At 37.9% G+C, this 72089-nt stretch overlaps 2 protein-coding genes across 2 annotated transcripts; both read right to left on the reverse strand.

Annotated features, from left to right (window-relative positions):
- Positions 1-6655: 6655 nt before the first annotated feature.
- On the reverse strand, positions 6656-39911 carry LOC139709605 (uncharacterized). Its single transcript, XM_071621565.1, has 25 exons — positions 39795-39911; positions 38929-39068; positions 36926-37047; positions 36446-36606; positions 31888-32001; positions 30376-30648; positions 29161-29526; positions 28532-28676; positions 27304-27389; positions 26020-26186; positions 24454-24541; positions 23569-23645; positions 22979-23015; positions 22392-22489; positions 19359-19484; positions 18417-18565; positions 17507-17642; positions 16607-16762; positions 15229-15328; positions 14177-14241; positions 12855-12974; positions 9667-9801; positions 8817-8983; positions 7482-7617; positions 6656-7156 (listed from the first exon to the last, which is right to left on the reverse strand). Exons 1-25 carry the CDS (start codon positions 39880-39882, stop codon positions 6923-6925), a joined length of 3486 nt encoding a protein of 1161 aa, XP_071477666.1. The 5' UTR covers positions 39883-39911; the 3' UTR covers positions 6656-6922.
- A 5720-nt stretch (positions 39912-45631) lies between these two features.
- Positions 45632-50394, reverse strand: LOC139709606 (phospholipid phosphatase-related protein type 1-like). The gene is made up of 7 exons (XM_071621566.1): positions 50131-50394; positions 49381-49519; positions 48256-48439; positions 47754-47811; positions 47249-47425; positions 46438-46584; positions 45632-45694 (listed from the first exon to the last, which is right to left on the reverse strand). Exons 1-7 carry the CDS (start codon positions 50392-50394, stop codon positions 45632-45634), a joined length of 1032 nt encoding a protein of 343 aa, XP_071477667.1.
- Positions 50395-72089: the final 21695 nt, after the last annotated feature.

Consider the following 72089-nt stretch of genomic DNA (forward strand, 5'->3'; position numbering starts at 1 on the left):
AAGTGCTAATGATGAAATCACGTATAATCAACTACTTTCTAATCTTGATTTTGTATTTCGTTAAATGTTGGTGTAGGTCCTCCCAATGTCATTTTAGTACATTTTGGACAAGTATGTATCAACACCGATAATACAGGATATAAGATAAATGAAATCGTAGTCGATTATCTTATCTTATCTAACATTAGATTCTTCGGAAATAAAATGTAAATCATATATATACAAACATGTCGACATTAATGTGAGCTTAGTCACATTTTGAAGACAGAATAAATGCAGCTTGCTGTCGCTTTTAAGTGGTGATTAATGATGGCAACAGTAAAGAAATAATAAAGTAACATTAGCCTTAATGTGAAATAACATATTGGAATTTATAACAAGGTTCGGAGTTTTGAAACATCACCCACTTAGAAGTAAACCTGATTTTTTTTTGTAAAAAGCAAAACAAAACAAAAAAGCCTCATAATCTATTTTCATTGTATCACCTCATAATAACGTCAAATTTTCCACAGCAAGTAGGATAGTCACACATATAGCTTGTTAGTATGAATTATGATTATATTCAGTTTTTCAACGATTTTGTTTCGTCGGAGAGTCCATTGTGTAGACATAATACTCAGCACACCTTTGCAACGTTTTCCTTTTTTTTTTTTTGTCTCAATCTAAAAAAAAAGTCGAAGAATTCCAACTTGTTTTGAAATTAATCTGCTAGCTTGTACAGCGAATATTTATCAAGAGGTAGTGATATATATATATATATATATATATATATATACATATATATATATATATATATACACGTAAATATGTATATGAAATATTGTTAAACACATTGTGAGATTATGCAATTGACATTCCCCCTTATATCTTCCACACCACTCACATGGTAGACCTCAATCAAATTCCGCGTAGCCCTACACGATCATGATGCTACTGCCACCCAAGAGATACTAAGTACAAGCGATATTACTTTGCCCCTATATAGACCGATTCGGTTTTAAACCACTGTAACTTTATGCCGGTCAAAACGGGGGGGGGGGAGGGGGGGGGGGGGGGGCTTCCAAAATAAGAAAAAAAAAGATGATTAAATTTGTACTGCAATGACTCAGGTGAGGTGTATTGATATGTCAGTGCATTAATCAACTATATTTTTCAGTGGCGGATCCTGGGAGGACCGCAACCGGCGCACGCCCCCCCCCCTTTATCTTTTGTTGAAACAAAAGAAATAGAAAGAAAAAAATGGGGGGAGGGGGGCGTGCGCCCCCCCCCCCCCCCCTTTAATTTTGTAAACGCGCCCCCTCTTTACGGAATTCCTGGATCCGCCCCTGTTTTTGGCATGTTGAAGCCCCCCGTTATGACTGAAATTGATGTCAGCATTAAAAAAAAGCATCCAAACCCAACAGGCATATACATACATACATACATACATACATACATACATACAAACATACATACAAACATAATATCACAGCGGAAGAATGTTATTCGACATGTTTTATTGAAAGGCACTCTCATTCTTCATCAGTGTCATTGTAAAGTGTCATTCCATACCGTGTTTAAGAACACAAGACCACGCGAATCTTTCCCTTTATCCTATATACCATTTTTTTTTAATTGATAGTTATTACAATATTATGCTACGGCATTCATGAAAGCGTTAAATTTAGTACCATCTTTAGGTTGCGTTTAATAAATACAGAAACATCTGTGAAAGAGGTGGAAGTCATCATCAGATTTTGGGAAGATTCTGTAGGTTAGACAATCTGAACAGCTACATAATGTTCTAACAAATTCATAGAATGTACAAATTCTCTGAGCTATACCTCGACCCAACTCTCATTTCTCCCAATTTCAATAGAATGATAACGATTGAAAGGTACCATAATTCTACCCTGTGTTGTGTTGTTATAAGAAATATTTGTTGTGGAATGCATTCTGGTATCTAACAGCGCGCTTCATCATGGGATAGTAATAATATATATTTACAGTTGTATACATTGGTATATCTAACCATCTATCCATTCAACTTGGCTTGAGCAGCACTGGTCAAATTTCTAAGACCACAAACAGATTCAGTCTGAAGAGGCAATTCCGTGTGCTTCACGTGCTGGATATCATTTGAATTTCGCGGACATACAACACCTGCGAATCGCCGCCATGCAGTACGCGATAAAAGAAAAGGAGGCCAAATTACTGTGTTATCTGTTGTTGGATCCACTCAACTGCACAAACCCGGATGTGGGTGGCCAACACATCTGTCGCACGTACAATTGATATTTCACGTTGTTTGGGGTTACAAAGTATATCAAAACATGCACTAAGAGCTTTAATGCACCGAGAGTTTTTAGGAAGTCCATAATGACATTGTTTACCCGATCAGTTGTCATCGAAGTTTTTGCTTGTGATGTTTTTTTTTTTCCTGTCCCCATACACCTTTGAGATGAAACAACATACACAAAGATGCAGATATATTATCAGAAACTACAAATTTAATAGTAACAAATAGATGTTAATTGGTTCGCTTCAATCAATAACCACAAAACTTTAATGATAACAATGATATGAATGATAGTCATAATGCAAACTATAATGACGACAACTATACAATGATAGCTTTTTTAAAATCATAAACAACAATCTTAAAGGGATGGTATAGTATTGATAGAAATGGGGATTGGGTTTTTACCAAGAAACCACTGATGAAAGAGTACAGAGCATACTATCCTAAGAGGAATTCAAAGTCTCTTTGATGAAAATTGGTTTTAAAATGGCTGAGATATCAAAAAACAGAGTAAAACAAAGCGATCATAATAAAAGGTGGGTTCTACCTTGTATCAGGATCGCTCTGTTTTTGGGTATCTCAGCCACTTCAAAACCAATTTTTATCAAATCAATGTTGAATTCCTCTTGGAATTACATGTTCTTTCACATTATTTTCATGAGAGGTTTCTCATCTCACCAAGAAATGTTAGAAACCTGAAGTTAGTTCTCAACCAAAACTATACGAATTTGATATTGAAAAATTTTGGTTCTGTGCCTCGACACAGTATAGAATGAGATTTTTTTTTTTTTACATCTGAAATACTATCATTAGGGCTCGAGCCATATCATGTTCATGCAATTCTACGGTCAGCTCTATAAAGACCCATTTCGAATACAGGCGGGCGAAAAACTTCATCGTTCTTTCAGCTTTCTACGCAAGTATATTACTTAAGTTGACTTGATGAGGAAATGATAAGGACCGCACTTGTAATTGAACCGAATTCAGTGATCCGAAAGTTGTAGCATACAGGTGTTCTTGGAGCCGAGATTCCACTGCATTTTATGGGTATGGAACCGAGAGTGACCTGTGTTATCCCAGGCACTAGTGTGTAATTCGACCCAAAAGTGAGAACGTGTCGGTGGACTGAATTACGATTCGATATTTTGTTTCACATTATTTGTCTACTATGAAACCATTGCAATGTGATCCCAGCCGGAGTGAACAGAACCTTACGAAAAAAGAAGAGAGACGCTATGTAGCCAGTATTTTCGGTTTCTGAATTGGAAATGCGATGTTGGTTTGTGGTGTAACCTGGTTTGGTCTATCTGTTTGTTTTTTCTTTTTCCTTCTTTTTCTCCAGATAAACGTATTCAAGGAAACTAGAAAGCTTACACAATTCGACATAAAATTTGTCAATTTCGTTACATCAGTACTATGTTAAATAGACACTCTTGCCCATGATATAACATAAAGAACAGTAGCAATATTGCATTATGTAATCATAAATAGGAGAACGAGAAAGCAATTCAGGAGACGGCCATCTTAAATTTGGTGGGGTCCACGTAATACATTAAAAAAAAAGATTATTATTATTATTATTATTATTATGCATTCGGCAATTCAATATACAATATACAATACAAGCTGACATAAAATACAAACAGAAAATCGTAAATACATGATATAAAAATTGTGGTGGTTCCAGGTGCATGCTGCTGGTTGCCAGGGGAGGGAAAGGCAAACTTAATCACCGAGGCTCGAGACCTTCCTCCCCGACCAGTGCATGCACCCAGAATCAGCTATGTCAATGTAAAACATATGAAAGAGATAGGACATGTATTCACTAAGATACAGGATGAAACATTTATAACCTTTGACCCTGGTTTACATACCCAAAATAGTGTCTAATCAAAAAGTTGTTATTTTATGAAATAATGTATGTGACATGAACTAAACATGTGCAAAATTTGAGGGTGATAGAAACTGTTTTTCTTGAGTTATTGCAAAGAAAGTTGCAGAAAGAAAGAAACATCTCAATACATTACAGATAAACTTGTGATGAAAATTGTGATTGTGTGAAAATAGGTGTTGGATTGCGTGGTTTAGATGGAATTGCCTTATCATGTTTTTGATAAATACATGTGGGAATACTTATACGTGCGATAGTGCAAGATAGTGTAAATTCTGCGTGTTCTAAGTAGGCATATCTGTGTTGTAAAATTTAGCGCATGTGTAACCGTGATAATAATGATAATGATAATAATGATGATAATAATAATGATAATAATAATAATAATAATAATGATAACAATGAGGTCTTATTGCTCTACCAGAGGGCTCTGCCATTATCATTATTATTATCATCATCATCATCATCATCATCATTATCAATATCATTATACCCTATCGTTGCCAGGTACCCATATACACCAACAAGGGTCGAGAGAATGGCCGGCGGAACCGTGGGGGCCGTGGGGGCTCGGGCCCCCGCACTTTTTGTGCACCATACAAAGGAATACATAAGGTGTCATCACTTTGGGCCCCCAGGCCCCCAGACTTTTTTTAACCCGGAAGTACGTAAGTGGCACTTAATAGAAATAGATAGAGATCTTGAAGTGTGAGCGCGGTAAGGTTATGTTTTTCCACTAAAGGCCTTTTTTTTTTTTTTTTTTTTTTTTTTGCTTGTCAGCTGAAGAAACCCGGAAATGGAAGGGGAGAGATGAACTGAGGACCTTTTGTTTCTTTTTATTTTTTTTTTTTTGCTTGTTAGCTCATGAAACCCGGAAGTGGGCCCCCACACTTTATGAAAACGCTCCGACGGCCCTTGAGAGGGACATGGTGAGTAAAATCATCTTGTCCATTTACGCGTCCTCCAATTGTGAGTCAGGAATCTTAGCCACTGTGCAAACGCGCCCCCACATATAATAGTATATGAATAATGGGCAGGTGAGAGGGCGTTAGCGGAGATGCAGCACACTCTCGTCTTATTTGCAATGGTGTAACATCCACGAGGAGCAGCCAAATGCATGTAACATTCTGAATACCGGAGAGTGAGCTGTATCTCCACTAACATCACGAACTTAAACATGTGCATTACTTGTTTTATAAAATGGTTCTATGATCTATCAATTTTCATTCACCTTCATTGGTAAATATCAGTCAGCTACGTGCAAAACTTGCTCCAATGACAAGATGTCAAAAGAAATGTTGCAAATAGGCTGAACACGAACTTACAGTATTAACATAATTAACAAAGGAAGTGATTGAGCGCACGCTTGTGTCTGTTTGAGTTATGCGCACTGCTTACAAGAAAGAACGCCCTCTTACACAGGTAAGAGGGTGTTAGTGGAGAGCACAATTGTGTAACATACACAAGGCGCAGCCGAGTGCATGTTGCATAACATTGTGAAAACCCGAGAGTACCTTACATCTCCACTAACGTCACTAACTATAAACCTGTGCATTATTTGCTTTATAAAATTAATGGTTCAATGAACCATTTCTCATTTGGCATACCTTCATGGGTAAATATCAGTCAGATCCTACACGTAGAACATTCTCAAAAGTGAAGAAGAAATGTTCCGAACAGACAGAACACGAACTTGAAACTTGTTTACAATAAAAAGGTGATTGCGTGCACGCATGTAACTGATTGAGTGCTAAAGTTTGCAATTGTGACGTCAGTGAGCACGGCAAGCCATTGTCACGCGCGTATCATGAGCCGACTGCGGTCGTTCCCGATTGCTCTCAGCTGATCATCCATATCCATATCACCATTTCATAGTAGACGACAGCTGCTGCCATTTTATAACTTTGATAAGGAGAAGAGGGACATACAATGTCTGAAATCGGTATAACATTTCTATCACAGTTGTGGAGTGCAATGACCGACACTCTTACCCAAGAAAAATCATTTGCCTCTAAGACGCTATATATGTACTCCCCCCATGTATAGTTAACACATGGTACACACTGTTTTTCAAGTAAAAATTGCGAGTTCTTATATTTACAGTACTGAGTATACAGCTTCTGGCATTCTTTATCCCAACATAAAGGTCAAGGTATAAAGGTAAAGTTGCCCTTCGCCTGACAACCCTACTCGTTGGGAGACCAAAACGCAGCATAATATTCAAAGATGTCCAGAGCATTACTTTTGCCCCTTAGGAGCGCTACCAAAGCAACATGCAGAATATACAGCTATGATATCATGAGAGAGATGCAGGTTTTGCATAATCGAATGGACCTCCTCAACGGACTTAATAATATAATCAGGGTGAAAGAAGAAGAAAAAGAAAAAAAAAAGAGAGCCATTTATACAAAAATCTTTTTTTGTACTGATCTATTTTTAGTACTGATCATAACAGACATGAACATGTTGTAATCCCTGGCTGGCTGTGTATATTTTCAACGACACGCATGTCAAATTTCACGTATTTCTTTGTACATTTTGTTGAAAAAAAATGAAAATAAAGTTTAAATCATTGAAGACAGAAATAACACAGATAAGCTACTGTCATCAATACATTAACATAGTAGACATGTATAGCTGTCTTGCTGAATCACTCTTTGATCTGTAATGCCACGAGTAGAATTATCGTAATCAAATACAGACGTCTCCACACGCTTCGCTCATTCATCTTGGAATTGATAATCTACTAGTTAGACTTCGGCGATTTCGACATTTTGATAGATAGTGTTCTGTGCTGGTGGAGGGGGATGCACCTCTGGCCACTCCGACGGTGAGGGCGCTGCCTCCGGTCCTCCACCACTGTAGCCAACGGCGACATTACCATAGAATGGTTCATCGCTGGTCGTCTCCGGAGAGCCGGACGGCTCGTAGTCGATTGCGCGCAGGTATCCCGCCACGACATCGTGGATGAAAGCATACTCTTCCTGCGGTATTAAAGACAATAATGCGCAATAGCTTAAAGTTTTCTTGCTTTGTCTGCGCTCATCAGTCAACGAACAGTTGCGAACGCCAGACTGCACGGGTATAATGCAATGGCAACAAAGAAACATGCGATACGTTTCTTCTTGGCGATTTTACACTGCAGTATTTTAAACTGCAAAGTTTGAACATTGCAAATTTCAGTGCAGCAATACACAATTATCTCATTTAGAATATTCATTTTTTTATGCAAAAGGTGCGTGTGTGCATGTAAGTCTGACGTAACAATCATCCTGTTTTTACAGTTCATAAGCAATATAATACACTCGCCTCGGTTTGAACGAAGTGGGTCCGATCAGCTCTCAGCATCTTTACTGTATGGAAGACGTCCACTGTTGTTCCCTCTGATACCTGGGCGAGGCACTCCATGGTAACACAGAACGCCCCCGTGCGACCAACACCACTCCTGTGTAACACAAATTAGATGGGATGTCGATTAACCCTCTGCGTGTCATATCAATCCACATTACCCGTCCACAAGTTTGCGTTAGCTATTTTTCATTTCATTTCATTCCATTTTACTTCATTTCCACAAATAACATACAATACAAATGACAATTGCATGTACAATGTGACTTTTCAATATTTAAGTGAAATTAACGCAGATCATTTTTATAGTACGCGATCAATGGAACTTAAAGGGATTGTACAGTTTTGGTTGAGACCTAACTTCAGGTTTCTAACATTTTTTGGTGAGATAATGAGAAATCTCTTATAAAATGTGAAAGAGCATGTAATTCTATGAGGAATTCAACGTTTATTTGATGAAAATTGGTTTTGAAATGGCTGAGATATCAAAAAAGAGCGATTCTAATAAAGTGTGGGACCCACACTTTATCACGATCGCTTTGTTTTACTTTGTTTTTTGATGTTTCAGTCATTCCAAACCCGATCTTCGTCAAATAAACTTTGAATTCCTCTTAAAATGGCATGTTCTGTACTATATCATAAGTGTTTTCTTGGTATCTCGCAAAAAGGTAAAAACCCAATTCTCATCTCCACCAAAACTGTACTATCCCTTTAAACGTGATGACATCATCATATTCACTTGTTTGCATATCCATTTTTGACTGTTAGAGAGCTGTTTGGTGAAAATTAGCTAAACTTCACATAATTTCATATCTTCTCTAATTTTAATGCGATTTTGATCAATATTCAATTTCCGCTGCTATGCTTATGTCATGAATATAGTCATATTTATGTACGTAACATGACATGTTATGGGCCCAAGGAAAAAAATGGTGGCACTCAACACGTCACACATATCATCAGTGACACCAAACAAATCACCACCAGACTTTCTTTGAGTAACAGCAACTAACATCTTTATTCTCGTCCTCAAGGGCCATGTCTCTCTCGAAAAACCCTCGAGGTTTTCTGCGTCACGTGGGCTGAACATGTTAGGGCCTATACTAATTTACATGATTTATGTACATATTCATAACAGCATTAAAAAATTCACTTTTTCTTTTCAGACTAACTCCGTCCTGTTCTGCCTCCTACCTCCAGGTGACCCTCATCCCACCCCCCCCCCCCCCACACACACACACACTCCTTAACCATCATTACATTCCGACTACACATTCTGCATAGTTGAACACTCACAAGCAGTGCACCAGAAGGGGTAGGTTACCATCGACCTCGGATTGTCTTTTGGCATCTCCAATGAGTCTCAAGAGGGCGTCCTCTGCCTCTCTTCTCCCCGTGGTGGCCTGCGCGCGCATATCGGTGGGCCAACCGCGAAACTGAAACTGCCGGACCACGTGGTTGACCTGCGATGAAAAGGGATATATGACTCTGCAGTCAGATTTACTATTTTGTTGACATGGTTAGAGGCTGCAGGCGGTCGACTGGCGCCCACGTAGTCAGTTGCATTTCCTGATTGTGTCAGGTTCATAACCATTTGCACGTGTCGTCATGTTTCAAGAGGAAGAATAATCCATCAGCTTCGATATTATCATTTCATTCTGCATGCCATCATGATACTGAATTCAGGCAAGTATAAAATTATGACAAAGAAGATGAAAGGTAACAAACATTATTGGAGCATGAATGATTGTGATTGATTAGGAATAAATTTTTTTTTTTTTTTTGGGGGGGGAGGGTTGCTGTTGCTTTTTTGTTTGTTTGTTTGTTTGTTTGTTTGTTTGTTTTCCGAATAGGCTGCATTCCTACACCATTCCTGAGGCAGCCGTCTGTTTCAAAGTCAACAGAAATTACTAAAAGAGGACATGATATACACGTAGTTTTTTACAGTATCGTTTTATCAAAGCTTACAGAGGTGAGCTAAATGCTTGTTTATGTCTATACAGATGGAATCGAATAGCTGTGAGGGATATATCAATAGATTGATCAATTGATTGATTGATTGATTGATTGATAGGTAGATAAATCAATAAATCAATAAATTAGTTGAGAGAGAGAGAGTGATAAAAGACCTTTCTACAAAGGTTACCTCTGATGACGTCGACTGGACATTAATGGTTCTAACAACCATGTCATCATATTCCGTTTCATCCAGCGTCGAAACTGCGTAGGATCCGAAGGACACCGCGTCTTGATCCTCGTCGGGCCAATACTTTGCACAGCTCTGGGGGGAAAACAAAATGTAGGTTGCTTCAAAATAGGGCCACATAGTATACAGAATTAACATAGAGGATGCACTACGACCATAGATTCTCGATCGTAAGGTCCCTTGTTTGAGTCTATACTGACTGTACTGCAGCGGTTGTACATTTAAAGGGATAGTATAGTTTTGGTTGAGACGGAATTTAGATTTAAACTTTTTGGGAGATAATTAGAAATCACTTATGAAATACTGCAGAGCATACATTTCTAAGAGGAATACAAAGTTTATTTTATGAGAATCGGTTTTTCAAATGGCTGAGATATCAAAAAATTTTTGATATGATATCGAAGGCGGGGAGGAGACTCTTCATTCTCTGCCGTCTGCGTAGGTGTAGTGTGAGCCGGGCTGACCTGGTAACTGTATACATATCTTATATTCGCCCTCTTCTTGAGTATGCGTCACCTCTCTGGGCACCTAACATAACCAAAGGACAGGCTAATGCCTTGGAAAGAGTTCAGAAACGCGTTTGTCGCATCATCCTAGGCAATGAGTACACCTCATATGAAAACGCTCTCAGTGAATTACAAATCCCACGTTTAACGTCCCGGTATGAGCAGCTCCTCCATTCATTCGGACGTGGTCTTCTCCATTCCCCCCGCCATAGAGACTTCTTGCCACCTCCACGGAATCAGATCTCCACACGTCAACTTCGCAATTCTCATGCCCTGAACACTCCTTTTTGCAGAACTGAACGTTATCGTAGATCCACTCTTCCATCTGTAGTTCGCCTTCTTAACAAACAATAAGTTTTTTTTTTTTTAATGGTATTTAGTTTGTTATAGTTGTTGTATGTATGTTGTATGTGAAAGTTGAAAGACTGGTTTTTTCCTATCTTCTTTCACACATGTTTGTTGTATATACTCCCTATGTTTCTTTTTTCTTTTCAAATTTCTTTCCCTCAACCACAACACCAGTCACTGATTTATGAAAAGGTCATCTTTGTTTATCTATAGAAGCCTTTTAGGCTTAACTTTCTTTCTCTCTTTTTTCCTTTTTCCTTTTTTTTCCTACCTTTTTATCAGACTGCATTTTAAGGCGCATTTCTCTCACTCTTCATGACTTATAAGATACATTGAAATGTTGGTACATACAAGCATACAATTATGAGTATATATGACAGTGCAATTTTGAATCTATTGTGGAATCACATGTTTATAAATTTTGTCAATGGCATTTTCGTAATTGTTTTATATATTTGTATGTGAAAGCTGCAAGATTTGATGTCCCCAATTTTCTTCCACACGTGTTTCCTGTTCTTTCTATTTTTATACTCTTTTTCCTTTTTAACTACAAAACCAGTAACTGATTTAGGAAAAGGTTGCTTTTTTTTTGTCTAAAAGCCTTTTAGGCTTTATTTCTCCCTCCCACCCTTTTTATCAGACTGCATTTTAAGGTACATTTCTTTTTATGACGCATGATGGTATATGGATATCTTGATACATACAACTATAATTATATTACGAGGAATATGAAAGTGCAATTTTGAATCTATTGTATACATGTAATCATATGATTTTATTCTGGTAATACATGTATGTGGAAAGAAATGAAGTGTAATTCTTATATAGATTCTGTTATGATATAATATAGTAAAATATAAATGCAACATTTGATGAATTATACTATGTTAGGTGCTTTTGGTGTTTAATAATGTCATTTATTTTTTTTCAATATTTTGGTAATTTTAGCTCGAGGGTTGGTGAAAAGTTTTGTAATTGCTGTGTAATAACGTCTCCTCATTTTTGTACACCCCTGCATATGTATTTTTGTTGTTGTTGCTTAGATTAAGGGTTTTTATAGATATTCATAATCCAGAGTTTTAAAAGAAAGTGATTGTATTGAGTAGTTTTTTTTTCTCCGTTGTTGTACTGTATACATGTATGTAAGTTTTTGTTGTTTTAGATTAACAGTGGTGTGATTTTTATGTATAATTTCTCAATATGTTTATTGTAAACACCTTCAAATGTTATTTGTGAAGCACTGTGATTTTTTATCTATATACACACTGTACATGTAATCTGTAAACTGAATGTATTTCAGCCTTTGGGCTGCCAATTTCAGGAACAATAAACCTTATCAATTCAATTCAATTAAAAAAAAACAAAATAAGGCAATATTGTCCTAATACAAGGTGGGTTCCGCCTTTTATCACGACCTCTTTGTTTTTTTTTTTGACATCTCAGCCATTCCAAAAAAAAAAAATACTTATCAAATAAACTTTAAATTTCTCTTAGAATTGTATGCTCTTTCATATTCATGAGAGGTTTCTCATTATCTCAAAAAAAAAGTTGGAGACTTGAAGCCCCATCGGAACCAAAACCATACCATCTCTTCAAACGGGAAAGACACTTCATCCTCATTACTTAGTCCTTTCTGTGAGGCCTGGAAGCCGACCGACGCCTCCATGTCAGCATACTCATAAGTATATATATATTTTTTTTTTCTCATGACCACCAAAATAATTCCAAGAACACAGAAGTTACCACTGGAAATGTGACTTGTCTCAGGTAGCAAACGATAGCTGTAGGAATCTGTTTTTTATTTCAAAATCAGGCACAGTCCCTATACGGACCGCTTCCAAGTTTTGTTGAGGTCTATTACGTGCAAAATTTGCTATCAGCACCGTGGCTGCCGTGACATTTTTTTTGGACAGTTTAAAATTCTGTTACGGCATCCACGGCAATTACGGCCTGTCACGTTAGCCCACTCCGTCCCCCCCCCCCCCCCCCGCCGCGTTGTCTCACGTCCATCCCGTTTTGTCCAAGGTGACCTGAAACGTGACGTGATTGCCGTGGCCGCCGGGAACATGATGTAAACGTCAAATGAGTTTACGACGCGTTATCACAAGTATGTTTATAAGTTTTCGGAATAATGTAATGAAGGAATTATACATCCTGCTTGAATCAGACAAAGGGTAATCAATATTGAATCCTTTGGATCTATGTTACGCCTATGCCTCTGGTTTACTGCGTCGTTGATGACGTCACAACCTTTCTAAAAGGAAGAAGACATACCTCGTCTATATCATTCAGCATGATGACGCACGTGGGCGTATAGGTTAGTAGCATAGACAAGAAGGCGGTCACCGTGTTTGGGAGGGGCATCTGCGTGGTGATGAAACTGTAGTGGGCGCCCTATGTTTGAAGACACAGTACATGTATGTGATTAATGTAAACACGATCCGGCGCCACAGGAAACGATAATCATAACGCAGGAGAGAAAACAAACAAACACACACAGAGACAAAATGGCAAACAGTGAAAATGTATTCTGCGCAATATCAAGCGTAAGATATATGTTACAAACATTAAAGGGATTGTATAGTTTTGGTTGAGACCTAATTTCAGGTTTCTAACATTTTTTGGTGAGATAATGAGAAACCTCTTATAAGATATGAAAGAGCATGTAATTCCATGAGGAATTTAACGTTTATTTGATGAAAATTCGTTTTGAAATGGCTGAGATATCCAAAAAAGAGCGATTCTAATAAAGTGTGAGACCCACATTTTATTGTGATCGCTTTGTTTTACTTCGTTTTTGAATGTTTCAGTTATTCTAAACCCGATTTTCATCAGATAAACTTTGAATTCCTCTTGGCATGCTCTGTACTATTTCATAAGTGTTTTCTTGGTATCTCACAAAAAGTTAAAAGCCCAATTCTCATCTCTACCAAGACTGTACCATCCCTGTAAATGATGCACTATCATTTTCATGGTCGTGCTCAGCGAAATTCCGAAATCGTCGTTGAACTTTCAACTTTTACAATCATACATAATATTTATCGATATGGGTGTAAACGTCGGATCAATTAACACTTGAGGTTTAGATTTTGAAACATTCTGTGACGCCTTTAAAAAGGGGAATACCATAAAAGGGGAAATCTACATTCCTGCTGATGTAAAACATGACACAACTATAGGTAATCGTGCGATTTATTGTATTTCAAATTTGTGAATCACTTTGAATTAGAGTGATGTGAAAATGGTGAACAAAGCTATGAAGAATTGAAATCCTCCAGTGAGAGAATGGTGTTACTACTGACAAGGGTGCAACTATTCATGCAGGAAAGTGCCGTACATATCTGCCATTACTGATACTCTAAGAGCATGAGAACTTGTAACATGCAATACACGCTGTGTACACATAAACAGCTAACAGTGCAACCCTTCAAATCCAATCCCTATCTAATATTATATAAAAATTAACCAAAACTATATATTGAACAAAATACGATATGAGGAGAGTCTTAAAATGAGAGTATGAAGTCACCTGACAGAAATCGACAACGGATAAAGTATAGGAAGCAGAAATGTGACACGCATCCCCGTAAACAAACCTGAACGAAGCTGGCATTGATGTAGTCCTCATCTGGATCGTTGAGCATCACTCGGTTTCTCTGGACTAAACACACACAAAAAGTGGAGGAAATGTCAATATTAACCTTCTAGAGACTGGAGTCCCCTCTAACACAGTGTCTTGGGCAGGTATCAACAGGAAGTGCGAGTTATATGAAAATCTGTTCGTCCTCAACAGCTTAGTTGGATGTGAACAAAAACAAAAACAAGAAACTAATGAAGGGAAGGAGGGAAGTACAGGAAAAAGAACAGCCCGCAAATCACAAGTAATATTAACTGCATATTAACTTCATGGCCCACGTACAAAAACCCGTTATGGTGACCGAGCCTTCTCTTCCATTGCTCCCACTCTTTGGAACAAACTCCCTCTTTATATTCAGAATGCCTCATCTGTCGAATCATTTAAAATTCTTCTTAAAACTTACCTGTTTAATCAGCTGTAATTTTTTTTTTCTGGAGGCGCACACAGTTATCAATTATTGTACCATTGTATCACATGTATTTTTCTTTTCTTTTCTTTTCTTTCTTCTTCTTTTGTTACTGTTAACGTTAATTTTGTTAATGTTATTGTGTTTTCTAGTCTATTTGTATGAGTAGCAAAGTGCGCTTAGAAACGTCAGTATGAAGCGCCATATAAATGCAATTATTATTATTATTATTATCCCAGCCTTATGTACAAAACAACAGTTCATGCCTGTCTGATGTGGGTGCTTTATCACGTTTTCTACAATGAATTAATCAATATCGGAGATATTTACTGAGATAGCGAAGGCACGGTTAGAGACGAATTTTGCACTGGTTTGTATAATCAATAGCTATACACGATAACAGGAATTTTGTGTTATCACTGCATAAACTATAAACGGAAGAAGAATATAGGATAATTCTATACAGTATGAGCAGAACTTTAAATGTTTGATTCCTCGTCGATATTACTGTAAAAATAGGAATAAAGCTTTGTGGAATCATAAGGTATCGATAATATTTATCTATAACACGCATATTAGGGCAGCTTCGAGATGCAGTCACTTACGTGGTAGAAGGTTGCCGTATCGATTCTTTGGCTGGTTTTCCGCCATCTTTCCCGACCGAACATCAGTCTCAGGTGGCTCCGGGCACAGGATCTGTAGATTCTGTAAAGCGCATGAGATCACAAGGAGAACCGCAGGAGTTGGTTCACTCATCTTCTTGGACTGATTTCGTATTTCATTTTATACTTTATAGGTTTATGTTTACTTTGTTTCTGGGTTGTTTCTTTAAAGGACAAGTTCACCTTCATAAACATAAGGATTGAGAGAATGTAGCAATATTAGTAGAACACATCATTGAAAGTTTGAGGAAAATCAGACAATCCGTTCAAAAGTTATGAATTTTTGAAGTTTTTGTGTAGTACCCGCTGGATGAGAAGACTACTGCAGTGTATGAATAACTTAGATGTCACATGCGTACAACAATATAAGGAAAATATAAAGAGAATTTCACAAAATTCCATCTTTTGAAAAAAGTACACATTCCCCTGACTCGTTACCGATAAATGTTATGGGTAAAATTATTCCCCCTGCCTTTAGAAAGAGGCAAGTCAATTGCTCTTTTATTATGCGAAAAAAGTGAAAATATGTTGAATTTTCTTTTATATTTTCTCTATACTGTTGTACGCATATGACTCACAAGCTGTAGTAGTCTCCTCATCCAGCGGTTCCAACACAAAAATTAAAAAAATTCATAACTTTTGCATCGATTGTCCAATTTTCCTCAAACTTTCACTGATGTGTTCTACTAATATTGTTGCATTTTCTCAATCCTTATGTTTATGAAGGTGAACTTGTCCTTTAAAGGTGATGGCTAGTAACTGGTCAGTGGGAATGCTGGGGGATGATTGTTCCAATCATTGTAGGATTCATTTAAGAGTACATTTTACACTATGTATATCATTCTACTGTTGCGTGAAAATTATTTGCTTCAGACTGGTCTAATATTCAAGTAATGTGCAGTTCAATGTTTCCAGGTTAGCATGCCTGTACAGTGACGGGGCGATTAAACTGCGCATTACTTGAAAATGAGACCACTCTGAAGCAAATAATTTTCACACAAAAATAGATATATAATGTACTCTTAAATGAATCCCACAAGGATTGGAACAATCATGTTCCAGCATTCCCACTGATCAGTTACTAGCCATCCCCTTTAACTGACGGAGCCTTACGAAAAATGATTTATTTTGTCAGTCTGTCTATCCACATATCCAAATGTGTGTATGTATGTATAATTGTTATGTATGTATGTATGAATGCATGCAGGTACAGCTGTATATATATATGAGCTGAGCATTGTTGAATGGGTCTTCAGGAGCCTTTCCAATATGACACGTTTTACATGAGTGACTATTGTTATTATCAACTGTAATCACTCACCTCAAACTGCCTGGCGAGGAGCGAACGATTGGTGGCACCTTCTGCGGGAATCTCCTGGAGTTCGCGGATGCGTTCGACGAACTGAGAGAGAGGAATCTCGGTGTCTTCCCAAAGAAGATCTTCCAGGACCGCATCATACAGGAAGGCATATTGCTCCTAGAAGACAAGACGATACAATTGAAGAGTTTGTTTGCAAAAACCGATAAGTCCATATTTGCCACATGGAGATATTTGCGATTAAAGGTCGAGAAAAACAAAGAGAATAATAAGAAATTTTTGCTTCTTTTGACCGTAACTTCAAAAATGTACCTTAATATGTAGTGACCAATATATCATTTAAAAGGTATTATTTTGTACTTTATGACAGAAACTGTACTTCAAAATCTTCAAAAATGGACTTATCAGTTTTTGCGAACAAACTCTTCAATTGTCACGTGTTTTCATCTTTTAACTTGAAGGTTGGATGTCGTGTGCATAAATGCACGAAATACAACATCCACTGACGTTGCTTCTTCAATAAATTTCAGATTTCCACTTATTCTGATTTCGCTTGTTGCCAAAAATCACACAGCCATGGAAAGGTCGAAAGCTTGGCAAATTTAAGTGCCGTGGAAGCAAGGTCATTGGATTTTAACTATATAGGCCTATAGGCCCATATAATGTCTATGAGTTTATACATTGCAACAGTCGTACACTGTCTGTATACATTGTACATGCATAATCTTAATATGCAACATCTGTGTGGGCAGGCTTGTATATGTCCGCACCACTGATTTTGATGTCTGAAAACGTAACGCACGTAACGCATGTTACACACAGGCTAGTTTACACCAATAACCATTAGAGGCAAACAACAATAAACAAACAAACGCAAAAAAAGAAGAAAAATATGTAACGAACCGGGGTCTGAACCATGTGAGGGCGTTTTTCTCTCATCGAAGCCACGAAGTTGAAGACTTCCACCATCCCAGTCTGCTTGGCGTGAGACACGATACTATCGATACCGATCACCACTCCAGTTCGTCCGACTCCAGCACTGCATGAGATACGACCATAATGCATGGTCGAAGCATGGTCATGGGGGGGGGGGGGGGTTGTTTTGTCATTCTTTATGTACATGGTGTGTAACAATCAATGCATGATGTACTCCGTAGTCTATGGTATTTCATGTTGCCGTAACATCTGGGGCAACATCTCCCTAGTCAAGGTCTGCTAATGAAGGATGTCCTTGTATTTCTATTTTTTTTTCTCAAAACGTAATTCGAAGTCTTTGCTCTGTTACAGCACATTCAATGCGACATGATTCCTATGTTTTTACTTTATGCACTTTCCCTGCTATAATGTTCCATACAATGTATATTAATGCATATATTATCATTCATTTCAATATTATTATGGGAGGATTTTTTAATATATATTTTGTTATAGTATTTTGAAAATGGAATGCAGAGATAAAAGTGAACTTTACTTTCATAAATTGTCACTTTTCCGCGTCTCTTTTCTTGCGTTTGTTTGTAATATTACCCTTTGCCCCGCCGCGGCGCGGCGCGCCGTGGCAAACGCATACACACAAACACACACAAATAGGACACAGGCATGCCCACCGCACACAATTGCCTTGATTTCTTTATCCAATCCTTAATCATACCACACAAAATAACACACACTTACGCATACACACACAGTACTACGTGCTCGCGCGTGCGCGCGCACACACACACACACACACATACACATATCCACAGATAACAATTTTTCTGTCCGTCACTACTAAAGAGCAGTAAGGCGAGATGCAAGCCATGGGTCTGACCTGCAGTGGATGAGGAGGGGAGACGAGCTCGACCCATGATGACCTTGAACCTCCTTGATGAAGCGCAAAAGTTGAGACTTGTGCTTAGGAACATCCTTGTCCGGCCAGCTGGTGAAGTGGAACTGGGTAAGCGTTCTAGTTTCATTCCCCTTAAAGTGAATGGAAATGTTATCATTGCCATAAATTGATGATGACGAAGGAATATCAAGCAATTGAATATAAAGTTGTCGAGGTTATCAGTCCACTGTTGTCTTTAACTTTCTATTAGACTTAAGTTCATTGATGTGAACTTTCCCAGAATAAGACATGAGAAAGAAAATATGAGGATAAATTTGTATATCTGCAGTTGAAAGTTTTCTAAGAAAAGTTGACTATTACAAATCTATATAATGCCTTGTTATCACAAGTATAAGAAAAATCTGGCTGTACAATACACGGAGAAGAGAATAATATAAATAGTTCACACTTTGTATACTCCCTTGCTTCGAAATCAATCAAGTTCAAGTTTATTCACTATTGCGAAGCAGACGACACACTAAAATTTTCAAGGTGATACAATTTATAGATATAAATGGTTGGTACTAAATTCTATAATTGCAATCTTTTCACAGATGGATATTTTCAAAATTTTTCTTGTACATTAATAATGATGACATAATAAACATACTATATATAAATATATACATACATAAATATATGTATATAAATACGTAAATAAATAAATATATATATATATATATATGTGTGTATATATATATATATATATTTACATATATATACACATATATATACACACACACATATATATATATATTTATATATATGTATATGTATACATCAATGTCAAGATAAATAGATAGATAGATAGATATTCTACGTTTGTAAGGGTAGGCTTGAGCGGACAAAATGCTTTGGATTAATGTGGCGTATACATAACTCTACCTTAATGACGATCAATGAGCGTTTCGTCCAATAGGAAAATGTGTCCTCCGACGACATAGTGAGTCGAATGTCCCCATAGACAGGGCTGTCTTTAGTGTCGTGGGGCCAGTACCGGATGCACTTCACCTAAATGACAAACAAAAAGGACGAAAAAATGCTTGCAATTTTGAAAATACATGTAAAATGGATGTGAGGTTCTGATGACTAGATAAACAGCATTTTATTTTCATGCATATCATATTGGATAAGATAATGCAAAACTACCAGTCGAATAGCACAATTAAAGCTGGATAACACTTGAAAGTATCTGTAGAATTACACTGAGTCTAATGTCATAAATGATTATGACACATTAAATTTAAGCTTAGAAAAAAAAGAGTAATAGAATGTTATGTCATGCATGCAAATGATCATAAAATCTTTCCATTGTCATCTGTCTTTATTTTGACAGTAAGAGAAAATTGCACCGAAGAAAGATTTCGACTCAAAGCTAGAATATCATTCGATGTTTCTTCCCGGAATGGATTCTCAGGAAACGTCTTGCCATGTGTTCGTGATGTCGCTCCAAAAATATTCCCTGATATTTTGCTTAACTGTCACTACATTCACCTCGTATCGAAGGAATCGTCTCTTTCATGATGCTTTTTGAGCAGAGCCAAGAAGTCTGCATTCTTATACATATTAATCCGTGGAAAATACAGAAACTTCCCGATTCTTCAGATGGTAAAATTTCTGGTCTTGCCATTTCAATGCGAAAGATGCCTGCAGTTTTTGAAAAGTCACGAACACGTATGCGATCATGTCAGATTCTCGTGGGAATCCAGTTGAAAATACCAACCGACTCACTGGAACTAACGTCGACTACCGTGTAACTAGTTGTCAACATTTGCTCTAACATTTGTTGATATCTAATGTCAGCTATGATAATTTCATCATCGTCATTCATTGTCGGTGTACAGAATCATTTGTTGTATTTTGAATAATGAATTGCCGACATTATCTTCATGGTTTAAAAGTAATACATTGGCACTTAATTGAAGCAAAACTAATTTCATTCATTTTAAATGTAAAAAAGCTGATTTACCAGAATATGAATTGTATATTGATGATACATCTCTTGAAAGGAAAACACTCAATAAATTTCTTGGTGTGTATATAAGTGAAGACCTAAAATGGGATGATCATGTAAAACACATAAATTTGCCTGTATCCCAAAACGTTGGCCTGTTAACTAAGCTTCAGTATTTTTTACAAACTCGTGTATTGTTTACCCTGTATAATGCTTTAATCCTGCCATCGATCGTATTGCAACATTATTTATGCAACATGACCACTATGTATTCATTTAAGAAGGCTGTAAAACTTCACCTCCTCAAGCAGTATTCCCCAGGATAACATTCTGATTTCTTTATTGTATTATAATCAAATGTATATGAACATGTACGTGATACATGTTGCAGGTAGTGTGTGCATACACATATCGATTTATTTATCTATCCATATATATGTGACAGTGCACCTCAATAAGAACATAAAGTCGCACACACTGATTTTGTGTGAGAACTGAAAATAAGTGAAATGGGTCAACCTAGCCGAACTTGACTTTTTCATATTTTCTGAAAGATCGGGTCTTCTTTTACATTATGCTAAAATTTGGTATCATAAAACGGACAGAAAAGTGTGTTTTTTAACAGTTTATCTCGAACATTTTTGGTAAAATAGTGTGATTAGGTGTGTCTTTAGAATCCCCTTTTCATTTCTGAAAAACCTCGTCCACACTCTTCACTTTCAACTCTAATAACTTTTGAAAGGATAGTGCTATCCTGCTTTGAAAGTTGGCATTAATTATGAACAGAATGTTTCAATGAGGCATGCCTAATTTCAGATTAATTTCATAATCCCTTCATTGTTGTTACTCTGGTGGTTTACTCCCTGTTTTTTGTCCCATTCATCGCACAACCAGCACGGTTTGGTAAAGATTAAGCGCTTGAATAGACACTGTACTTCAAAGCCTCTTTTCTCAGTTCACACTTTTCCTGAGTTTGTGCTTTCTTTCCAATATTTAGATTGGTTAGGAGAGTCCATTTGATTTGAGTTATACATCATTTTTAAGCTTAAAGTCTGCTCTTTCAGAATATGGTCTTAACTAAAAATATATGTCTGGCGACTTTTTGTTTGTTTTGAGGTGCAGGGTCACATATATTATGAATATGGGTATGTATGTGTATGCAGGTATAGGATAGGTACATCAAGTATATTATCATGAGCATGTATATGTATGCATACGGTGTGCCTTACCAGTACTGCGCACATAAAATAAGCACGATATATCTTATTTCATGTCAACTAACCTTATAGAATACTTTGTATTCACACATTACTATTTTCATAGTGCATATTCGGTCATTACTCCGGCAAAGGCAACTGGACGTGCTAACTTTAGCATCATTATCATATTATATTTATTACCATTACCATTAGTTGGAGTAGTACATATACGCTCTGTAATTTTCCCTTTTCTCCCTTTTCCCTTTTTCCCCTACCCTTCCCTGCCTCTCTCTCTCTCTCACTATTTATATCCCCTATTCTATCCAGAGTAGCTAAGCATAGAGTCTCCATACCGTCAAGCCTCGGCTTATTTTGGAGATCCTTCTGTTTAAGTTCCCTAAGCTGTTTGTATCTGTCTTGTATAGTTGTACTAAAAACCTTGTGTCGATATACTGTTTGTCATAAATGACGTGTACATAATCATATCTGGTGTAACGGAATTAAGCAGAAATAAATCAACTCAAATCAAATTTTCTCGTCATATTGAACAATATTTTACCTATGATAACAAGGAAACAAGGATGTTACCTGATCTGGCTGTAATCCACTTTTGCTTATACACTTTTACGAGAATAATATTTCTGTCAATGAAAATTCTTTTTAAAAAAATATGTCTCAAAGGCCTCAAACAAGAGGAGGAAGGATGGAAGCATAGTGCACCATAACGTGTACATATGGATTTTAAGTCTCTTGTAAAACCATCACCTTGTCTCCCTCTTTCAGCCGGGTTACCATGGCGATGGTTTGTACATTCTCCTGCCAAATCATCCTCCAGAAGTCAGTAACGGAGACTTTATTAGGTCCTTGTGTCGGAGAAATCAAAGCGTGGAAAGCACACTTTATGAGGAGCAACATATACCTGAATAACATTTATTAATATACTTTCTACTACAGTTATTTACTAAAGCGTTACTCTAATAATCATTATAACAGTATAATGCAGCTCTTACTTCGGTTTATTTTTGCTCGCATAGTATTGGTGTTCAGAAACATCTAAGCCTCATATTTTACGCATTGCCTATGGGAACGCTGTGTGTTCTGTACAAAGTTTATGGGTATCTAATATTCTTAAAGAGAAGTGTTAAATAGTCGCAAATATGCTTAACTCTACATTATGCGACGTTTAGCAACGGAACAGAAGTATTTAGTTTATATCTTTTTATTTTTTTTGAAAAACAAGTAATGAATACAAAACTTAATATTCTCCATAATTTATGCTTTTATTCAGTTTATTTTGTTCGCTTGTTTGTGTTTCGTTCTCCAAGGTGAGAGTCTGTTGCTCAATAACTTACCTTGTGATGCAATATAGGCCTTTTCTCTCTCGAAGCTCTGAAAATTTGATTGAAAGAGGTCAATGACATTGTTGCGTCGACTAATCACATTCACGAAGTACTTTTTAATAAAGTCTACGTCGAATAGATAGGTAATTGAAGAAAAGAGTTCTTTTTTTCAATGAGAAGATGAACACAACTGTTGGAAGAAGCTGAAATGACGTATGGGCACTGATAAAAAAAATGGAATTGCAATATTTTGCATGCTTGCGTCATGAATTTAAAAAAAAAACATCCTTCAAAGGCGTAGGTTTTCAATTTTAGCCTTTGAATTCTAATTAACTGTGATTAATTTATTCACCTAACTCCTGAATAACTATTCGAACCTTCTGTTATTTCCTTTAGGAACGTGGTATAGCCATTATCGACCTGCGTCTGTGAACAATTAAGTGTATCTAACCATTATTTTGTGTTGCGATTGGCACAGGAAACCCCATAGCAGTGCGCACATGATGACTGTCAAAAGTCTGTGTCACAGAAAGTGATAAGTATATAACACCGCTCTGAGTGGCAAGCCAATACGAGTGAGAGAGAGAAAAAAAAACACATACCGATATGAATGAGGCATTGAAGTAGTCTGATCCCTTGTCGCCATTTTGTACAGCGAGCTTTACTCTGGTCGAGTCATCTGAAACAAATCAATTGGCATCAAAAATGATTGCAGTTTTGTTCGCTTCTTCCTGGAGGCCTTCATCATCGTAACATTCTATCACCACTATCACATCGAGACCGACCCCAACTGTTTTTTTTTTTTTTGCTCGCAATTTGTTTATTTTTCATTTTGCTGTGATGTTATTTAAACTCAAGATGGTGGATTGCCGTACATTTCTATTATCTAAAACTTAACGTTTAATGTTGTAACATATATTAATCACAACGGGAAACAATAGAAATGCTAGAATATCTTTTTCAACATTTCGGTCAGTAATAAGGTCAAGTAAAAATTATGAAATGTTTTGAAATTCAAATCCACGTTCTTAGAGTGTTAAATGGTTATATTTCTTAATTAAACATGCATTAGTTATTAGTAATAAAAAAAAAAAAAAACCAGACCCCAAAGACGATGATGGTGATCGACTACCATCACAGCAACATTTGCCCTACAGGGATTTAAACCATTCAAAAGAGCTGATTTCTGGCTGTTTTGTGAGGCAAAGAATGTATCAGCCATAGGGAGACACAGCATGTATGGTCGTATGCAAAACACCACGGCAAAAAAAAAAATGAGAAAGATACATACTCATATATATGTCTTTATTATGCATATATCTATGTATGCTGTGTAAAGAAAAAATCCACAAACTTTTAAATTTGAATTAACGTCATCACGTCTATTTTATTATGTAGTACAGAGTATAATCTGAAAATTTAATGTTCCACTTTTCTCACGATCTGATCGTAAACTGTTACAAAAATTCACCAACATGCCGACTTACAGGGCAGGACGTTCTTGTAACGATTTTTATTGAAGTTAACCTCCTCCCTTGCGCTTGTTTGTGGATGAATGTCCTCCTTTGGAAGATCCTGAAGTAGATTTTGAACCCAGGAAAGTTGTTATTGGACGAAAAGTGTTTACATCCAAGAGGGGCCTTGGTTAATGGCTGCTTTATTTTACTTACGACACATTCACAGATGAAAAGAGAAAACAAGGATATATATTTTTTCTTTGCCTTACCAGAAGTACATTATCACATAATATAAACATGTTTTATATGCAAAGGTACAAAATTATGTTATTTATCAAAATTGCGTAATCACAATGGCATCATTATAGGCATAACAAAGATTTGAAAGGAAGTCGCAAAACATCTTAATCATCATTAACACAAGATTATCTAGCCCTCTCCTCCCTTAAAAAAAATGCTGTTTTATTCATTCATTTATCTATCTATCTATCTATTTGGCTGAATTTCCATTCTTTGAAAATTCCCTTTTGGTAGATTAGTTTCGAAGCAAGTTTTCTTTTGTCTGCTCCTGCAATATTCCAATTAACAATCAATCTGTAGTCCAAACACCTATAGAGGATTAGTAAAAGTCATTACATTCTTAATCTTTATTTGAGCAAGTGTTGGATACTAAAAGTCAGTTGATTTTTTTTTCTTTGGGGGGGGGGAGGAGTGGGGTATATATCATATCTCATTTTCTTTAAAGTTAAAGAATTATCTAAAAACTTCGTACGCAGCATAATTCATTTTTCTTTTTTTACTTTTGATTTTCAAAGTTGTTGTTGCTTCGTTATTCTCACTACTCTTTCTTCATCAGCGAGCCCGTGCTTCTGTGCCTCCAGTGCCCTGGATATGACCCACCATTTTCCTCTCCTCTCCCCTCCTCCCCCCCCCCTTGTCCACCTCGGACTTACTACCTTCTTCACTACTATATCTTTCTATCCTCCTCAATTTTTTCCTTACAAGAGAGCCGCCATGTGTTTGTTAATGTGCGTCCGTAAGTGTGCTTGTATCTGTGTATTGCTCTTGTCTGTTTTTTTTTTGTGTGTGTGTTTTTTTTTTGCTACCGCTTAGGGAAATTTGTTGTTTTTTTTTTGGTTTTTTTGCATTTTTTTTCTTGATGAGGGGACTGCGTCGCATTGTGGTACTGATTTCATGACGTCTATGTATATGAGTGTTTCTTTGTATTTCTTATTTGTTTGTTGGAAGTGAAATAAAATCAACTTGAACTTGATCTCAATATTTTTTTTTGGATATATAAGAAGGGACTCATTTAATATACATTCGATAAGTGCATGACTTATCCTCCTTAAAGAGAATGTGTGTGATATACGAGCAATATACACACAAATTTGTATGTATATAATGTGTGTATATAACGTGTGTGTGTGCGTGTGTGTGTGTGTGTGCATGTGTGTGCATGTGTGTGCAAATCAATATTATCGCTATCATTATCATCCTACTTAGATTTGGTAAATGTGAAACTTATTAAAAAGCGTTAAATTTTGTTTGCATGGCCATAGTCTATGAACACTGCCTGAAACACATTGCACTCACAAAGAACTCATCTTTGAAGAAACCAGTGTGTCGGTTAGTCTGCACGAAATTGATGAACTCGGCCGTTGGCATTGGCGCCCTATGCGGCGGCGATCTTGCAAAGGTTGGTGATCGTGAAGTTTCTGAAGCCGACCTCTGGATGTCGGCTAACGGTGATGTCCGAACGTCTGATCGTTTAGCCGGGTCAGTTGAAGTTGCATGGGAAGGAGGAATACAACATTAATACCCCGCAAGTTCTATGGTTTCTCCAAATTTTTGAATTAACGAATTATTTGTTTAGAACACGATTAATTAGGCCTACAGATATTCTTATATTCTATTGGCATTAGAATGTCTCCACAGTGCAGAATATAATATAGCGTATTCATCATTGATAATGCCGATCTCATAGAAAATCGGAAAAAGGAAGCTAAGACTCTCACGTTTGCTCAAATGTCTATTTTTTTTTTAGAGAGAGAGAGAGAGAGAGGCAATAATATAGCCTAGTATTGTAATTATTGGTTCCTAGATCTCAGAGGAAGACGATAATGACACAAATATTCATCGTACACAGACAGGATACTATATCTCTAAGGGAAAGAGTAAAGTTGTATCGATCTCCACTCAAACACGAAATCTTCCTCTTTCATTGATGTGTCATCTCCTATGAAGGCAGGCATTCACAGCCATATCTATATGGGTTCATTACTTGCACAAACTGTAATCGGAAAGATAATCCAAAAAAAAAAGGAAGTAATTTATGTAGCTATGCTTTCCCTTTAATTTTAGGGGTTTTTGTATTTCTTGAAAAATGATTCCATTTCATTTTCATTTTTAAATTATATCATTTTTGACAAAAGAATAGAATTCATATGACAATGCAGATAAACAAAATAGAGTAGATTGTGATTTTTGCTTATTCAAGTGAAATTAATCCAGATTATTGTTTTTTTCAATAAAACAAACTAATTTTTTCTACAACAAAACAAAACAATTTTTTCGTTAAAGAAATGCATGGGCAAACTGTAACTGAATCGTAACAAGGAAAAGATGTCGGAAATAGAGGAAACTATTAAAAAAACCTAGCTTGTAGAATTTCATGAATTTCTGTTCGTTTTGCTTATGTTCCCCTTGCATTCCTCTCTCTCTCTCTCTCTCTCTCTCCTTCTCTTTCTGTTCCGTATTGTTTCACAATGCATGATAGTCCAATCGATGTATAGATTACACATAATATTGTGGTCTCTTTATTTCGCCTTGGTGATGTAACAAAAGTGAGGAATTTTAACCGAATATCCTTTTACTTACCTGTCAAGCCTGTAGGATCATCTTTCTTTGATGATGCCATGTCCTTAAGACTCAAGAGGGCGTCGTGTTTATGATTATCATGATGTCTACACAAAAAGAAAAAAAGATAGTCGTAGGGAATACACACATTACAAATAAATTCACTCTTTTTTGTAAATCAAATTATGCACGGAGGAGAGGAGTATTTCGTCCTATACCCCACACTCAGTGACACTTAACAGCATTGAATTGCGCATCTCATATAAATATGTAGTGTAGTCGCATAACAATCTACTTGACAAGAAATCATCGACCTTTGTAAATCAATGAGTATTCAAAAATTATTAGATGATGCATGGCGATACCATAGTTGATTTCTAACCTCCAACCGATTTTTGTACAGTATATCGTCTGCCGTGAAAGGGGATGGCTAGTAACTGGTCAGTGAGAATCAGTGGGAATGCTGGGGGATGATAGTTCCAATCCTTGTGGGATTCATATAAAGAGTACAGAATAATCTATTGTCGTGTGAAAATCATTTGCTTCAGAATGGTCTCATATTCAAGTAATGTACAGTTTAATGTTTTCCAGGTTATAGCATGCCTGTACAGTGACGGGGCATTAAACTGCACATTACTTGAATATAAGACCGTTCTGAAGCAAATAATTTTCACACAACAATAGACCATAGATATATACTGTACTCTTTAAATGAATCCCACAGGGATTGGAACAATCATCCCCAGCATTCCCACTGATTCCCACTGATCAGTTACTATGCCATCCCCTTTAACGGCAGACGATATACAAAACCTCGTTTGGAGGTTAGAAATCAACTATCGTATCGCCATGCATCATCTCATTTTTGAATACTCGTTGATTTACAAAGGTCGATGATTTCTAGTAAAGTAGATTGTTGTGCGACTATACTACATACGATAGTGGATGAACCGTCCACGCGTTTAGATTTACAATCTTGTCTGGGCAGGATAAATGAAAGTACTCTGAAATCGTGAGGGACGTTCTAATCTGTCATAAAAATGTCTACCTTAGTAGGCCCTAGGCGTGTTCTAAATCTCCGAAAATTTAAATAACTAATCATTTAAGTTTCACGCAAGATTTAGCGTCTTTCGGAGGCCTTGTCAAAAGGATAACTTTAGGCAGAGATGGTATAAAATGATAATAATTATAAATGATGACAACAATTAGCCAGCCTGAGAATTACTAATGTGTTCAAGAACATAGTTACCTTTTACGACGTCTCAAGATGACGACGTTTACGATGACGATGACGAGAATAAAGACGGCTGCTCCGACTCCCCCTCCGATGCCAGCAGCGATGAGATCGTTGTTCATCAAGATGCCAGGTGTTGTGGGACTGGACTGAGTTACAGCTATCGCAAAATATGGATTATTACAGTAAATAATTTATAAGATTAATGACTCTTAGTACACATGTTTTAAAATTTACAAGGACATGTACAAATCCAAAAGTGATAGAGATTGTATGAAGAGTGTAAGTAATCAATAATTCAAATTGAACATTTCGACTCTGTCTTGTTTTTCAAATAAAAAAAGGAAAATGCTAGTGTCAAGGAAACTAAATTGAGAAATAGCAGATATGAGCGTTTCAAAACCAATACTATCATTTCCCTAGCAATAAGATCTTCGCCTTTTGCCAATTTAAGGCTGTAATGATGCATTCTTGAGAAATCTGCTTGAACAAATTACAAAAAATAGCCTTCACAAATTATGATCTACTTCAGCAGAACGTTTGCTTGTTCATGTCAATAAGATAAACACACCTATATATAAATATTCATACACACAGACATACACCTAACTAAGTCATGTAGGCCTATGTTTATGTTACTTTACCTGAATTTGTAGACAATGTATTCGTAGGTAGTGGAGTCGTAGGCAGTGGGTTCGTGGAAACTTCGAGGGCTGGTCCTGTTGGACCTTCCCCCTTGGTCCCCTCGCGGACCGCAGCTAGGCTCAGATTGTAGTTGGTGGCTGGCTCCAAGTCGGTGACATTGAACTCCCTGGTCAGGGAGGTAAGGAGGGTGTCATTGGACGTTGAGCCGTTGATCCATTCCATTCTGATGTCAGAAACGTACAAGAAGTATCCGATCACTGGCCCGTCACCTGTGTCCGTCAGTTCGTTCCATTCGTTCCATCGCAGGACGATGTGGTTTGGCCCAATGTCTGAGACGTTAACTGCAGATGTCAGCACAGGTAATTCTAGGCAGAAGAACAAACAATCAATGGTAAAAGAGAATGGCACAAATAGGCCTGATAGATGACATTGATATTTGTTCACAAGGTTTTGTAAATCCAAGTCATGCACAATCATTAACGCTCGAATAGACGACGGAGATACAAGGCGAGCTTGACTAGTACGGGTAAAACTGATACGTTAGTCGAGGGTTGCACGGGTTTTAGGGGGTTGATTCATTGCCTGAAGGGAACATCTAGAGCCCCCAAGCCAAAAATGGGAATGTTGTCAGGTGATGACATCATATTTTGTTTGTTTGTTTGTTGAATTGGATGTGCGGTTTCTAACAATATCCTTTTATTTGCTCTTTTTCGTCGTTGGTATTTTTTTTTCCAATTTTGTGCCGGAGTTTGATAAGAATAATTTTGTATATAACTGCGTTCGTCTTATTCTAACCTGCTGATAAAAATCAACTGTTAAACATGGCGTGAAATAGCTCGTTGACTTTGCTGTAGACGAACACTTGTCCTAGTACACATTAAAGTGTTAAAGAATGATCATCTGGATATTGATGATCAGACCTATATCTGTGTCTATTATTATCACTTCCTCAAAGGCTTCATAATCCCTATTGGGCTTGTAGTTAAATTCATCGAGGTATTGACACCACTATCAAATACGACTTTGTGACAATAGTAACTAACCTATGTTGGTGATAGTGCTGATTACAATCATCGCGATGTTCCTAGAGATTAAGATATCATTTACACAGAGAAAAGTTACGCATTGTGAAAACGAATAGAAGAAACTGACATTTTGCGCGTCATAAAGTTTAAAGGATATTTTCATTCTAGTTATAAAAGGGCACCACTTACGATAGAATTGCCTTCCGAGGACTCGAGCATATAATAACTGAGATGATGTAATCACAACGCAGTAGATGACCTCATCATCATCGATGTCGTCAACAACAAACAGCCAGTGTCCCATCAAATTCCCCGTGGTATTATATTGTATAATTTTGCCCTGCATCACTCCGAACTGGAGATAGACATTGCTGTTTGTATAATCGCTGTCCGTGGCGTCAAAGCCGCAAAGGATTCGAGCTGTACCAGGGTTAGTCTTCATTGACGTAATGCTAAAACGATCTGCAGAATAAGGCAAACATATAAATAATCATCTTTAATGGAAAACTGGAAAATCATCGTGGTCCTATTTAATTTGTGAGACGATATTTTTGGATGATTTTGATGATATCCTTTATTTCATTGTCAACATTTATATCCCCCCTCCCCGACTCCGTCAAATTTAAAAAGTTCAATCCCACTGATTGTGTAATTACCTCCGCCAAGGGAGGAGGTTATATTTTCTTTACCGTTGGCTTGTTTGTTTGTTTGTTTGTTTGTTTGTTTGTTTGTTAATCCGTGTGCAAAATTAAAAAAAAAACAGTTAACGGATTTGGATGAAACTTACAAGAAAGGTTGAGAATGACACAAGTAACAAACGATTACATTTTGGTATAGTGATCCGAGAATTTTGGGGAATTTATGAAGGATTTTGATATTTCGACAGGTAGGGTCAATGATCTTGGGAGTTCAAGCTTCGCATTTTTGAGGTTTTCAAACTCGCACTCAAGTGCGTACTCTATAGTTTCTGCCAATAAGCGTCTTTGGTTTCTGGTAGGGCGAGGCGCGCCGCGCAGCTGAGGGTTTATGACGTAACAAAGGCTTCTATATTGGGAAATCGGGCAAGTTTTTCAGCATGTACCGGTATACCTATGCGTGTGGAAATCACTGATCTCTATGGAAGAGCTCAAAGAGCTTTTCCCGAGTGGTGGAGAGGAGAAAAATCTCTTTGGGAAGAGCAAGATCATTGGTGGAAAGTAGCTGCTTGGCTGAGGTCTGCACTCCCAGAGTGCTTTTCTAGTTATTTACTATTTTTGTTGCCATGACAAAGTGCATTGTTTCTTTTTTATGGCATCATTCGTGTATATACTCTTTATTGAATTTGAGAAAAAAACTTCCCTTATCAGACGAATGAAAGACAAATCGACAATTTGTACAGCTTTGAATCATGTTCTTTTTTTTTTCTTTTTTTATGATGGAAATAAATAAACTATTGAATTGAACTGAATTGAATTGGAAAAGATTTGAAATGCATTTTCTCTGAGGTTAGGTGTCTAGGTTTGCTTTTTTAAAAACACATTTTCTGTTTTCTTTTTTGTTTGTTTCCTGCTTAATTTGAACGTGCAGCCCCGAGAAACATGACAAAGAACATGAAGAATGTTTTATTGAAACAGCAATTGAGACTTTTGAAGTTTAAGGAAAAGATATCGCTTAATTATCTTTAGACATTCGTAGGCAATGCACCATTTTGACAGGTGTCACCGGTCCAGCGAGGGTGGCACTTGCCCGAGGCGCAGGTGCCAGTAACAGAGTTGCAGTCTTCACGGTCGTCGGCACAGTGGCACGTCTTCGTGCAGTACGCGTAGCACCCTGATTCTGGTTTCAAGAGGGACAAGACACAAGCAACACGAAAAGACCGTTTTAAAACATACAGAGCCAATCAATTTCAATTTATTTTCAGTTTTTATTCATTTCTTTCTCTTTTTCCACAGATCATACATGATAATATACGAAAATTACAAATCACCTTGAGTACAAACTAGTTGACTGTATGATTAAAGTTATTAGTAATTAACGAATTCAAAGCATGTATACCTAGTTACTTCAAACCAATCTTGTCATGTATTACTTTATCCATGCTTTGAGGGTGGAAAATGAGGAGTCCACTAAAAAGCAGAGTTTGTGTAATGTGGACAACTTATAAAATTGATTCATAAGCTCACAAAAGAAAAGTACAAAATCATTCTGGACAAGACAGACATTTCATGAAAGACCGGACAGAAACAAACAAACAAACAAACATGGAAAAAATTACAAATATAGATACAAAATCACAGCAACATAGTATGACTGTTGTATAAGGCCTATGAAATAGGAATCAGACCAAGGATGACCACGAAAGTTGCTTGAATATCTGGTGATTCAGTGCAGCTGTGGTGATAAAATAAAATATGTATTTCACTATGGGGATGATGATATTTATATTTATCATGAATTAATTAGAAGCAGTGCCTTGGTAAGACTCAAACAGACAAAATTTATACTTGCGCTTGAAGAATACAATGAGAGAACCTTTTTTTTATTTTACCGTTGAGAGAATTCCAAAATTTAGGGCCTGTGTATTATATGAATACATTTATTTTTACCCAATGAAGTTAACATGAGAGAGGTGAATGTAAATGATGAGACTGCCTACCAGGACACTTGTGAAATTATTGTTGTTTTTTTTTCTCTGCAACATAGAATCAAAAAATACACGAGAGTGTAGGATTACTCTAATTAAACATGAATTGTCTCAGCTGAAATAAATACAAATCTCGAAATTGTTGAATAGTGAAAAACAATGCATCTGAACACTTTGTTACGATAGCAGTTCGTCTAGCAAATTTTGAATGTTGTTTCCCCATGCTATAACAATTCATAATTTCAGTAAGGTCAAGGTAAAACAAGGAAGAATATAAAGACAACAAAGATTAAGGAATATGCAGCTTGAGTCTGTCAATAACACCAATGTTATGTGAAATTGTTTTACAGATGCTTAGTGGTCTCCAAGACAATTCATTATCGACGGTCACACCCAGAAATTTAATTTCAGATGCATTTTTAAGGAATGTCATCAAATAAGATATCTGTTGGCAAACCTTCTACTGTATGACTAAAACACATGTACTTAGTGTTTTGAAGATTTAGGGACAATTTATTTGCTCTGATCAAAATTAATGAGCAACATCTGGCAACTCGTATGGTACGCACAAGAGTAATTGGATTTTGGTGCGAAAAGAAAACATTTGAATCATCTGCAAACAGTATAAATGAAAGGATTATCAAAGACCTGCAAAATTCATTTATATAGATAATGACCCAAAAAAAATGAAAAGTAGAAGACATAAAGAAATTTGGTTATAATTGATAATTGTGTTCGATTATAAAAGTCAAATAGAGATGTTTAGTGCTTTTTGTAACTTCTGAACGGATTCTCCTTTTTTTTCCCTATACCTATTGCTGTGAGTTTTTTACTATTTTTTTCTGCATATACTGTCTCTTCATCATGTAATATTTCTCCGGTAAAGCAAAATATTCAAATAGACTTCACTTTTGTTATAATTTAGCTAAAACATTGTGTAATGTACAGAAATATCAGCGCCATCTTCGTACTCACGAATATCACAATTATCCCTCAGACCAGTGATGTTATTCATATAACCTGGACCACAGGTGCCGTTCGTAGCTATGCACAGTCCAGTCTCCTTCTCGCACGGCCCGTTGTTGGAGCAGTTACACATTCTCGTACAGTTTGTACCATAAAGCCCCCAGGGACAACTCGTTTGATCTGTCATGGCATATATAAATATCAAAATTTAATACAGTCATATCATCATCTATTCAAACATTCAAACATGCACTCAAGAACGAAAGTGGATCAAACCATGCAGAATAACACTCTGATCAGAGAGCAGAACTCACACGCGTACAGAATTACAGCATTGTACAGATACAAAATTGTTCGTATCGAGGAACAATTTCTGTAATGCCCGATTGTTTCTCGCTAACTCTGGACAAATCGAAAATTGTCAGATGAGACTTTTGCAGAAGGATTTTAAAATTGCAACCTTTAACGCAACCTAACCCTTAATAGAAAGGTATCGCGAAAATTAATCTCCCATAAATTTTTCGTCATCATAATACGAATTTTTGGAAAGTTATTTGACACAAATATACGGTTTTCCACAAATCTGTAATATTTGTTACAGACGACGGACCCACGGACTGCAGTAGGACAGACGCCATTGGTAATCGCAACTAAACATTGTCTCGTCGAGACAAAAAAAAAATCTGTGCTTTTGCGGTTTTAGCACCTTTAATTTTCACGAAAGTCTACACCGCCCTTCTAAACTTGATACACAATCTCAAGTTTCAGTATAGTAATAGCAGTACCATAATCACAGCGGTCACATTCATTTATAATCGTTATCAATATCTCTATCACTGACATTTTTGTCTTCACCGTCGTTAATGCGATAATCATACTAATATTAATATCATATTAAACACAAAAAGGGAGAACATCAACTGTAACACTGTCTGCAGAATTCCCCAGCGAAGCTCTGTTTATAGCCTTGTATGTTTTATTTACTGGATGGTTCGCTTACTTTCACCTTGTTGGCGGGTTGTTGTTGGGTTTTTTGATATTATCACGAAAATATAAAGCGATATTGGACTCCTCAACGGCACCATAATGGTTTTTGACATTACGCAGGCTTTTTTTCCAAAATTTTGATCATTAAGACATGGAAAAAGCAAAATATCACACCAGAGACATTGGTTTAGGTATAGGAGACTATAGTGAAGGAAAACCAAGCCTATTAGTTCAACTAATACGACTCGGAACATCTATGTGAGATTTCCATTTGAGAACTTTTTCCAAAATCGATTTTTCCAGTGATGCTTTCATATCTTTGTTTACTCCACTCCGAAACAGGTAGTAAAAAATAATGTCGGTCACTATAGACACTTGACCATTTACACAGTATTACAACAAAAAAAAAGAAGAAGAAGAAGAAATCGGTCTTGAGATGAGATACTGTCAAGCATACAGGGGATAAGAGTGTTTAGCACGACAAGCAAATTACTTTCACACCGCGATATAATGCTTCATAAAAGCATTCAGTTATCTTATAGTAGAAGAAAAAGTTAAACATCTCGTTCATTAGCTAGCTTTTAGCCCAATCAAGTACTCATTTTTTTCACTTACTCTTGATGACTTTATCAGGGCAACGGGTCACAATACGTTTCTCCTGTCCACCAATCAAAATGCTACTTACAGTGAAAATGAAAATTAGTACTAATGGTACGTAAGACATGCTGGCCCAGATATTTGGAATAAAATTCCCCTTGAATTACGTGACATCAAGTCCATACATTCGCTCAAGAAAGCATTAAGAACATATTGATCACACGGTGCCATCGGCCCATGAAACCCTTATAGATGATTCATTCTTTGTCCCAGACATAATTTATCCATATTATTTTGTTTTTGATATTCTGAACATACGGGATGCACCAGCCATTGCTTATACTGCGCTCTTCTTATAGAATACATTTTTGTATATGTTGTCTGTTATTTAATACACCGGGCAAGTTATGCTTCTTCTATAGTTCCTACGCCCTGGTAGGGAGATGTATACTATCTTAAACTATATAAGTTTCTCAGTTGCTGTTTTTTATTCTTTCCAACGCTAATGCAATGTAACCTTTATTTAACACTGTTTGATAATGTCTAACTGTACGTAAATACATTACTGTAATCTACTATAATCATGTACGCAGTATGTATATTGCGAGTTGATCTGGCAAGACTAATATCGGGAGGTTTCTATCACCTCCCTCTCTTTCTTTCCTTATCCCTCTATTCCACAAGCATCATGTTGTACCCCCTTCTTTCAGTGCATTAATGACATGTATCATTGGTTGCCAAAGAGTCAGGCTTTCAGCTTACTACTGGCAGCCGTTCTATATGGTCTAATTTATAACGCGCTGTGATTGTGTCACAGATGTATGTGCATTAAAAATAATTATTGCTGAAATCGTAGAGAATAACCATTGTGTATAGTATCATATTATGTTTAATAGTATTGAGGGGGAAAAAGTGAATTGTCGGAGTATAGATAAATCAAATTCAATTCAATCAAAACTTCGTACCACTGGTCTCACAGAAACTAGAAAATTTCATCACGTATTTTACAAATTTATCACACATTTCACCAATATTTCGGCGTATGACATACGGCGGAAACAAAAAGCCAACAGTCATTGAGCCTACCATTAACTCTCTCGCAAATGTATGGCTGTTCCGTTGTTGGGGTAACATCTCTCCAAGTGCCATGCTTGTTTTCAACGACGTCCGATAAGAGGCAAACCCCGCGGGCAGAATCCGTATCCAAGAACACTCTGTTCGGTTCCCAAATCCCGTTGCCTGGAACTCTGAATATAGTAGAGACACGCAAATTTTGAAGCGAATATCATAGCCACAAGTATTGCATGTACGGCTATAAAATCGCGTTTATCTTGCATCACTTACTCTCAGGACTGAAAGACTTGTTGCAGGAGTACATTTGGAAGTAAGCAAAAAGCTATATGGAAAGGGAAAAAATCCTGGAGTTCAATGAATTCAAAGATTCTTTCTATCCGTGTAAATTACATTTGGTGCAAATTACATTCATAGTGTTTTTAAAGTTTCTATTCCGCTGACGTATTGACGCTGTATGAAAAAAAAAAGAAAAATAAAATGGCTTTTACTTACTGGCCAAGCGTGGTATCGTCGACCCACCGGAATTCTTCTGAAGTGGGTGCATAGAGTCCGAACCAGATACATCGATCAAGGAACGCAGATGTTGGCTTCGGGAGAAGAGATGTGAGGAAGATCTGTAGAGAGACAAAATTAATGGGTACAAGATTATTATCATGAAGCGTCTTGGGGTTTAGTAGAGTTCTAGATTTTTGAAGTTGGGCAAAAGCCACCTCTGACCAGAAAACCAAATCAAAATAAATGAAAAGAGAATGTTCTTCTCAAGGTTGTTTTTATGTCATTGTATTAATTGGTCTTTGTATCTTATTTAATGAACAAAATTTTATGAATGAAACATATATACAAAACATTACGAAAATAAGGGTACATTTTGATTTGTTACACAAATCAACGTCATATAACCAAGGCTTATCATAATCAAGAAGCGATACAAGTTTTCTGTTACGGAATGTTTGATGGGTTTGCAGGGGTTACGATCAGCAAAGCTTGAAAGCTCGATAACCTTGAAATAAATCTATATATAATCTTTTTTTTTTACTTTCTTGATACGAATGGTGCAGGGGCAGGTGCATGAGAGGCCTTGGCCCTTAAGATATGTTTTGGAAACTTAGTTTTAGATTTAAGTTTGAAGTCTATGAAAGGTAATTACGAATACTAGATATCAAATATACAATAGAAAAATTCAAAATATGTTTAATTCGTGATATATTGATTTGTTGACATTTCTCTTGTATTTCTTTTTGAAAAAAAAAATCAGATTGTTAGTCATTGTTTACATGTGCCTGTTTGAGAAAATACGATGGTTTATTTCATGTATTATCAAGTCCATGGAATCTGGGGGCTTTATGTGCTAATGATGTCTTAGGATTATTCAAGTGGCTTCTATTGCGTGGATAGGTATAATTAAATGCCAAGTACAGAATATTGTCTTAGGCTTTTCATAATGATGTTTGAAAAATAAAACTGGTTATTTGTGGAGTATTTATCTCATATATCTTGCACAGTGTTCCAACTGAAGGATCCGTTTGAGAGGGACATCACGACTTTCTCCAAATCCCAAAATCTTTCACTTGTGATAAAATATAACAAATTACGGTCTGGTCTGAGTATAATTCCGCAAAAATGATGTTATAATAAAAAAAAATCAATGTATGGTAGAACCCATGTATCGATTATCGCACTATTCGGATTCTTTTAGCAATTGCAAAAGACATAATACGGGGGAATAAGTTAGCGATGTAACGCAGCAAGCAATGTATGGGGTGAAATGGAATATTCCCCTCACACGCGAGGACGCGTATTTATTTCAAGAATCGAAATTCAACGATCTGGTGCACAGTTTGGGATGGGTATTTGAAAATATCCAACAAAGAAAGATTTTAAAAAAAATCCTCCTTCGAATGGCATATCTGGTTAATAAAGATTACTTCATCTAGTTTTCACGCGGGGTCGGCCTCATTCACCCGTTTTCTGATGTGACACGTTATGGTGGGTATTAGCACCCTGCTCTCTACGATGAATGACTTAAGTGGTATTTTCTATAATAATGTGCGCGAGTCGTGGCGATTCGTGGCAAACTCACACACAAGACTTCCATTTCAATGTCCTGTTCGGGGGACAGAGTGGTTTTTGCCTCTTACAGGAGTGAACATTGATTACTATGATTCCACACAACATTGATCAGTTGACTTAATGGGAATTAGTTGCTGAGTACATTTTTTTTTAAATTACTTCTAAATCTACATCCAACTCAACGGATTGCACGGAAGCGGTTTTTTTTTTTTTTTGGGGGGGGTGGGGGTGGGGTGGGGGTGGGGTGAGGAAGGGATTTCGTTGTACATTGTTAAAACTCTTTTCTTTTTTTCTCCTTTTTTGAGTTTGCTTAGCGGCCATTGGGGAAAAAAAAGACTTGTGAGGAGGCTGTTGAGCTGGCAATATCTATTCTTTGAAAATGATGAGAGACTCATCTGAACTGCGTTGAAGCAATTTCCACTTACGTTTACTTCTGAAGACTTGATCACGGCAAGATCTCCTCCGTGGTCCTGGCAGATTTCTCTGGCTTTCTCAAATCGTTCATTGTTCCCTTCGATGAGATACATCGAATTTCCGAATCTGTGCCAAGTGCAGTTCACGTTCTCTGCAAGAGTTACATGAAAATACAATTTTAACCCTGACTCGCTTGTTTGTTTCTTTGTTGGTTGGCTGGCTGATCGGTTGGTTGGTCTTCATTTTCCCTTTGACTAGATAGCCCATATTCAGCTGAACTAGCTGGTCTTCCCTGGAGTCCAGTTGTGATACGACAACAACCAAAAGTGAGCATATCTTTCCGCTCAAATCGAGTCAAATTCTAAAGCTTTGCTATATTCTCTGAAAGTATATGAAGGGATGTGTAATTCTAAACATTATTCCATAGTTTATGCTACATAATTATGTTTATCATGTTCTATGATTAATGTTAAGTTTCTTTATCGATGGTTCCGAAATGTTTGGTACAAATCCATGTTGAATTTTATAAGCAAGAACACATTACTGAACATTAAATTGCTCTTTCACTGACTGCTGAATTGTGCTGCTATGCAAGATAGTCCTCCATTCCTGCACACTTATTTCTGTATCTCATTTACTTTTGTGTGGTATTGCACATCTTCCCGAAGGTGTCCTGCACTAATCAATATAAAGTAAACTCAAGACAAAATTCTAATGATATACAATCGATCTTCGAGACATTTACTCATAGTATACTTAAAACATGTTATTCCCTTGAACACTATTATTAAGCTAAACTATCATTCAGCAAAGTTAGCAAATGTTTGAATTGTGCCACCATGACATTGCACAGTGACTGACTGTAGCCACCGCTTACCCTCTGGCACTCTGCAAATGTGTCTTTTAGATAGGTCACAGTCATCACTGCGCCAGCCACCATGCTCTTCAAGGTTGCTGGCTACCATGCATCCGCATTGGTTCGACAAAGTGTTGTTTGGCACCTCATCAAACTCGTCGAAATTTCTGCACAGCGCGAATAAAAAGAGGAGTATGACAAAAGTGATCAATTTGGCAGAGTCTGTGCACTCTTGATCACGGCTGACAAGAATAGGATACCCAAACAGGTGTAGAAATAGTGAAAAACATTGCATGTCCAGGCCCCCCCCCCCCTCCCCCTGCCACGACCAAATGTGTACATGGGCATACGCACACATTAACACCAACACGATTATCTGCTTACTGTACATTTTAAGTGCTCTTGGCTGCTGTTTCAAAATAACGGTACATGTACATCTAGGCCCTGTTGCATAAAACCCTTACCGCTGGACTTACCGCTCCTTTCTAGCGGTAAGTCTTCAAATTAGCGGTAAATTTTATAATCCTTGATGCTGATTGGCTGTGACGCCTAATTTTCACGGTAGTTACCATTGAAATTCAATGGTAAGTTTTATGCAACGGGCCCCTGGAGTTTTATGGTTAAGGGAGCTACATGGTAGGGTTTCCTTCAATTATAACTATTTTTTTCAGAAACTGAATGATGACAAAACAAATTCAGGCTGATTATGATGTTCAGTGTAACATTGAACAACGTTTCATGACTGTGCATGAATACACAATAATAGAACAAGAAACTAATGCTGAAAAGCACTTCCCTGGGATACATTTAAAGGCGTTGTTCTATCACTGACAATCTAAATATTCGCAGTATGAGAGAGCATATGGCAAAGCTGGAAGTAACGTCAAATTGACTCAAGAATTAAATGATTAAAGCAGAAAACAGTTTCACCCGAGATCTGTTCCGTCGATCCATGAAAACGGGGTACTAGATTCTTTTCTTCGAAGTCCGAACCAGTAACATTTGCTGCCTTCAAGGGCAGGCAACAGTCCCTGTAAATCTTCCTTTTGGCAGTGATTTTTTTTAAAGGATAAAAATGGACAAGACAAAGATGAGTTAACATGAGGGAAAAGGCATTTATGCTACAGCTGGAACAGTGAAGTGCTAACGAAGTCGAACAAAAGTCTTTGCAAAGTCTTTGAAAAGTGGCCATTGATAATAACACTGCATTAGATAGGATTGGAATGCTTTGCTTTGCTTTATTCTATTTTGTTGTTTTCTTTCTTTCTTCAAGTCTAGAATAACGAGGTAAAAATAAATGAAAATACAAATACATAGATCAATGACTTGTGTTTTAATTCTCCATTGGCAAACATAGTGACCCGTATTCCAAACGACGTAGCACGAACCTCAGTTTAAGCGTTTGTAAAACACAGAGCAAGAAAATAATGTCCTTAAACAAGTCAAATGTGTTAGAATTATGAACAGAGATTAAGCAGATCCAATCCCAATGATATTTCAAGAATGGGCATTTGTAATTCTCTCTACATGCATACCGAACACAAAGCAGAAAGAATTCTTTTCGTATTATTTCACAAAAAATGGTTTACTCCCTTTCTGTGTTCTGAATCCCAACACTATAGAGGAGAGACCATCATATTACTCTAAGTGATAATCGAAATATTTTTGGATGTTATGTCTTCAAATCAAGCACACCATGTAGCCAGTACACTCTTTATAGGCCTACTTGCTGAGACGCGTCCTGTATCACTGGCAAGTCTCCGCCAAGATGTCGACAAAAGGTTCTCGACTCTTCGTAACTGCGAGCCGTTGTGTCTAGCAGATAATAAGCTCCTGCTTTGTTAGTTAGTCCCTCCTTAGAACATAGCTGCAAGGAATCAACTGGAACCAAAAAAATGGTCGGTTATTTGCTTTCTACAAGCGATATACTTAAACAGTGCTTTCTCGGAACCCTTCCGACCGACCGAGAGTATAATTTCTCTTTCTCATAAAGTTTGAAAGTGTTGTACCGAGATCGAGGATTGTTGGATCTGTAAAAATTAAAATTTGAAGTGTTCATTTGTTATAAAGTTAATGAAGAAAGATTTTAAGGCAATGTCCTCATGTAGAAACGAAATAATGTAAGTATGAAACGCAGAAAATTCCGGGGAAAAAATAGTTCAACTTCTAGTGTGGTTTGCAAATATTTCGGGACCAATAAGGGGTCAATGAGTGACTCTTTTCAAGAAAACCAGCTATGTTGATTACATACTACTTATCATCATTGCTTTTCTTGTTGTATTTATCGTCCTCTTTATCATTAAACATTCATCCCCTAAACGGGCCTATCATACCTAAACTTCAAAATTTAAAAGCGTTGCTTTTTACGTAAACAAAATATACATTGCAGTTTGTATAGAAAGATTCAGAACCAAATAATTCATGATTATCAAGCATATCTAAAAAGTCTTCAAAATGTTTTTCACTTAAGCTACATTTAAGGTATTATTCACATCTGTAAAAAAAGAAGAAAGGAGATACTCCTAAACAATCAACCTTCTGCCTTGTACGCTTGTATACAGGAGATGAATAAGCCCTGTGTATGTGAAATTGCTTATCAAACCTAGAAAATGATGGGTATAGCCATCTTACCTTGCGTGCATGCAAGCGAAGTCAAAACAAACGCAACCGAGAGCCAACTGACGAGGCACATCTTGAGGTCAAGCAAAATGCAGGAGATACGTCTGTGTCTTATTATACATCCAGTGCGTGTGGATCGGTCCCTTTATAGACACACGCTTCATTCCCGGCAATGTCCTGGATTGAGAAGCTTCGTCTATCTTTCCTGATACCTCTTTTGACAGGTAATCTTGGTGCTTGGAAAATTAAAATTGGAAAATGGAACTCCTGATTTATTATCTTCTGTACAAGTTGATGAAATAATCGTCACAAACGAGCATCTTCAAACTGTTGGTTCCTAGAGGCAGCTGGTATCTACATACACAGATAAAAGCTGAAGTGATTTTCGATGTACTTGACTCCGCTGTTTGATTCATTTCTCGCTAATTTGTAAACCCTTACTTCCTCAAATGCCGCACGATGTCTCCCCGCCGATCCCCGCCTTTTGTCTGAAAACACAACAGTGTGGCTGGGTTCATATTTATCTTTTTGGGATCAAGCAAATCGTTCCAATTGATTGACTTCTGTGAGAAGACGTATTGTCAATTCAAGAACATACAGACCCACGTTCAAGCTAAAATCCACAGTACATTCTCTTCATCTCCCCCTCCCCCCCCCCCCTCCTCTCTGTCTCATTCTACCACACACACACACACCACTCTTACACGAAAGCACACATTTCTTTCGCTTTGAAATTCTCGGTTTTATACAAATAGGATCTACATTCAATTATTTTGTTCAAACAAGCTCTTTTCAAAACTTAGTTCTGATCTCTTTTAAATGGCAGTCATAAACACTGTACAGTCATAGGGTCTTCTCCCCTGAAACATTCTTCCTTGTAGCAGAATACAGTACATAGTATCAATGCTCACAAACCCTACGCATTGTGAATGTACGAATCTACGTATGTGTACCTTCCATTTATACAGTATATTATACAATTATATGCATAAACATACATATATAATATATACATATATATATATATATGTGTGTGTATGTATGTATATAATAGTTATGCATGTAGTAAAAGAAATTAGACTTGAGCCCGACGTTATTCTCTTGTCCTCCCTTCTATGTTGTATGTATTTTTTGTGTTGAAGTAAATGTTGATTTGTGCAAGGGAAATATTTCAGAACAGATAGCCTTTCCTTTGACATGCCGTGGTGGCTTCATTTTTGGAGCCAGACAGTCACTGACAGTTGGGATTCGGCCAGGTCATCATTAAACCCATTATGTGACCATTAATCAAAAAAGTCATTTTCATCGAAATTTCAGATACAAGGTCTTGTCACCTCAGAATACATGTATAAATGATTATGTATATAGGTACTATTGAATGTATGGTTAAATCAGAAAGAAAAAGGATGTCGGGGAAGCGAATCTCCATGTTATATCATCTGAAGGGTTTAAATTGTTCTTATGAGGATTCTAGATCCCGAGTCGAAGTGGAAAGACTACACCTCCTGCCCCGAAAAAAAAGGTATTTTCAATCCTAAGATTGACGCATTTCGTATATCCCCGACATCTAAAGTAAACATTTTCCTATGTGGGGAACTCCCATTCCTCACCATTGAACATGCTTTTGAAAACAGTCATGCAGGTTTCGCTATGTCTATATTGACTGAGCTGAAAATATCATGGCTCTATTGTGTTGTGTCGTTTGTCACTAGCTCACACAAAAACGTGCTCAAAAAGTAGAGGATTAAAAATGAGAGACGAAATGAGGGGAAGATGTTCGGCACTTTAGTGAACATAACCATAGGCAGGTCGAATAATCATTTTATTTTTACCAATGACTGACGTGTACTTCATTTCCACACCAGTATTTTGTTGTAATGTCTTTTAACTGTACGCATACGCATGTATGTATGTAAGATTAGATTGATTATGCAGTCAGACAAAGAGAAACATTGCGTATAAAAGTGACCACCTCACACTTGAAAATGCATGTTCGGCTCAATTACCTTACTTGAACTTGTACGAAAAAAAAACAATGACAGGAGAAAAATATAAAATTAGTGTCATCTTACGAATACACAGCAATACCAGTCCATCATCAATGAAAGCGCATGAAAATGCCGTTTCTACTTGAATCTGCTAAATCCAAATGTTTGTAATGGCACCACACTTCACTTGCCATTTTACTCGACAGGTGCAGAGTTAAAGACAGTTAGTTCCCTTCAGAATACCCACCACCTGCAGATACCAAAACCTCTACCACCAACTCCATGACCATAAGAATGCTTTGTTGTTGTTGTTGTTGTTGTTGTTGTTGTTGTTGTCGTCGTTGTTGTCGTTGTTGTTGTTGCTGTTGTTGAACTAATACAGGTGTTCATTATGTTTTGAAGGAGCGTCTTTTTTTCTGTTATTTCGTCCTTTCGACACCCAAACTTGAGATGAGCTCTTTATCTTTTTTATCTTTTTTTTTTTGGGGGGGGGGGGGGCAAAACGTGTTCTTACAGTAACAATGCATTTCTCCCAGATACAAGTCCTCTTTTGTGTCTGTTATTGTTTGTCGTATCCATTTCCAGCCGCCTTTTTAATTAACTTTCAAAATATCTCTTCAGAACAGGGATATCATCACTGTAGGCCTAATTGATAGACATTAATATTATTATGACTCTAGTGTCAGATAGTGCACAGAAACCGAAAACAAGAGATTCGCATGAGTACTTCTTCATTACATAAAAAAAGATGAATATACAAAATGACGAATATTTGCATAAAGTCTACTGAGTGCGAAGCAGCCCTTATTATTCTTATTATAATGTTCAAACAGTATAACTCTGATCACTTGGATTTGCTGTCATGGTCAATGAATAACCCTGTAAATGCTTCCTACAATGCATGAGCTCTATAAAAGCCTTGAAACATTCACTTCTTCGAAATTTCGAAGACTGTCATGTTGTACGAAACGTCGAAATAAATAGCGTTGCTACGTAACACACCTCGTGTTATAATTATCGATCATCTTATTGTGATTGCTGTAACAACATTCTTCTTATCTGTGTTGCAAAATATTATCAATCTTCGGCAATGTTCGACTGCTCGACCTCCTTCGTGAGTGATTGCAAGTTGGCAAGATGTCGGTAAGGTTGATAATGACTGTTACATGGTGCGTTGTGCAAAGTTGACGACCCATACAGACGTCAGACGTGCAAGATTGTAGCTCGTTATCCATGGTCTGCGGAGCGTCATCAGCGAGTTCTGTGGAAACTGTCTCCGATGAAAGACGGATTGTGATAGGACGCTTGGCCGTTCTGGAGAGTGAAGAAAGAGAAAGAGAAAGTCAGCATTATAAAGTAACTGATCACTATTCTGAAGTTATTCAACCAGAAATAACATCATTTTTCAGACTTCAATTTTTCATTTTTCAGACTTTCAGATTTTCAGATTGACATTTTCGTCATTTTTTTTTTTACACAATCAATGGAAAAATGTTAGGTTTCGACACGGTAAGCTCACTCATTCGCATATTCATATTCACTGTACAAGAAGTGTTTCGCAGAAATTAGCAAAACTTCAAAATTTTATAACTTCCTTATTTCAGTCGTTTTTACCATTGAACTCGAAAGAATGTACTCTTTTTGTCAGACTAACTTATTTTTGGACTGGATTTCCCCTTTTATGACATTGGTGACGAGGGATTACGTAGTGGCATGTCAAACAAGAAATCTGATGCCAGATTGATGCGATGTATAAAACCGAAAGTGCAAAAACTTTCTTGCAGCATTCTTTGAGTACCAAGTTGTAGCCTCAGCACCACTCCCCCCCTTCCTGATTCCGAGGCCCCTGTAAAGAAGACATAAAACAGTTAAAAAATCGTACTACATTTTTTGCTGTTTAGTTTGAGTGTACAGTAGTATCATGTTCCTTTACCTGCCTTAATGATACCTGTATACATGCAAATAGAGTGAATAAAATGGGCGGGTAAATACGGTGACACCCCTCTTTTGTGTAAAGATATTCACTACACAAGGTCGACAGTGTCTTTTGACGATACCTGGGCAAGGTGTCCACCGTTACATGCGCGTAGCCGCGGAAGTCTGTAACCGGACAGCGGGGATGGTTTCGGGCTCGGCTCCTTCCGTACGGCAGCGGCCGGATCCTGTTGAGGGCGCTCTTCAAAACAAGATAGCACAGCAAACACCTGTTCCAGGGAGTTAGCAGAAGATGACAAGGTAAATATTAGTGCAAACTTAAGTAATGGCACCCATCTAGGCTTCCTTCCTCTCTTTGGTACTGACGAGCAAATAGGGACAAAAGAAGGATATCTTTATTTCAACTTTCAATAATCATGAATGCATGTACTTTATCATAGATAACGATTTTATGCATCATTGAAGGCCTATTTTTGTCATGTCTGATGATAGCTTGCTAAATTTTATCGGATTTCCTCCCCCCCCCCCCCAACAAACATTGTTTACGGTTAAATGGCATGAAAGCTGACCAAGTTAATCCACAGATACCTCTTGCAATTCAAAATCGAAAGGAGGTGGTTTTGCAAGGTGGTTGTGTTTTTATTATCATTAAGAGTCTCAGATATAACATTACACTTAGAGAATAGCGTGCAGTTTATTCAGTTTTGCTTACAGATATAAACAATAAATTGACTTCACCAGTACATAATAAATCTGACATCATCTGAATAAATATCTTCCTCTATTCATTTTTGTAATGTTTAGACAGCAAAGACAATCCCACCACGTAATATGATTTATCATCAGAATCATTTGCCCACTAGACTCTTGATTCGTGATTAAATAATTGCATTTCCCCGTTTTCCAAAATTCATAATTCATAACCACTATTACCAGGTACAGCGCCACCATTGTTCCCAGCATGAACCCGACCCACACATCTCGCCAGTGGTGTCTGTAGCGAGCTGCCCGTGTCACTCCCCAGAGGAAACTGCCAGCGAGGAGCGCCAAACACGTCAGGGGGATCGGTAGCCGCGTGCATGGTATTTGGACCTGGCTCGTCAAATACGCCTGGGGAAATAAAGGGATCAAGTTGAGACATTTGCCAATCAAACTATTATCACAATCATTTTCCTTAGACAATCGACATCAAGTGGAGTTTTCTGGCAAGAAAACGAGGAAAGGCAAAAGACACACTTGATTTTATTGTTCCAATAGGTCAATGCTCTGATCTAATATGAGCGTTAATCTGATTGACTTTTTTTTTAAATCGAGATGTGTCTGAGAGTTTGATGAGATAGGAAACGGTAGACCTACTGCGCATGACAAAAAGGAAAAAAAAATGAAAGCATCTTCCAAGGTTATGTTTGAAAAGCTTGTTGCCAGCCCTGCTACTCACCGTTGTGAACACAGCTGTAAATGACCCAAGCGATGCATGCAAAGACGGAAAGGAACGTCTGTACATTTCAAAAATCAAAAGGGAGAGAATATTTTTTTCTTCTTCTTTATCTGTTCTGCTTAGGGGAAAGAAGCTCACGCCCAAAATGAATTGTATATTTCTTTACTTTCAGGCAACTAAAAGCGTTCAAACATGATCAATTTGTTGCATCTAAATATTTTGTTTGTTTACATTAGTACGATACACTTCAAATGTCTCTTTGGTTGAATCTTTGTTTGAAATGAAAATTGAAGTAAAATATTATAGTATTAAAAATCTCGGACTGGAGGACTGAAAAGCAGGGGTTTCTTTAGTTATTTCCATCCAGTTTCCTCTGTACAAGAACAAGGAGAGACAAAAATTACCATCTATTCATTACCATGACACATGACATCTCCAAGCGATCTTGACGTATATGCTCTATGACATCAACAAAAATTTCCGGACATGATCTATCGTTTACCGTGCTTGTTCTATTAGAAGGGTGTCTTTAGTCGTGCACACGGCGTTCGGGACAAAGCGCGTGCAGTCGATGATGGTGAGATTCGGACGGCACACCGTCAAAAAGTAGGGTGTTTGTAATCCCGTCACCCTTTGCGCGGCATCGGTGATAATCCACGTAGCAAAGGCTCCACTGGCGAACACACCTTTGGAGAGAGGGTACGGGGATGCAATTATAAAGAGTAAAACCTGCTTTCTTTGTGAAATTCGGGGATTGTCAGTGGGTATGCACGTCTAATACCGTCATATAGATGCTCGTCACCAAGAAAAGTAATATTTCCAGCAGGCCGTGGAAGACTGATTTCTAGCTACACAAAATTATTCAGGAAATAGATCCTACATTTTATCTATATATATATATAATCTACACCCCTCCTCCTAAACATTGCCAAAAAAAAAAGATAATAAAAAAATAATAGAAAATTGGTCTAGGGTTCGTCAAGCAAATAGTCCTCATCATACTTCACATGATAATCATTATGACACCCCCCCCCAAAAAAAAAATCATAGCCAAAAAGAATGTTACATTAAATCATCATTGACATTTCATTTTTTAGACCATTCCCACCAATATACCGAAATAAAAGGTGGAAAGGACAAAACACTGTATTCTGTTACAGTAACTGCAATAAGCCATGCTGTTGCAGAGGGGTAGCTTAAGTTACAATGATGTTGAATAAACAAAATGTAGTTTTAGTCATGAATTTATATTTAACAGCAAATACGATATAAGATATACGTGAATAGATATTTTGCCCTTGTAAGGGGCCTTCAAGTACATAACATGAAAGGTAGTGATTTGAGGTCTCACAGCTTTATGAACTGATAGGGTTGTGTTTATATGTGTGAACGCTAGAGGGCATTGGCGTATACGAGCGTCTGCTGTGATCGGGTGTGTGTTTATATCAGATGTTTCCTATTCAGCAAGATAACAATCAAGATGATAGAAAAAAAAATGTCAAGCCTGAAAATGGGGACTGCATCTCATCCTCCACTTCAAATATCATACCTAAACCCTGCCCCTTCAATAGATTGAGATGTGCGAGACAACATCATTTACTTGAGCTATGTTCACCGTTTCTCCCACCTGAAAATCTGAGTATTCTCCTGACGACAGGGTAAAGCTTCAGGCTGCAACTTTTTACAATCTTCCTTCTCCCAGTCATCATCTCATCAGTGATCTTCTTACACGAACACAGAGCCAACATACACTCTCCATACATAATCTAGTGAGGAAGGGGGGAGGGGCACAACAAAATTCGAGAAAAACTTGATCATCATCATCATAACAATCGTCTTTCGTGAGTATTTTATGACTCTCGCGTCTGCTAATGGGTTTGTCTTCGAGTAGAAAATACAACGTTCAAGCTACTACTTGAAACGCGAAGTTAATTGCTAGTCACGGTATTGTATCCCTGAAGTGACGTACACGTACTCTCAGAGCTATCAATCCCTGTAATACGTATTTAGGTCCACTGTCTCATCTGACTACTGTAGTTACATGGCTGGAGCTGTACTGGAGTTGCAGCTTATCAAAAACTTGTCTGTTTGCATAGACAAAGTCGAAGACAAGGGGAAAAAAGAAAAACTTAAAGGTATTAAAATTTCACCTCTTTTACGCTGACACATTTTAAAGGCCAATGGTGTGCATTTATTATCTGTTTTATAGCAGCGTCCCAATATTGTACCTCTTCGGGATATTCGATATAAACCACTTTGCGTCATGTATTTGAATCACAACAATTTTCTGAATGATAAGTCATACTATAGTGCATAGATGACGAATGCAAATGATTATCTTTAAAAGTGCACTTTGTCGGTACAAGACGTCACTGACCATGATAAACGGGGTGGCAAAACAAATGATGTAGAGAACTTGTTCCGTGAAGAGTTCATCTTCCAAGTACGGCATTCGGAGCGAACGGTCGTGACACCAGAACCCACGGTTGGCCGCTCCGGGAAGGTTGTCGGTGAAGAGGAGCACGAACCACAGCACGACCACGCCTGCCATGCAGATGTAGTCGACGGCGAGGAAACAGGGCACGAGCATGGGATTCCTCGACACCATCCGAGGTTCATCTTCCACTTCGTATGGATCCATATTGGATGTTTTGAAAGTCACCTGTACGCGAGTATATTGAAATGTGAACTGTTTATTTGAAGACAAGCCCTGAGTGCTCGGGCAGGTGTCTATGAGAAATGTTCTTTATGGAAAAATCAGCTCGTCCTCGACGAGTTAAAAAGAAAAAATTGTATGAATAAGCAGGGAGGTGAGACTAAAACGTTTTCTCTCACTTCCCTGGAATAAGTATACATCAATGTAGCTTTGATACATATTGTATCATTAACATGACTATAGTTATAATAATTGCTTGTTTCTTTGGTAAAATGTACATTATACGAAGGCAAAAATAGCTATAGGTCGTACATATAATGCAGTGTAGTGCATTTGAGACCATACACCACATTTCATATCATAATTATAGGTTGTATATCTGTATATCCCCTATCCATCGCTTGGAAATATCTCTTCTTTTTCATTCAAAGAGGGGTGTGTGATATTCCTCCACCCTTTGCACGTTGTCCAGATCATTCAGGGTTAATAGTCTTTAATCATTCAAATTAACACGAGCGTGGGAGTGGCAGTTACTATAAGGGAAGGTTATAGCGGATGGAATGAAGGCATTATCAAAGGGCCAGCCACTTAACGAGTGACATTGAACAAGCCTGTGTATTGACGTCACGTACAAATACTAACTGATAGTCCCTTCAGTCATAGCTCATCTAGCGATACGCAGGGGTTCGGAAACCAACAAATTACAAATCATTAGTAACTCTTGTATATACCGTATTTTTGAGAATTGGAATCTTCAGGATTGGTAGTAATACGAAATAAAAACTTATAAATAAATGTTCAGCTGCGTATATAGGACTTTTTTTCACCTGGCGTAATGAGAATGTGCATCATTGTTCAACCACGGACAAAGAGCTTCATGATTAATTGCAATACCTGTATTATCATTACGCGTTAAAATAACTACTAATGAATAAGCTATACGCCAACGCAGCACAAACTCGTTTACATCGCACAATGAAATAATAGGCAATCATTACCGTTAATGCTGTTATCATGATTATAATTATCTTAGTTACTACCAACAGGAACCACAGTACACGGTTTGTTACAAATTTTCTATTGCATCAAGACAAAAACAGAAGTGAATATAAATGCAATGAGATCATACATCCACGTATAGCTTATATACATAATCAAAATATATATCATATGAATTGTATGTATGATTATGAATTATTTTACAATACATTTAATTATATATACATATTATTGAATGTATTAATTTCACATGTATTATATCATTAGTATAATTAAACACGTGATGTAGAAAATAAAAATTGATGAAAACTACTTCTCCAATAGCAGCGAGCCAGTAGAGTTGCATTAACAACAGAGTCAGAAACTCATGCCACTTTGACTAATATACAGATATGACATGATTTTATGAATGCATGTGTATCCATTAGACATATTTGTATGTTAGTTCGTACTCGTATACACATGCAAAATTTAATAATGTATGCAGGCCTGTAATTCGATTCGTATGAACAAACTCATTTCATATCTTCAGAACGAAATTATTGGTCATGATATAAGTACGGACTCGAGCATAAAGCAAAAATCAGTTTGATATTATCAGGTGAGAATTATTATGATAACATGCATATCCATTTGCTATACTTATAGGCGAACACATAGTATGACCACGTCTGGTTTAGCTTTTCATCTGATATTCCCAAATGGAATATGTTAGACTGAACATTGAATCGCATATGATTGCATAAAATTTGGTAGTATATACTCTTGACATTGCTAATGTTTCCAGCCCATGTTTCCACTGCGTTTACGCAAGACAAGTAAGCCTATGTTTAGTCACAATGTGTAGGCGGGCGCCACTGACTGATAACCTATGAAGCCGGTCAGACAGCCCGCCATTAAAAGCATATCAGCACAATCTTCTTGCGGATATGAGGATTTAAAGACTTACCCTGTAAGCTGCTGTTGAATCTAAACAGATACAATCGACTTAGCTGTGCAAAATGTGCTTAAGTGTATCGCAGGGCCATCTCTAGCATCATCAGCACAGTATTAGGGAATACGTGTAAATGCGTGTTAAAATCAACACTGCTGTGTACAGTTAAAATCCGTGCATACTGAAACCGTCAGTTTAATCAAAACCTCCCGTATTGCAGCTTCATGCATTTGCAGGGATACTGATATTTAAACGGCACCGCCGCGTTGATAATGGTAGTACATCATAGTACTGCGAGCGTAAGACGGTGCGGCCGAGATGTGGTTATGTGTGTGTGTGTGTGTGTGTGTGTGTGTGTGTGTGTGTGTGTGTGTATAATCCACTGAGTTTGCTTCTATGAGCAGGCTGTCTGTTCGTGCCTGGAATGAATGTGTATAAAGCAGCGTTCCCGGCACTGATATAATGGGAGTAACTTAAATAATATTCACACAATACATCTCGCTTTTTTCCTTTCCCTCTCTCCCCCTCCCTCCCTCACTCATGAAGTATAGTGTATGAGAAGACGCAATCACAAAGCAATGCCCCGAGGGAGGACTTCTAAGAAAGTGGCTAAATAACTTTTGTTTGGCAATGCTATAAATTTGATATTTACCAAAAAGCCTTCATGCCTTCCGGCAAATCTCAATTTCTCAGTCTCTCCGGCAGTGGGTTTTTACTCGAGCATAGAAAAACAATTTTCTACACACAGGAAAGCAGCATTTCTTTTTGTTCCTTATCTAGAGGTGTACAGAGCTTTACTGGAATACTATGTGTCGCATGTGTGTGTGCGTGTGTGTGGGGGGGTCTTCGTGTGTGTGCTATATTATGTTACAAAGCGACACACAAGTGGAGATCTTTAATAATGAGGACTAGCTGATAGTTAATAATTTGTCACACTGTTGATAAGAAGAAACACTTCCAAAGGAAAAAAAAGTGCTTTATTGTGACTTTTTTTAAATCTTTCTTCCATTCATTTTGTTGATCATCATGATTGGCTATACCCCCTTAAAAAAAAGGGGGGGAGATAGAAATCTTCCAAATTGCCCAACAATGAAATTGGGTGATGGCGGTCGGTTTAAGAACGACATAAGAACAATTATTGTGTTTCTCGTCATTCTATACCAATACCATAAGATTTCTCACTTCTGGTGTATAGGAATAGTATTCCAGATTAATTTTGTTCTCTTCTGGTCAAAGAAAGTGGTGTCCGACTTCCAGCTGAAGGTATACCAATGATGGCAATGTTGATACCAGATAAGGGTAATGTTAGTGAAAGTAATGATAAAAACAATGATAGTGATGATGATGATAATGATAATGATGATAACAGCGTTTATGTGTAATGTTAATCTTTTAGATTATCCCACACAATGCTTAGCATGGGAATATTAAAACTATTTCATTCATGTATGTCTTCTTTTGTTTTTGTCTTTTGGGCCTGGTGTTTCCATCATAACAATCATCATGGTGAGAGGTGGCCGTATACTAAATTGTAAACCATAATCACAATAACTTATCAACTGTATGCACATACAAAATAACAGAAATATATGCTTTTCTTTTTCAAATTTTCTTGTAAGTTGAGATAGAATGGTAATCTTTGTAAACTTATTGTCAGTATTAAACTAAAGTGTCTTCCTTGCTATAAAAGGGTTTGACCCGTAATGATCTCTTTGGGATATGATTATGGAAATAGACTTTATTGGCGAGCACGCACAGATCTGGCTATCCCGACATCTGCCCGAGAAGGGTTTAGTTCAGTAGTAATCTATATAGCATTGAACGTAAGGTCCTTTTTATCCGAAGACAGAGCTAGACAATCAATGATGGGGATGAATGAATAATGCACAGCGCCCCCAGTCTGAAAAAAAAAACCCGAGTCCCTTTAAATACACATTTTCTTCAGTCCTTGTGAAGAGCCAATAAATAGCATTTTGACAACAACGCTTTCCAGTGTTAATGGTGTTGATGTCATCTATTCCATCATCAGCCAATTTTGAATTTTACCCTTCGATGGTTTTCCTCATTTGTTTTTTTTTTTCTATTCTTAAGTCACCATTTCTTTTTCTTTTTTCAGCTTCGTCCTATATTTCTGTCACCTTTCTTCCTTTTACCAGAGTGGTCCTTCTGCAGGTCAAGATCATTTTTTCCTTGGTCATTCATTAGTCCTTCCCTAGTCTCCTTATTTTCCGTCAACTGGTCGCGCTTTGTCTTTAGCTTTGTAACATCGGCGAGCTTATTCTTTCTAAATCGTCTTCCAGCGAAATCCCTGAGATTGCCACCTCTGAGGAGATGTCATTTCTCCTTACTTCTTGCATTTCTAAGAGAAAGAGATGGATATGTCAAAAAAAAGATGAGGATTTGATAATACTCGCGCAATCCACCGCACACTGTGACAAAGAGAGAACAAATTTATTCAAATTCATAAAATTCTTCCGTCGAGACTCGAGATGTAATAATTGCAACTGATTGACAAATTGCCCTACATTTATCATGGCTACTACTAAAACACTGATCAATTCAGTGCTTATTCACGTCGATGTAGGGCAATTTGTCAATCAGTTGCAAAGAGAACAAATTTGTCCTTTATCATTGTGACGTTGGTTTTTACCTGTGGGTAAAGTCGGCTACTCTTGGTGATTTCTTCCCCTTCATCTATCGTTCTCCGTCTCCATCATCTCTTCCCTTCCTGTCTCTCCCTGGATCCCCCCCCCCCCCCCGCCCCCTCCCCCACCCCTACCCCCATCGCCCTTCGCCATTTCTGAATGGAAGCAATGGAGCTTAAGTCACTCCAGGCAAGCGCACGTGCCCGACTTGGTCACACGGCGGAAACGCGGTGCCTTCTCTTCGTACAGGCGCGAAGACCTGGAGAGTTGCGCTGTATCATCAGTGGTTGAGGTATCGACTGATAGGACATATTGGACCCTGAATGCTGGAGAACCGAATGCTGGCATCTTTCGGTATTAAAGCTGGATCGTTCTTTCTATATAAAAATACACAAATCTATCAGTGAGTGTGCAGAGTATATTAGCTGGTGGTTGTCTCCTCAATTAGCATCAAGAAAAGCTCTGAGCGAACCTCACGCGAGCCCCTGCTTCAGAGATCGGCTGACAGAAAACGTCTCAGAGTGCATGTCTATACCGTTGACATTCCAACAAGCGGGTTTCATTTCTACGCGCCTCAAACCCCCGGAGCACGCCTTCTGGTGAGTTCATCATATCATAATTATGCATCGCAGTCAAAGTAATGGTAAAATCATTCGCACATGTCAGTTCTCTTCCCCTCCACCTCCCCATCTATCCGCCCTTTCACATTATCTTTCTCATCAACGAGACACATTCATCACGTTAACCCTTTCCCTGCCAGGGATCTTGGACAGTGTGTACAATGCTATGGGGTTTTCTGTGTCAATCAGTACTCAAAGTACACAAAGGATTAACCCGGAAGTTAATCCACTAGTTTTACGATTTTACAATAAAGTTGTTTCTTCCTATTATCTTTATCCTGCAGAAAGATCGGACAGAGGTTATTTAAGCATGTCCGGCTCTCTTATGATTTAAAGATTTTAGTTACATCTTATCACTTACATTATCGTATATTGTGCCTTCATAATCTTACATTTCGAAGAAAGGTTTTATAATTCATCCTCACCGACACTAGGTCACGTTGCCAGAGTAATTATTATACAATAATGTGCAAATATATCACATGCATATACTACTAATATTTTGAACATTGGGAAGTATACGAATCAGCCATTTTACAAAATATTCAATTTTGTTTAGTCTGATCTGTTTTTTCACATATTTATAGTTATCTCAATTCTTATCAGATTATTACATACGTTTAGTCATTTATGAACAAAGAGTGGTATAGGTCAACTGTAAAGGTCGACATTGTGAATGTGTTTTTTTTCTGTTATAATACAGATTATACACAATTCTGATCCTAGTGCTTCAGTTATTTATACAAACGAATCTCTAGAAACATATAAGAGAGAGAAAGAGGGAAAGAATGGGATATTCCACAGGGTTGGGGATGGAGTCTCGAGGTAAAAAAATTCATTCAGGGGCAGGAGAATTCTCAGAGATTTCTAACTTTGTCACAGTTGACTTCTCTGCATTGAAACCTGTACTCTTCGACCGTGAAAACGTTTAGAAGTTTGTCATAAAAAGTGTTGCATATAGTTTGTCGCCATGCATTTTGTGCTATAGTAGCCACTATACGTTTTGAAAAGTCCATGCCATTTCTTTAGCTTGCACTTTCCCGCGAGAACTTGGTGGAGTGGAATGACACCTGGTTATTCCCAGTTATTAACAACGGGTAAATTTCTAATTTCAGTCCACACGAAAGATTGTAAAAATCATCCTCAGTTAAATATTCACGCATCACTCAAATGGTACCTTTCGAGATGACACGCCAAAGATTCCGATTAAAAACAAGAGCAAGTATTGCAACTGATTGACAAATTGCCCCACATTTTTTTTAATTGAAATTGATAAAACTGCCCTCCTTATCTCCGAAGCTCGATAATCTAGTGGAGATGACGCCTGTCCGGAGATCAGGAGGTCGTAGGTTCGAATCCTGCTCGAGTGTGTACGCCCATGATTTTTTTTTTAATCATGGCTACTACTAAAACACTGATAAACTCAATGCTTATTTACGTCGATGTAGGGCAATTTGTCAATCGGTTGCAATGAAAAACATCTCGACCAAAGAATTTCATAAATTTGAAGAGCAAGTATGCAAACAAACTCATAAACACAACAAGATTATCCCAAAGAGATAATCTGATGTGAAGTGACAACATGAAAATAGAAGGAAGTGATCGGAGAAAAACTTCAGCTAAATTGGAGTGATGGTAAGAATGTTTTGACAGTGTGAGGAAATGTCGTCTGCCTCCAGTCCTGTAATGTGGCATCTCACTTTGCCCGTTGTTGTTCGGTCAGCATAAAAGTATAGATAGTGATTATGATACAACGCATTTATATTGCGCCATCTATCCAGTAAAACTATTCCGAGGCGGAGGATTGGGAAGGGAAGCAGGAGGAGAGAGAGTATAAATGTACAATAATGCTTCAGACAATTACAAACGTGTGTTTGTTTGTTTGTTTGTTTGCTTGTTCGTGTGTTCGTTTGTTTGTTTTAAATACGGGTTAAAATACTTGCACTCGGCCGTTAAGCTGTTTTTCAGCGAGTCCGTATGATACACAGAAAAACATGATGAGGGACAATCATCGTATAGGATAATACATAGACAATAATCAATATAACGAAACAAAAAGATGAGAGAAAAAAAATACATAATAACACTTTGGCAGAATCAAATACAAAAACAGTAAAACGCATTAAAAAAAATAAATCTCGGACGTGTCGGAAGGAAGTCAAATAATAAAAAAAATATTACTCAGAAATAGAAAAACTCATAAATCAAGTAAGAAAACAGAATCGATATTATCCTTCAGAGATTGTGCTAACCTTGTACATGTTCTCGTGGCTTCCGGTAATTGATTGAATAATTGAGCTGCTACGTGAATAGTACTACTTTTTTTTTTCTTTACAGAAATTGGTTTTTGGTTTTGTAAGCAATACTTTAAATGAGGAGTTCCTGGGATTATAATTAGATACCTTTATGTTAACTTGATAAGTCAGAAAATCAGGTAGGAGGTTATTTAAGACTTTGTAAATGAAAACAACAAGATTTTTTTTTTCACTTTGGCACTGAGGCAGTCAATGTGTCAGCTACATTTACTGTAATATGCTTTTGTGAAAAGGACCGTTTTCAAGCTACGGCTTTGGAAGAACCCAATCTGCCAATGTTTGGAAGGAACGGATATGAACAGGCAATTGATTCCACAAACATCGGTGCAACACCTGAGAAGGCTCGTTCTCCAAAATGATGATTTTGTTCTCAGAGTCATATATAAATAGATTTATCAGGTTAGATTTTTATTCCTTTTTGATTAGTACTTTTTTTTTGGTTTCTGTTTTATGTCTCCGTTCGCGCGAAAGATTGTGACGATCAACAGTGAAATGATTACACATTCGTAGTGTGTAAAGTTCCGTTTCACTATGTTAATGTAGATTGAGACAGTATTTTGTAATGCTCTCTTCTCGCGAAATGTCACTCCTGATGTTCCTGATATCATTATGCTAGAACTCATTACATTTTTTTTTTTTGGTTTTTGTTTAAATCCAGTACAAAATGCATTTTCATCAATTGAGGATAACTACAGATACTTTTGAAAGCGAATTTGTTGGTCTCTGTTGTTCTATTTCTAATGTGTCTCCAGTTGTCTGCCTTTAAATGAATTATTTTGTCTTAAATTCAATTTTCCGATATGTCTCCTAATTATTGCCAGTAATTCTGCAAAAAATGACTTCAAATTACCGTCAACATGTCGACATTGAGGCTTTTATTAATTCTTTTTATTTACTTTTTTTCCAATATGTCTTCATTACGAGGACTGTTATTTTGAGCTCAATGACGTGAAATTAGCATTGACATACTGTACCATATTTAAGGCACTAGAGTTTTATGTATTTTATCTATCTTTTTCTCATTCTATGTTTAATTACAACAGCCAATGTGTTTCATGCTCTAGGTATAGTCCATTTTCTTATACAGTTCGAGCGTTTCTAGGACGACTAATTGCACACCTTCTGCCGCCTACGCTTGCTTATACGTGCACGGTTGAACATCACCTATATACGATTTGTATACTGACCGCAGAAACTCTATTGCTTGTTGCTGGACCACTTTCGGGAGGATCGTGTTTATATTTGAACACTTTGCTTGAAATGACTCATTTCTGACACAGACATCGGATTCAACAAGACGATATAAGGAGTACACCGAGATTCTCTCCTTCTCCAAACGTCAATAGCACGAGCAAGATTCACGCGGCTTTACCTTTATTATTACTGATCTTTAATTTCGTTTTTGTCGATGGTTCATAAATGCAGTTACATACCGCAATATCCAAGCGAGCTAATATTCGGCGCTGTCTTCACAAGGATGTGGTAAATATAGGTCGGAAATTGTTGCCTCATGACTTTTCTCCCCTAAGGAATATTGTAGCCTTGAATTTGTGGGGGGCTATGGTGGCTTTCATGCGTCAGTCTCGAACGAGTATTTGTTTTTAACTTCATACCTATACTGCCCAGAATAATCAGTCTGATTACTTTTTCTAATGTCAATCACATCACTATAAACAAGCGCTAAAACGGCTTTTGATTGTAAGATTTCTATTTATACACCACTGTAGTCTTGAAGTGACTGATAGACATCTGCATCATCTAATATTATGTAAACTGTTTATCAGTATAATTGTCTGTTTTATCTACTTTTATGTTTTAGTTTAGTGAATAAACGAGATACAAGACCAGGAGTATAACATCATTATAAAACTTTATTTACGTAAGCGACTTCAAGCCCAATCGGCATTAGGAAACCGAGTGTTTTGGTGCTTTATCATTAGTACTGGATATAATAAGTTGGTGTACACGTTGCTTCTTACTGTAACTTCTACTCGGTAAGGTGTAAGCCAGACTGAGGATATGGCCCATCTGCAACAACAGTCTTTTTACACTTCTATAATCACCTTTTCGTAGCGAAGACATTATCAAACAAACACCAAAGCAGTTGATGGTGTATAAAGGGCCGGTTAATAAACCAACTTATCTGTTTTAAAGAGAACCATGATAATGTTGTTGTTTATTTATTAAAAGGAAAACAAAAAAAAATTGTTGAAGAGTATATCAACGGATTCGTGAAAGAAGCCGTCTACGTGGATTATTTTCGGCTTGCCTCTTTATCATACAGTGTAGCTTCTCTATGCGACTTATTACATTTTACAGCACTAGTCTTGTCGAAGACCAGTAACCAGTATTCAAGTGTGTCATCAGTCTATCCCTTAACTACATATTTATGTCATCGCTTATATATATTTTTTTCAATTAAAAAAAAAAGGTACCGTGGCTTATCTCTGCACGGCAATGATGATGATGATGGTGGTGGTGTGTAAATGTACGTGTGTGCGTGTGTGTGTGTGAGAGTGTTGTGTGTGTGTGTGCGTGTGTGTGTGTGTGTGTGTGTGTGTGTGAATGTGTGTCTGTATTCATACAAGTAATGGTCACAGGCTTCCACATAATTATATATGTATGAAACAAAACAGCCTTGACTGCCTCACACTTTAGGGGTTGTTAATAGATAAGCACATTCTAACTTGTTATAGGGTCACGATCAGGTTATGAGGTTATACCGTTTGATCCCGTTGCATGATACCTAAATCATAGCCTACATGCTTTTATACTAGTGGTGGTGTGTAAATGTACGTGTATGCGTGTGTGTGTGTGTGTGAGTGTGTGCTTTTATACTAGTGAGAGTGCAATCTTGAAAATCACTTGCTGGTGCAGCTGCCAAAGGTCGGAAAAATGCACGCTTGGTCTCTTTTCTCAACTGCCCCCCCCCCCCCCCCACACACACACACATCCCTAGCTTTTGAGATCACTGCACACCTCCTCTCTGAACATCTTGGAATCTCAAACCATAAGAAGTGGAATCCATGTTAACCCTTCGTGATCATTCGTGTCAGCTGGGATGGTAGACTTGAACTCGGGATGACCTCATACAGGAAGTCGTAGATAGCTCTGATCGGATATCATGTCGGTCGCTTCGTCACTTTTTGTGACACGAAAGACAGATCTTGAAGATTCCTGCACTCCAAACAGTATTAGCCATGCCATCTGTGGTCCTGTGACCTGGGAGTGGATGCTGAATAGGCTCCGACGTTGCTGGAAGCAATGTGATTAACCTTTTGTTAAGTATGATTATAGGTGCATGATACATCGATTCTCTGAAATTGTTTTCATGGAGCAAGGAGTTAAAATTCAGTGAGACAGTCATAGTCATCCCATATAGGGTCATTTAGACTAAAAACATCGCTGAAGTGACTTATCAGGAGCGTGAAATCACATAAAACATGTGAAAAATATTCGGTTAACATGTGACGATAACGTTGTTTATAGGTCTATGCAGAACACAAGAATTTCGTGAAATTAAGCGGGACCGGCTTCCAGTTTGGAGTGGGTTTTACTATAAAAAAGGAAACAACTGAACTTTTGCCTTCCATTTCGGCTTAAAAACCAGAGCTCTTGAACTTGACGGGTACAGTTAATGCAGAGGACGGAGAATCATGACAAACAATCATAAATCAGAATGTTGCTCTGCAGGAATTCTGAGCTATAAGGAGGTCACGTCACAGTGACCTCTTTCTAACGATGACGACACAAAAAAAAAAAATGTGCACATCCTGCGAACAGTCAGCAAGGCGCGTTTCATGACGATTATGGTACATATCTCTCCGAGGAAACAAAAAAAAAATCACTTTTGTGAATATTTGTTCAGAACTCGTCTGGATCACCTAAGAAGTGCGTATTTTTTTTAATCATTATTATTTTGAAAGCACCCTCATGATTCGCATCCTTGAACTTATACCAATACCACAATACCACTCTTCTCTTAGTAAGATGGAGATTTAAAATGAAAAAAAAAAACTTAACATGACTCCCGTAAATCTAGCATCTACGGCTATCGTTTTATGGTTTGTTTGTTTTTTTCGTAATTGTTCCATTTGAATTTGGGAGGAAAATTTGGGAAATCTCTCTTTTCTCCTTCTAGATTTTGCTGCCTAGGCAGCATGTAAACCAACTGAATTTAAACACTTAAAACAGTATTATTTCTAAACTTACAATTTTTCTATATTTTTTTTTCAAACAACATGAACAAGATAAATCCTCGTCATCAGCAGACTTTAAAAAATATGATTATGTTCATATAAAGTGCATAAAATTCTAGTTGGCATATTTTCTCCTCTCGATTTCGACGTGATGCGTTACCTGACTTCTATCTTGAATATCATCTGTGATATAAAAGCCAAGCACAACTGACAAACTAACCTGTTTTTATAAAATGTGTCAAAGTGTAGTCCCGTATGAATAGTTGGCCAACTAATCATTTACCAAGATTACTATTTTTTCGTCAAACAAATATAAGCCAATAAAGTTTTGATATAAAAAAAAAGCATATTGTTTCTTTCTTTTTATTTGATGTATCATATACTTGATTATGTTCAACTTCGTCATATTGAGATCGAAAATGTTGATTACCACCACAATATATTTCCGCTGTATCTCAGTAGGCCCATATCCTCGGGGCTCTTCGGAGACCCTGTCTCTGCGTTAAACATACAAAATACACAATTTCCAATTGTTGCGCAGTGCATTACGGTCCACACAGCGTTGCATGAAGTATTACAAAAAGTCAGTCGAGTTCATGACTTGCGCATTGCCACATACACGCTATGTTAATATACTGCCCCCTTCGGGAAAAAGCAAGCATATTATGCATTTATCCGTAGAGGTACGAGTCCGATGATACAGGCAGTGAAGGTGAGATAGATATAGATAGATAGGTAGATAGATAGAGAGATAGCTAGAAAGATAGATAGATAGATAGATAGATAGATAGATAGATAAATAGATAGACAGATACATAGATAGATACATACATACATACATACACACATGCATACATACATACATACATACATACATACATACATAGCCTGGGATAGAGAGATAGATAGAAAGACTACGTGATGAGATAGATAGATGAATGGATGGATGGAAAGAGATAGAGGGATATATATATTATATACATCGATAGATGGATAGATAGACAGTTGTATATTCAGATAGTAATATAGCTAGCTATATAGATAGATATAGAATGATAGGGATAGGAGGGTAGATAGATACACATAAAGAGGACTTGGTAGCCAGATAGAGAAACACATAACTAGATTTAGAGTTTAGAGAGGGAAAAGATGTAGTAGACACAAATACTGTCTTCTCTGGAAGATAGTGCAGACACCTGCAATGTGGATCGGCTAAACATCACGGATATTTCTTTCCCGGGCGTTTAATTTTTTTTTACTGCTTCTCAGGAACTCCTCTGACGAAGTTAACACATGTGTTAACACATACGCCGCCACGTATGGTATTTTGTTAATCATGAACAAAATTTTAATTTGCATACCCTGTACGCTTCGCAGAAAATGACAAATTGTGTTGTAGATTTTGATACAAGCTTTAGAAAGATGCAGAATACGGGAAACCGCTATTACAAGAATGATAGGACTTGAGTTGACTGATGGCCTTAAAGCAAGAATAAGAAAAGAACACATTATGTTCAGAAGATTATGTCATAAGCTCACAGGAAAATAGAGTGAAAACTATCCTTTTTTTCGTATATTTTGCGTTGGCGCACTTGAAATAGTCTGTTTAGCGTGCGTGTCCCATCATGAATTCGGTTAACACGTTCAAAATATTTGTTTCAGCCTGTTTCCCTCCGTAGCTATCAATGTAACAGAATATAAGATGAAGGACTCCCAAGGCTGGCTAACAGAGGGGATGGTGGGCGATGCACCAGAGGACAACACGTGGTTGCCATGGTAACCAAGGAAAACTTTCCTCCAGACGAGAAATCGTAGCTGAGTTGCTCTTCCGGCCCAGTTTGGTTTAGATATCAGACCGCTAACCCCCTTGGCATTGACGTCCGTAGCAACCAGCTGCCGGCCATTCATGAAAGACGTGAAACAAACGAATAGAGAAGAAAAACATACTATAGACCCTACTAATATGAAAAATGCAAGGAGACCATCAACATGCCTTCCATGAATGCACATGGTGCAGGGAAGAGATGGCAATATGTAACTTTGCCTACTCCAAGAGGCCCAGGGAGGAATCACACACACGGATAAAGAGGGGTAGAGAGGGAAGAGGGAGGGGGTAGAAGAGGGATATGGAGAGAGATCGACACACACCATAGCACAGAAAGAGAGGGAGAGCGCTAAATTGAGTTCGGTGAAGGCAGTGGAAGTTCATAAGAAAGCCATGTCGTTCTGAGAGGGGGGAACGTGACGTCATCAATAGAAACAATTACTTCTTGTCGACAGATATAGCGAGAGGCATTTAGCATTAGTACAGACATCTCTACACGGATTGATTTCGGGCCCAGACGAGGCCTCTATTCCTCTATGCAGATCCTGAGACGTAGACAATAACTCATGTGCACCCCCTCGAAGCACAGTATACGCGCCTCAAACTTAATCAACCGCCTTTTTATCCGTTTCGCTCCATCTCCATCTGCTTCGATTTGTTTTGATTTCTGTCCACGCCAGGTTTATAAAGTTTGATTACTTGATCTAATCCGATCCAAGCTAATCTCTCTCTTGATTTCATTTCATCTCCATTTCTTCATCCCCCCCCCCCCCCCCAAGCCGGTTTGTTATAAGATTCGGCTCGTGCGATGCAGTGGAACTACCAATAGACCTTTACAATATGCAAACTTGACATTTTAATAAAACCTTGCGGCTTGTGTGTGAGCCAGAAATCAACAGTTTTCCCTACAGCGTTGTTACTTAGATTGAACTTTTTCAGGCGACGGTTCAATCGCGCGCTGTCGCAGGCAGCTTGCAGTGCATTTTCATTTGACTCTGTATAGACCTGAATATAATATGTTGCTCGAAAAGACCGAAAAAAGAAAGCATTCGTCAAATAAAAAGTTCACTTGAAATTGCATGTTTGTTCGTTCACTTGTTTGTTTGCTTGCTTGCTCTTTTGCAACAACAACAACAACAACAACAAAATAAGAACAGCAGCAACAAAAAGTTAATCAGAACTGTAGGGCTACTGACGTGCCTCATTATTCAATTCTTGCTTCATATTAAATCTTCCAAATGTGATTTACTGCTGAGATCGTAGAGTTCGCTAATCTGGTCATTATAAGGCTATTACGAAATGTCTATTTGACGCTCTTTATACTAGTGTAGGGGTGGCCCGAATGGGCGGGGGAATGAGAGAGAGAGATGGAGAAGGCGAGATGATGTGAAGACGATGTGAGTGTATGTGTGTCTATGATGGAGATTGTTATACGGCACGTGGGTTCGAGTGGGAGGTCGTGCACTCAATAAAGACAAACACTCGACAGGAGTCCTGTGAACAGCAAGCAGAGAGGTCTTTTATTAAAGTATACCAACTGTAGCAACTGTTTTACATAACTCAGTATCAATGATTCACACAAACTGATCGAACATATGCATACAGTACCATATAAAACAGGCGCAATATTAAAACACATCCCAACATTACTACTGAGTCTTTCATAACCTCCCACGTTAAGGATCGAACTGCATGCAATGCATTGTGAGAATTATCATGTATAACATAAGAAGTATATGATATGATACGTCAAGCGTACAATTATGGTACTATATCCCAGGCCCGTAGCCAGGATTTTTCAAGGGGGGTGCGGTCACTAAAAAAACGGACCTTCGGTACCAATACCAATGATCACACACACACACACACACACACACACACAATTATATATATATATATATGTATATTTATTCTTTGGACGACCGAACTACAAAAGTTGTATAAGAATTTGCGCGCGAAGCGCGCCGCAAATTGTGAATTTTGACTGTTTTATAGTCTCTAATGACGTTTTAAAGTCTCGAGGAAATTTGTATTTTTGTCTGTTGCATGCAATCGCGTTACGGTATTTCATCTAGGAAATAGTAAAAACTCATTTTGCCAGGAAGTTGCAAAGTTTAATTGTGTTCGAGACTCTGCGCGCGTAGCGCGCCGCAAAATTGAGAATAGTGATTTTCCTGGTGTTGTTTTAACTTTTATTTTTTCTATTGTATACCCGCGTTAGCAGGCCTGAAGCCAGGATTTTTAAAGGAAGGGGGGATTGCGTTAATTAACAAAACGGTCCTTTGATACTGTCCCGGGAGGGGTAGCGACAATTAAAAGGTGGACACCATGCTCATACATGGACTTTCAAAATGGCCCCTAAACGAGTAATGATCATATGATTTTTTCGGGCCTTAAAAACAAGTATTCCTTAAATGTTTCCTGCACCCTAAAGAAGTACTTCATCATGATTGAACAATATACCATTTTCCCAAATTTCGGCCTTTTTGATACCCTTTGATTATATACGCTCGTACATCACACTTTCCATCTAATCCGTGAGAAAAAACGACCCCTATTACGCGTTTTCTTTAGCGAGTATGGTCACGGTGTCCACCTTTCAGTTGGAGTTTTCCATCCCATTGGATGCTGTTTGGAAGATGAAACATTCACTTTACTATACAGTATATCAGCCGTTGGTATGCGAGTTTGTCAAAAACGAATATAAATAAGAAAATTTTTAAAACAAAATGAATTGTAAATGTGAACCATTTATATTTTGCCTCCTTGTGGTAGGATATTTCCAGCATTTCCGAACTTTCAAATAATCATTTTAGATTTAATAATATTAAAGGTAGTAGATCCGATTCGCAAACATCTCCAATATCAGTCAAATGTCATATTAACCATCATGCTAAGAAGGTTTTCTTTGTGAAATTTGGAGGTCAGTGAAATTCAAAAATTAAACATCCGTTAGCCATTGGAAGAAGTTGAGTGCAAATTCAGACCTCAGGCTTAGTGCTCAGATGTTTTCCTATTTGATTTGATCTGTCTTACTGTGCACACTAAGATACATACTGGAATGGTTATTTCTTATTTATTAAATTATAGTAGCATATTTGGTTACTAGCTGTCTCTAGGCATTTTCGAATTTGGGCTGCAAAGAGATCCACTACCTTTAAGTTAGAAGAGAGATAAGTAAATAATGATAAAATAAAAAAACAAAAAAGAATGAGTTTCTTTTGTAATACTATCTGACAAACTTTTTACTTTACCATTTTACTTCATAGCTCAGCACTTTCCATTCTCTCTCATACCCTCTTACCCATAACATTTAAATGAAATACAACTAAAATGAGTTTGCGTGCCTGCATAATACTCTTTGGAAATTATAAGTGAGAATGTTCTTAGGTTTTGGCTCACTTTAAAATGAGAACCAATAGAACTGTCACAACATGAGAAAATGTATAAGTAATAATCAACAGTACATTTCCGAATTTGGCCTGCAAAGAAATCCGCTACCTGTAAGTTAGAAAAGAGATTAGTAAATAATGATAAAATAAACAACAAAAAAGAATGAGTTTCTACCGCCGTATCCAGAACAGAGCCTGAAACGGTGCAGGCTCAAGAAATCGTTTGTACTAATACGTCTTGAAGTACTGTGTGATACTGTTGACTCAGACTTCTACAAAGATGTAAGTGAGAATTTTAACCCAATCCGGCTCATTACCTGTGTTTTTTATGAAAAATATGAATAAAGAATGTAAATTAAATAACGACGCGTCACAATGCAGTCTAACGCTCTCACAGTGTTATCATACATAGGGTTTTTCCTTTTACTCCGGAGCTCTTGCAATATTCAGGCTTTTGTAATACTATCTGACAAACTTTTTACTTTGCCATTTTACTTCATAGCTCAGCATTCTCTCTCATACCCTCTTACCCATTACATTTAAATGAAATACAACTAAATTGAGTTTGCGTGCCTGCATACTACTCTTTGGAAATTATAAGTGAGAATGTTCTTAGGTTTTGGCTCACTTCAAAATGAGAACCAATCGAACTGTCACAACATGAGAAAATGTATAACTAATAGAGAACTGGAGTAAGACAGGCCTTTCATTTTGTTTTGTCTGTCCTGATCGTTCGTAAGAAATGCTAATTCATGACCACCTTTTCACAATTTGATTGGAGCATGCATTCATAATGGAAAATAGTTGACATAATAATCTATCCCCAGGCATTATCATGCCAACATGTACTTATATATACATGTACTATTATCTTTGTGAGACGTAGATATAAAATGTCTCAGGTTTTCGATTATAGTAATTTCGAGGAAATTTCTTTAATTTTTATCATATATGTAAACTTGAGGCTATTAGATTTTCATCCACTTACCTCTGTTCCTGTGAAAAAATGCAAGTGTCAACCTCAATGTCATCCGCACGAATCGCACGTACTCGGGCGGCCAGTGGAAAAAAAAAAAAAACACCGGTCACACGCGCCAAGGGCCATGGCATGCAGTGCCAATATAATAATAGCTCGCACAAATTGATACACAACATTTGTGTTTCTGTGCATTGGGACGATCCGATGGTTCATACAAACAAAAGGGTTTCGTACAATTATTTTTAACATTGTTAAACGTACTCTTCCACATTTACGTAGCATATAATGTGTCTTTATATTTATTTGGATTGTTATCTTGAGAATTGCTAATAACCGTTATTATGAAAAAGTGGACCTTTCAGAATTTGGGGGGGGGGGGTGCGTACGCACCCGACGCACCCCCCCCCCCCCCCCCCCCCTGGCTACGGGCCTGATATCCAAATGTACCCTGGCTTAATCCAATAATTATTATATTCATGCACGTTTAAAACAATTGGAGTCCTTAAAAGAAAGAATGTCTCATCTGGGACACCTCTATCAAACTCCTTCTTTACCACAGCCTCTACATAACACAAATGTTACCATCAACACGAAGTACACACACCTCTAACCCGCTCATTGTAGCCTATAATTAACCGAAATAAACTCACATCATTCTTACACTGAGACCCTCCTACTACATAAGTTATGCTGTAGCACTATAACTGCAACCTACACAGCCATCACAAATCATTAAGGAATGCAATACAAAGGCTCCCTCTATTAATTAAAACCTCGGCTGAATTACTGTACAACCCTTATTGTACAACATTGTGCCTTTACTACACTGAACATCTCTTTTGATTAACTTTGATTCTTATCATCTCTTTCACCTTATATGCATTACAAATGTTGCAACATCGTGCCTATAATGTGCCTACGCTACACATCTCTCTGGTTAAACTTCAATCTTTTTCTCAACTCTATCACCATAAATGCATTACCAAAATGTAATATAGGTAAATAGCTTCCATCAAAAACCATCAACTCAGCATCTTATCACACTGTTATAGGCGCCCCATACTACACAGCACCAGGTAATACCAGAGTACACAGATCACGCTTCACGCCCTATACTGTTACACAGCGCTACATTATACAAATGATGCACAGGATAGAGTGCGTTAGTGTAGGCGTATAGTGCACTCGAGGGTATTTACAATTGTGAAACATGCACGAGGCGAAGCCGAGTGCATGTTGCACTACATTGTAAATACCTGAGAGTGAGCTACGCCTCCACTAACGCCACGAAATAATCCTGTGCATCATTTGTTTTATAAAATGGGTCGAAAATTCGAAAACTAACAGCATTTTTCAGCGTTTTTCACGTACCTTTGTTGGTCAAGACGTCCGAAGATGTTCCTCCCAAACATTTACGCACGTCGCACTCGGAAATCCCGTACATACAGTATAAGTATAATGGGGGGTTGGGTTTCCGGACACTTAAGTTCCCGCATGAAAACTTACTTATTTTACATAGAATATGCACCCTTTACCTTAAAGACTTGATATAGACTCCTCATATAGGCCTACTAGACAACATACTCTGAAAACGGCGTGAGAATTAACCTGCTAAATCGTTCGATTTTGCCCTTCAAAGTGACTCCATGTACGCGTCCGGTCCCACAACGCTTGGTCTACTGTACTGTACAAAGTGTACGTATAGTAGAGTATACGTACGCCACACATTGTTATGCACAAGGGAAGAAAGGCCGGCCGGCCGGCAGCCCGAACTAGAAGTTGTTTGCAGGATTGACAGCGCGTATGCATGCAATTCAAAGGAGCCGCCGCGCGCACAGACACGATCGGCAATAGGATTTAACACGCAGTGCAATGGGACTAGAATAAAGGAAGCACACGTGACTCATTTCAGCGCTTCCTATTGGCTACATTCTTGAACCCATTTTATAAAATACACTGTTCAATACCGTAATTGGTCACGTACACAAACCTACGCAGGCCTGCAGCCCTTGCATTGTACAACTGCACTACGAATACATTGTGCGTACTAGACTACGGCAGCCGCAATTAACTACATACGCCCGTACACACAACACACGTCCGTAGACCGACTTAACACAGGTACGTACATACATGTTACCGTGCATTCAGTGCCACTGAACAAAACCACCATCAACCAGAGACAAATAAAATGGCTTCATGTAAATTATGACAAACACTCTCACTCTACATAATATGCCTGTTTGGCCCCTAAAACTCTTCATAACAGTTACCAATGATGATAATACAGCACCATAACATCTAAGCACTGAAATTCTTGTGTAATTTGCGACGTTCTCATTTCCATCAACTCACCTGTGAACAGCAAGCAGAGAGGTGCCTGCCACATGGGGGCGCCCCTCCGTTGCTGATGTCTCTGCATAATTAGCACATCCCCACACTAGGATCAATTATTTAGTCTGGAATATTGTTTTTACAGAGATATCGAGTATACTGTGTATCAAAAACATCTAACAACGTTCTTCACAGGGTATTTATTCCATTCCCCTCTCCTTACTCCTTCTCCTCCCCCTCTCTTTCCCTCCTCCCCTCCTCCACCTCCTCCTCCTTCTTTTCATTCTCCCCCTCTTCCTCCCCCTCTCTCTCCCTCCTCCCTTCCTCCTCCTCCTCCGTCTTCTCATTCTCCCCCTTCTCCTCCTCTCCTTCTCCTCCTCCCCTCCTCCTCCTTCTCCTCCTCCTCTCCTCCTCCTCCTCCCCTTCTCCTCCTCACCCTCTTCCTCCTCCTTATCCTCCTACTCCTCCTCCTCCCCTCCTCCTTCCCTCCTCCTCCTCCTTTCCTTCATTTCCTCTTCTTCTCCTCCTCCCCCTCCTTCCCCTCCTCTTCCTCCTCCCTCCTCCTCCCCTCCTCCTCCTCCTCCTCCCCCTCCTCCTCCTCGTCCCCTGCTCCTCTTCCCCCTTCTCCTCCGCCCCTCCTCCTCCTCTTCCTCCTCCGTCCCCTCCTCCTCCTCCTCCTTCTCCCTCCTCCTCCCTCCCTCCTCCTCTTCCTCATCTTCTGCCCCTCCTTCTTCTCATCCCCTGCTCCTCTTCCCCCTTCTCCTCCGCCCCTCTTCCTCCTCTTCCTCCTCCGTCCCCTCCTCCTCCTTCTCCCACTCCCACTCCCCCTCCCCCTCCTCCTCCCCTCTTCCTCTTCCTCCCCCTCTTCCTTCATCTCCTCCTTCTTCTGCAGTTGCGCTTCTCTCGCAGTCATTACTTTCCCATTATGCTGTCAAGTTTCACTTTGTCTAAAGGGGCATGACTTCTTTCCCATCTGTTTTGCGGGAGAGAATCTCGTTTTCGGGGACGCGATCTCTCAATCTGCTTATCAAGCTTACCTGACAAAATTATCCCCACCGTGAGACTATAACCTTAAGATCCGAGAGGGACAAATACCTATAAGAAGTACTGATATTCTTTACTCTAATGCCTCGGACAGTAATTGTGGTTCTGTCATAATTATGCCCATTTATGGGAACCTAACATTCCGCTATTGTTACTCGTATTTTGAGTTGCTTTAAAGAGATATCGTACCGCATACCGAGTAAATGTGCCAATATGAAAGCACCTTGAGAGTGTCGTTTTGCAGAACCTAGAAGCAAATAAAAAGGAAGCAACAACAACCAAGCCAACATAGTAATTTGGATCCCACGACTACTCCTTTAAATATAAATGGACTATCGGCTGGCAAAAAAGAAAAGAAAAGTCGAGGAGTAAAGGCTGACGGTGCGTACAGTCA

This window comes from Diadema antillarum, unplaced genomic scaffold, assembly GCF_040938485.1.
Source record: "Diadema antillarum isolate AM-2024a unplaced genomic scaffold, OU_Dant_1.0 seq00001454_RagTag, whole genome shotgun sequence".
NCBI lineage: Eukaryota > Metazoa > Echinodermata > Echinoidea > Diadematoida > Diadematidae > Diadema > Diadema antillarum.

Coding starts and splice junctions, on each gene's coding strand:
- LOC139709606 (XM_071621566.1), bottom strand. CDS start 50,394: ATGGATCCATACGAAGTGGAAGATGAACCTCGGATGGTGTCGAGGAAT. Junction 47,426..47,753: donor TTACAGCTGTGTTCACAACG/GTGAGTAGCAGG, acceptor TTATTTCCCCAG/GCGTATTTGACGAGCCAGGT. Junction 46,585..47,248: donor CAATGGTGGCGCTGTACCTG/GTAATAGTGGTT, acceptor TCCCTGGAACAG/GTGTTTGCTGTGCTATCTTG.
- LOC139709605 (XM_071621565.1), bottom strand. CDS start 39,882: ATGGTAGCCAGCAACCTTGAAGAGCATGGTGGCTGGCGCAGTGATGAC. Junction 14,242..15,228: donor ATACGGCAACCTTCTACCAC/GTAAGTGACTGC, acceptor GTGTGTGTTTAG/TCCAGAGAAACCGAGTGATG. Junction 8,984..9,666: donor TCCAGTCGACGTCATCAGAG/GTAACCTTTGTA, acceptor TTTTCATCGCAG/GTCAACCACGTGGTCCGGCA.